At 40.3% G+C, this 72,089-nt stretch overlaps 1 protein-coding gene across 2 annotated transcripts; it reads left to right on the plus strand.

Annotated features, from left to right (window-relative positions):
* The first annotated feature begins 21,120 nt into the window (after positions 1–21,120).
* Positions 21,121–45,889, plus strand: casq1b (calsequestrin 1b). Of its 2 annotated transcripts, XM_026162677.1 has the most exons (12): positions 21,121–21,534; positions 39,798–39,830; positions 41,589–41,682; positions 42,018–42,118; positions 42,332–42,443; positions 42,556–42,629; positions 42,834–42,964; positions 43,462–43,507; positions 43,649–43,703; positions 44,029–44,129; positions 44,291–44,365; positions 45,084–45,889. In XM_026162677.1, the coding sequence occupies exons 1-12, from the start codon at positions 21,298–21,300 to the stop codon at positions 45,420–45,422; spliced, it is 1,398 nt and encodes a 465-aa protein (XP_026018462.1). In that variant the 5' UTR covers positions 21,121–21,297; the 3' UTR covers positions 45,423–45,889. The 2 variants fall into 2 exon arrangements, with proteins under 2 accessions (XP_026018462.1, XP_026018463.1); XM_026162678.1 differs by lacking the exon at positions 39,798–39,830 and having other exon boundaries at positions 21,122–21,534.
* Positions 45,890–72,089: the final 26,200 nt, after the last annotated feature.

The raw sequence follows: 72,089 nt of genomic DNA on the forward strand, positions 1-72,089 counted from the left end.
CGCGTCAACTCTGTAGCATATAGGAGATTTATTTTTTCTCTAAGGATGCACCACATATATGAAAAACATTAGTGTTAGCACAAACTCACTTGTTTGGGCTTGCCATGGTAACAAAATCCTTTCACAGAGAGTTTGAAGTAAAGAAAAAAAAACTGAAGTATTAAAATAACAGTGCTATTACAGTGAAAAAAGGAAAACCCCTGACAAAGGAGAATTGATCCATTAGCCTGTCCTTTACCCCTCAGATATCTGGTAAAAAATCTCTCAGTGTTCATTAAAAGCACAAAAAATAAAACTCTGGTTCAACCTTATATCCCTAAAGGATGAGTTCTCACTTACAACACAGCTGAAGAAAAGAAGATGTAGGTGTAAAAATAAGCTGGTTAGATATCAGTGAAGAATATTTAAAAAGCTAAAGTTTTAAGATACATGTATCGACTACGGAGCTCAGAATGAAATAAAATAGAATTAAAATGCAATTTATATTTATGCAAGGAAATAAAAAGAGGCAAGCTTTTAACTTATCTGCCCATTACTCCAGGCTGCAGGTGCACAGTGAGTAAAACTAGACTTTAACAAGATTGGTGAAAACAGTCTGCAGAGTGATTCAGTCATTCTCGGTAGAGATGATAAGATTATCATAATCACTATTTCTGGATTCATAAAAAGCATACACTCACCAGCCAGCTATTAGGATCCCCTTCCTAGTATTGCATTGGATCTCCTTTATATTTAATTCTCCATAGATTCAACAAAGTGCTGTAATCATTTCTCATAGATTCTAGTCCACATTGACATGATTGCATTGCACAGTTGCTGCAGATGTGGCGGCTGCACATCCATGATGAGAATCTCATTTTCCACTACACCCCAAAGGGTCTCTTTTCTTAGATTAAGAATTAATTATTGTGGAGGCCACTTGAGTACAAAGAACTCATTGTAATGTTCAAGAAACCAGTGTGAGATGATTTGAGCTTCGTGACATGGTGTGTTATCCTGCAGGAAGCAGGAAGAAGATGGTACAAGATGAGTTTGTCCATCCCTTTAAGTCTTAAAGGGATGGACAAACTCAGGTGGACTGTGGTGTTCAAATGATGCTCAGTTGGTAGTAAAGGGCCCAAAGCCTGCTGATATCCCCCCACATTATTACACCACCTGGACTATTGATACAAAGCAGGATGGATCTATGCTTTCATATAGACTACACTCAATATCCTATAATTCAAATGTTGGAGCAGATTTCGAGACTCCTCAGGCCATTTTTGCAGTCTTCTGTTGTTTCATTTTAGCGAAACTCAGTTTCTTGTTCTCAGCTGATATAAATAGTACCCAGGGCGGTCTTTGCCTTTTCCTAGTCCATGTCCATAGGCTTTGACATGATGTATATTGAGCGATGCTCTTCAGCATACTTTGGTTGAAATGCCTGCTCATTTGAGTTACTGTTGGCTTCCTATCAGCTTGTAGCAGTTTGGCCATTTTGCTCTGACCTCTGACGTTTTCACCCAGCGAACTGCTGCTAACTGAATATTTTCTCCTTTTTGAACAATTCTCTCTCCAGAGACGGTTGCGTGTGAAAATCCCAGCAGATCAGCAGTTTTTTAAATACTACGAGAATGTCATGCGATGTGGTAGGACTCAGGCGCAGAGCACAGTTCAGGGAAAAACAACGTTTATTTACACAGTCACCAGGTGCAGATATATACAGTGAGGGGAGCGAGGGTCCTTGGTCCGAAAGGGAAGTCCGGGATAGGAGTCACATACACGCTAGCTCTTCTTCTTTACAACGGTTCAAACAACAGGTTGGTCACAGGTCTGGGGAAACTGTGCACAGAAGAAAAGAGGGTTACACAGAGATCACAGCAGGTCCACAACACTTAAGGATACCAGGCTGAGGTTTACTGACGTGTCTAGCACAATCATCCAGCTGTGAGGCTGTCTGCGTCCCGGCCTTAAGAGTCCAACCCATAATTAGAGCCTGACAAGATGCAGGTGTGTGTGCCAAGGGCGGGAGCCTGCAGTGAGCTCCGCCCTGGCGGGGAGGAGAGAGGAGAATGTACACAAAACACATGTGGCCTTGTGGAGCCGGCCGGGCAGACAGGGGGACCATGACAGAGAAGCCCATCGGCAATGTTCAGAGTTACTGTAAATCAACTTTCTTCCTCATTTTGATGCTCAGTTTAAATTTCAGCAGGACGTCTTTACCATGTCGACATGTCTGGATGGACTCGGTTGCTAAATAAGTAGTTGCATTAACAAATATTTTTTTTAAAAAGAGGGGGATCTGTTTACTTTTATCTGGATTGAGAAACAATTTCTGGTTGTTAAATTATAACTCAGAGTAGTACTGGTGAGTTTAACAGCAGACTGAACATAATAATATCATCAGCATACAAATGCACAGTCCGGCCACTTCCACATGCCATCAGACAGGCAGGACCCAGATCAAAAACAAAAGGCTCACACACAAGAACACTAATCTGAGGTTTGGGTTAAGCTGCAATTTAACAGAAAAAAATGCATGCAATGTACAGCATGCGTGTGTGAAACTGGGCATTTATGTGCCCATGTGTGTGTGTGTGTGTGTTTCTGATTTTGTTTGCATGTGTGTTTTTCCCAGAACAACTAAAATAGGGAAGTTCTTGCTTCCCATCACAAGACTGGCTTGTTTATTTGAGGGGAGACCAAAGCCCAGAAAGGAAGCTTCTCCAAATAAAACAACTGAGGGTTCAGCTGCTGTGAAAAGAAGGAAAGAAGAAAGGAAGGAGGAGAAAGATGCAAGAAATATAATTGAATAAACCTGAACTGGATGATAAAAAGGGGGAAAAAGAGCAAAACTCAGATGGAGAAAGGATGGAAAGAAGAGACAACAGACAGAGACAGAGAGAAACAGAGACAGAGAGAGACACAGAGACACAGAGAGAGGGGATATCGAGGGACTTTTGTGTCACTGTGTGTGAATGTGCTTATTGAGAGGGATGATTCAGTAGAAAGGGAAACAATGAAAATGCAGAGTCACAGCACCCCTTTTATTCAGATGTTATATTCTGTTGTTTTCACCCTCCCAAACTTTCTTTTCTGCTGTTTTAAAAGCTTTACTCACCACAGTTTAAAGTGTGTTTTTTTGGATTTTAATGGCAGTATGTTCAGTGTTGTCTGATCTTTGTTAATCACTGAGAGCAAGCTGCACAAACTCATAATTTTGGATCCTTTCGAGGTTATATCCTTTATTTTTGTCACTAAATTGGAACTTATGTCAAGGTCCCTGATTTAAACCCAGTGGGAGTTTCCCCCCAAAGACCCTAAACCCTGGCTGGTTGTGACCCATACCCGCTTTCACACCTTGGCTCATGTGATTAGGTAGAGGATCATCAGGGGGTCCTTTGTCCCTCTTTGGGGGGAAACTCCCACTGGGTTTAAATCTGGGACTCTCCACCATTTGACCTTAGAACTGAAGAAGCTTCTCGGATGAGAGGTGAAACGTCTTCAAGCAACTTAAAGAAGTCCAGACGCTTTTCTTTCCAAGCTCCTTAGACTACAACATGTAACACAGATTCTGTCTGTTTCTTTCAGTCTGCGTTGTCCTCCAGCTTATATCTTTTCCCATTTGTCATGTTGCCAGCTCACCTGCCTTCTCTCATCACTCACTGCTTACCTGCACTCCCTCCTCCTTGTAAACACAGCTTTAAAGAAGCGTCTCCTCCACATTGTCATTATCTTCCTGGTTTAGCATCTGTCCTGTAGTCATCCCTGCCCTCTGTTTTTCATTTCCTCACCCTTCCCCATGATGACACTGCCTCTGTAGCAGAAATTAAAGGCTGAGCTCTAATCGCCAACCGCACTAAGTGCAGGCCGACAGCTCGGGGCATCCAACCCTATTATAAACACATAGGCATCCAGATCAGAGCGGTAATGACAAATGCCACAAAGCAGCCAGCAGACAGACAACTCTGCCCTCCCTTGTTAAACCATGACCATTTAATGCTTTCTGCTGGGCTCTTTCCTATGATTAAATAATAATACTAAAAGCTCAGCTATTACAACTGCTACTACAGAAAATCCATCAATAATAGTAATTATTATGCTCTTTTAAATAGTTTCAATTAAGGCTCACACAGATGGACAAGACATAAGAATGTGTAAAAGTCGCTCAGACAGATGATAATTTATATTCTTGTTGAGGCAACTGGTTCAGTTTCATACTTTTTCCTTTTAGCTTTCAATCATGGAGGTAATAATAACGCTTCGTGATTGCAACGCTACTAGAACAAAGTGACATTATTAAACCAGGTAAGAAACAGGCTGGAAATTAAAGGCTACAGTAACCAAACAAAGCCACAGATCAGTCAAACTTATTTAGCAGGGAAAGAGTTTATTTAACTTATCGAATTGTGGTTCAACTTTGAAATAATGTGTCTACCATAGTTATTTTCCTGTACACGCAGAAGTTATTACAGATAATTGAGGTGTGCAGAAAATGGCTTGCAAACAATAACCACAATGTCTGCTGTTCTTCTGATATGTAATCATTATTATTTCCACCATATGTCAGTTCACTGTTTTGGATTTACACTCAACTCCTTTTTATACCCATTCATAGATATATCTTAGTTTCCCCCTTGGCCCCAGGGTTTAGAGTTTTTCTCTTAAGGAACCATAAATGGTACCTTCAATGGACCTCAACACTGGCCTCACCATGCATCTCTGTCAGGTTGTAAAACCAACCGTGAACTTTTCCCAACCAATCAGCATAGATCACAGAGAGACATAATTGCATCTGACCAATCAGCAGTGGCTTGGAGCATTTTGAACGTCAGTGTTTTTCTGGATTTGGGAAATTTGTTTTTATGGTCCTGCCTATCTATTATCATGGTTCATAACATAGAAAATGACAGTGCTAAGTTGCTGAAACTCTCACATTATGTGGCTGAATTGTTGTTTTAAATGCTGAGATAGGAGTTGTTCATTTCTTGACATACATCAAATGCATCTAGAAAGCTTTACTATTTGTATTTATTTTTGCTGTCTTATTTTTGCTAAAAATTGATTAAATAATTCAGTATTTGACATTTATTTAGCTTTAAATTATTCCACATAAGAAAAAAAATGTCACAACCAGTACTTAGTGTGTTTTTTTCTTCACTTAATAATATACATTTACCATTTATACATGAATATTTTTGGTTTTCAGTGGATCTAAACTTCACTTTTACTGTTTATCTTTGAAATGGGCTCAATATTGACCTAAAATATCCGCTTGTATCTTTTGCTGCTGTCTGCTCAACTGCTTCATGGAGAGCGAGACACTGTTGTGATGCCATGCCATCAAATACCATGCCACAGAATAGCAAGACCTGTACTTGGCTGCTCTGTTTAGCCTTAATTGAGTGTTTACAAAAGAGCTTAAATATTTGAAGAAAAATAGTAATGTGTAACTGCAGCAGAACGTTCAGCGGTGTCACCAAGCACTCTGAAGAAGCTGCCTAACTGACTGGACAGGACCGCACTTTGATATTTATGTTATAATTATGAGAAGCATCAAGAAAAATGTAAATGAATAAACATTTTTTTTAAAGCTTATACGTGTTTTCCTTATATTTTTTAATTACCTAATGGCTCTGTTCCTACTGTGCCTGTGATTCACTCCTTGTGAGTAAAGCCAACCAGTTAACATTCCTCATGAGTCAAGCATCAACCTATTCCCCTAAACACCACTCGACCACAGGAACTGTAGGGTGGGCACATCTTTGTAGAATTTCCATAGATTCTTTTCAAAGGAAAGCCATCTAGAGTGTCACACATTGGTTAGTGTCACTTTGTTCTCTCTTATTTTGAAAAGAAACTGAGACTATGTTGCACAGTAACCACCTACTGAAAATTCCTAAAATTCCTAATTTTTCACATTTATGTGAAAGCCTCACAACCACCTAATCTGAATAATATGTTACACAATATATATGCCTATATTGCCTATATATTTGCCTGGCAAACCCTTGACAAAAGACTCAAATGATATTTGTATTGCATAGCAGGACCTATTGCAGAAATGCCCTAATTTTTTATGAAATCAGTCTCCAATTTACTTCTATAACACCATCTTACTATCCCTATTTTCTTGTCTCTGTGTGTGATTAAGTATAAGTTAACCAACAGAATGAAGAGACAGAGTAATACAGTAACATGCGTATGTACTGTATGCACTAGTTATATAATTATTGAGAGTGAGATTGGTACTTGGATTACAGTTTGTAAAGAAATAAAGACAAGTAGCAAGAAGTGTGCTTCCTCCTCTCGGCTAACAACAACCCAAACCCAGCTATCTCCCACTGAACTTTAGGCACATGTGACAAAAACACAACATCAAATGGATCCTGACGTTCTGTATCATGTGTGTGGAAATTTTTGTTTTCCTAAATATTCTCTCTATAATTTTCTGACAGCTTATTGATGTATTTAATGCCTTTGAACCATCCAAGCATCATTAATTCAGCTTTAATTGAGGTGCGACAGATAAGCTCTCCAACATTTGTCATCTACCACTAAAGAAAACGACAGAAAAATATAGCAGGCATCGACCCTAAGCAGAAAAGTAGACATTTTACAATGAATTTTTAAAGTTTCAAAATAAGAAAAAGCAAAGTCTTACAATTAATTCCAGCCACTCTTTCCAATTTTAGCCGATGAGTAAAATTCTAGAGTCTTAAACAATGAGTCAAAAACCTGATCTCCTCAGGGTGACTTGAGTCATTCGGGTCTTTGTTTGCGGCGCTCCTGAAATACTCCAGCCCCATCTAAATGTGTCCCGATGTTACAGATGGTCGTGACTCCTCGATGTAGTCTGTTAATTACATCTCACATTGACTGGTGCGATGATGAGTAATGACAGAACAAACCAAAGGCTTTTTTTATTTTTGTACCATGTCACAAAACGGGCTCTTCACACAGGACATTATACAATTGGAAATGGCACATAATATTAACATAAAAATGAGAAACGCTCTAGGGTTTCTCTTTCAGTACATACAATAGGCAAAAGTAAACTCCTGGGATCTTTTCCTCTTTGTATTTGAGACTTTTTAAAATTTTATCTGTTTAGTTAATGTATCAAATAAGTCCGAAAATATCCATAAAGAGCATTTTAAGACAACAAGGGCACGTAAAAATAGTTTTTCATGTATTTCTTTTTGTGCTTCTGCTTTTTGTAACTCTTCTGCCTCCATGTCTCTTCTCGGGAACATTAGGCTAGGTCTGGTTTAGACAACTGTGCACTGAAAACTGGTCTCCATTACCCACCGTTTCTTAATTATACCATCCTCCCAAGGCCCGTTAGTTGAGGCAAAATTACAGCCTAAAGGGGTTGTTACATTAGGTGTTGCTCAGAAACCTGCAGAGGGATTGATTACAGCTCATTAATCACAACACAAAATGCCTGCTGCGCTTTATGGTCTTGTTAGAAAGAGAGGGAGAAATGCTGCAGTGAATGAAATGATGAACATAAACGTATTGTTCATCATGAAATTCGTGACTTTTTGCAGCGCCTTGGGAGATTGACTGTGTGTATCGATATTAACTTTTAAAAATCAAAGCAAAGGCATTCTTTGTTTGTAAAATGAAATAAAAAAATGATCCCAGACAACCAAATAAAAGCATCTGTGAAAATAAATTGATTTTTTTCAAACATTTTTTCCTACTAAAACAACATAGCACAAACAACATAAAACCACTACCAGACGAATAACTGATTGACATGGAACATTATGCTATGTTACTAACCAAACAGTGTAAAACTTATCTGCATTATCTTCTGATAGAAAAAAGAAAATGCTTCTTTTACATACTTGAAATGATCTCAGTGTCTGTCAGCATGCAGGTAACAATTCTTCATTTACAAATCTACTTTAGTATTATTGTGTGAACCTTTCTGCAATGAGCAAACTGTTCCTAAACCACCCACAACTACCCATTGCTGTGAACAACTGACTTAAAGTGTCTCCAAGCAACTTGGAAAGATACATGCTAACACAAGCTAACAACTGCATAACATATTTGAAAGATGTGCAAAGTTTTGTTTCCAATAACCAGCAGGTGGCGACTCTGCAAGAAGTTCAGTTGAACTCAGTAAACACTTGACACGTGAACAAGTGAAGTCACAAGTCTTTTTGAAAAAAAAATGTCCCTATTTTTTGTAAATATGAGCCTGACTAGAGTTAAAGAAGAAGAAAGATAAAACAAGACTGATATGTCGCTACTGTACATGCAGCGTTTCTCATTTTCTCAGTCAGATCCAGGCCTGGCTCGTCACATCTGGTTTGGAAACACTAAGAAAGCAACAGTGAAAGTGCTTAATTGGATGCATCCCAAAACAAAAGCCCTCTATTAATCTTCTTTGGTGCTGGTCATTCTTTACAAACAGTCTACTGGGAACAAGATATCTTCAGACCCAGAGATACCAAAGCTTCGTACATGCCATTACCAAACATGCAGTCAGACGTGGTTTTTCAGCATCTTTTAGGATTACTGCACCATATATGTGCTGAAATCTGTTTCTTTAGTAGCTTAGTTTCTTTACTATCATTGCAATCTAGGAATCTGCTGACAGTTGTGTATTCTTGTGATTATTATTTAGAACTTATTAAGGCTATATGTTGAGGCTAAGTCGTAGATTTCCCACTGTAGCATAACTCGGGCTTTAGAGAGCAGCTGTTTAGTGACTTAGAAACAACAGGAAGTCTAGTTTGAGTAGAAGGGCTGACTGAAAAACAAGACAAAGGAACACTAAGTGCCTGGCTGGTGAACAAAATGGAACATTTCGCTGGATTCAAACATCCCTCTGGAGATGATGTAGGCTAAAAAGATAGCTTGAAGACATTGAATATTGGACTTCATTTTGCCAGGTGGCTGGAGACGTGCATGCAAGTGAGTCATGATGTTGTTCCTTGATGTGTAAACAAGAAGCCCTAGACAGTTATTGGATTATTCTTCGTACTTTTATATGTGTATTTTTTGTTTTTGTAAAGATACTTGCATCATCTTGTGGGTGCAGTGCACATATTATTTTTATACAGCATCATATTGTGTTTTATATTGTCATGTCTAAAAAATAGTGGTAGACTTAGTATTAAAAAATATTAAGAAAATAACCATCTGCTTCAGTTTGCTTTCACTCTCTAAACAGGATGAACCCAGTGACCCTGCCTCAGACATTTTAATTCTCCCTTGCAGATTTACACACGCACACACACACACACACACACACACACACACACACACACACACACACACACACACACACACACACACACACATGCACACTTACTACAGCATGTATGCCCATCCTACACACTCCAACTGTTCGGTCTGAAGCTTGATCTCTTAGTCTGTCAGGTTTTCGGTTACTTAGCAACACTCATCCTCCAGTCATCAGTCAGCTGTCAAAGAGTCTCTTCATATTGACATTTCTTGACAGAGACTAAATGGTCTCACAGTGCATACACACTGGAGTCAGAAATTAACTTCTGCTCTACTGTCAAATATTCATAAAAATGAGCAGCAGTGGCTCCAAAGCACCTCTAATTAGATCTCTGTGTGCATTCTCTGCATTTGACTATGTCGACATTTTATTCGCTGGCTTAAAAGGATTCATGGTGAATATGAATGAGCTTCATTGTGGTCCAACATGACTGATGCTGAAACTGGAGAATTCTGTCTGTTGCTTTTATGGGTGAGAAAAAAAATGAGTAGAAACTAAGAGCTCGAAGGAGCAGGAAATTATGGCAGCACCCTGGCTATATTTCTTACTGCTTGGAGTTTTTAGTGCTGTGCTACAACTACTGCGTCAAAACAACAAAATGGCTGGAGGTCTAGGACCAGTTATGCCAGTTTGCTTTTAAAGTCAAACACAATGCAGGAAAAGATTAAATGGAGCTACCTGCTGTAGTGAACAAGGAGGCAGCTGAAAAAGCTTCCTTTTCTTCTGTTTTTATAATGAAGGAAACTGAGTGAGCCACAAAAGGTGTTTTGTTTATTTTCTCTGAACAGGAGTGATGAGCCAAGAGCATTGGCTTATTAGCCTGTGTAACAATCTTTACCTACCAATCCACAGCATGTAGTAGAAACTAGAGTAAGCCAGTGGTATGGACTTTGGTGGATGGTGGAAAGCCACGAGCACGGATGAATTCTGTTAAAAAAAGAATCAGGTCGAGATAGTGCCTCAAGTTTTCTTTTCTCACATGTAGCACACTGCAGGAAGTAATCCACTTCAAAGGCGTCACTTTCTGGAAATAATTTAGGTGGTTTAGGCGATGCCTGACAAAGCAGGCCACACAAGACAACCATGCAGCGACTGCACTGAGCTATCTGTGCAGAACTTTCAAAGACAACCTTTACTATTGAACAATGTAATGTTAGACCTTTTCCTGAGCAGTTCTTGGCCATTTTTCATAGCTAAAAAAAAATGCATTTCACTAATAACTGTTGTAAAATGTATAATTAAAGATGTGTTATTAATAATAATTGTAATAATTCAGGTCATTAAGGTTGTTTTTTGACTTTTGTTGTTCTATTTATGGAACATGGACACGATAAAATGCTGTATTGTTAGTCACATGAATGCATAATGCTCCCTTTGCTCCTTCTCAACCATCTAGAAAAATACACAAGGGTTTTAAAGATTTTTTGCTCAAAACAGCCTGTTGTGCATTTTAGTGCACTCTTTTTCTTAAAGCCTTTTGGGAACATAATGACCTGATTATCTTCTGTTTGGCGCATTCTGTTTTGCCTCTCTGAAGGCTTCAAGGACAGCCTGCAGCCTGTTGTCTAACATGGGAGATTGAGAGTGCAGAATTTCATTGTGTCCCCATAACCGGAGGAAAGACTAGATGTAAAAGGGGTTTTAAATAAGAACGTACTCAAACTAAGCACAGTTGCTTTGTATCGTACCTGAGCATGATTGTCCCTGCTCTCCACTCCACTGCTGGCCTGCACTCACACTGTACTTAATGATCCGGGCCAAGTATGCTTCAGCTTGTCTTAGCATCTCAAATCCTCGCTCCACCTCAGGTTTTCTCTCACTCTTTCATGAAAGGGCACTTTAGAAAACCATTCTTATGGAGAACAAAAAGGATTTGATGCATTTTGTTGTTTAATTAGGGCAGCTTCTGGAAACAGTGTCTTCTGTATGCTCACATAACTTATATTTACTTAACACAATGATTTTCATGGAGGCAGCTGTCATTGGAGGAAGCATTGGAGTTCCCTGGTTAGTGCTCATAATACATGTGCAACATGTCAGAAGAACCTGAAACATGCCTGCGTCCATCATGGTAGGATGCCATCCTCAATAGCACTCGCTGATGACACCAGTCAAATGAGGAGTTTCAGACTTTATTTCTATCTGACCCCCAGTTTCAGACTTGGCTGTAGTTTAACTAGTTGAGTTGTATCATTTGGCTCCATAGACAGAGGTATCAGGTATCATCTGCATAGCAATGAAAAAATATACTCTCTTTTGATAATATTGCCCAACCCAAATAGCAAATAATATAAATAGTACTGGTTCAAGCACAGAATCCCAAAAGGCTCTGTGACTAACATTCACGTGTGAAGAATACTCTGTTTAAATGCACAAATTAAGGTCTAGCTGGCGGATACAATTCAAACCACTGCACCATATTTCCTTTAATAGCAACAGCACATTCTAGTCTCTGTTGAAATGTTACTCAGCATTATCAAGTGTTAGAGACTAATTTTAAAATCATTTCTTGAATAACGTATATGCTTTTTAAGTTGGTGGTGTTTTTGTTAATTCTGGTGACAGAACCGCCCTGTTACCCCTGCTGCCTTTATTTTACTGATAAGATACATATACATTTTTTTATGGTAAAAGTATCCCCATGAAGTGGAAGTAAGTGAGTAAAATTGTGGCTGTTCAGCCCAGAAAGCTCACATCCTTCAGATTCATGAGAGATACACACAGAGGTGATATTTCTTTGTCGGTTCCTTACTTCAAGCCACTCCTCTGACGATGTTCCCCATTATTTTTGGAATTTGAAAATTAAATGTTAATTTCAGTTACTTCTTCCCCTGCTGCATGCCATCACTCTTTCTGTCAGCCTTATTCTGTTTATGAACTACACTTAGATTTGAATCTAAAGTCAAACCTCACGAGCCTTTCTTTCACAGCTGGCTAAGATCCTGGGAGACAGGTGAAATCTGTCAACCACTCAAAGGGCCTCACCTGAAAGACTGTGATTTCTGAACTGTAACAAAAAATAAATGTGGCTCATTCAAGGCCATGTGGCAAACACAATTTCCCTTTACTTCTGGAAATGTCAAGGGCTTAACTCCTAATAATTTAAACTGCACATCGCAGAATCTCTCCTCCTATCAGTCTGTGTGTGTGTGTGTGTGTGTGTGTGTGTGTGTGTGTGTGTGTGTGTGTGTGTGTGTGTGTGTGCGTGTGTGTGTTTGTGTGTGTTTCTGCCCCCTCTAGTTGCTTGGACACCAGAACACAAAGGCTGGCCAGTGTTTCACGCAGAGAGCCAACCCACTACTTTACCAAAAGAAATGTGTTTGTGTATGTGTGTAATCTCTGGGTGTATAGTTGTTTCATTTTGAGTATTTGTGTTGTACATACATGTCTTGTTAAACTTCTGTCGTTCTGCTTTCATACATCTTGTTGTGTGAATTTCTTAAACTTTGGTCATGTGTGCGCGCGTGTCAGAGAAGGAGAGAGCACCAGCTTTGTGAGGAGACGCTTAGCAACATTTAAACCAGCATACGGACCGTGGGTGTGGGACAGAGAGGGAGTGAGTACCAGGGCCAGACTGGTCCTGGTAGGAGGTGTGTGGAGGGTTGCGACTTGGGTCTGATTTGGAACATTATTTCGATCTGATAGCTTATTAGCCAAAACATGTCTCAGGTCGGCTCTGCTGCTGCATGTTGATGTGACTCACAAATGAATAAATATGACCGCAATCATGCAACAGGTGGATGTCATGAGTTTACGCCCACTTACAATCTCTAAATATCTTCTCCCTGTGGCTGGAAGGCAACACTGAAATACCTTAAAGACGAAATATTTTGTGCTATCTTTTTAAATTTTCTATCATTATAAACCATCTATAACAGAAATAGGGAGGGAAAAAGCCCCAAAGATATCATTTTCCATTCCTTCTACCATTCCCTAGATTTATGATACCATTAAGAATTTTCAGATATTTCACTACTTTGAGTTTTTTCTCCACTTTGTGTTACTGTCAGACATAAAGGGGAATAAAGATGTCCTCATTTTTCAAAACACTACTCCCTCCTGGTTGTTTGGGAAGATCCCAGCACCTTTGGTGCTAATAACCATACCACATTCAGAGTCACTTAAATCACTTTTCTTCCCCATTCTGGTGCTCAGTTTGAACCATTTCTACATGCCTGATTACACTGAGATGCTACCACATGATTGGCTGATTCAGTATTTTTGTTAATAAGCAGCTGGCCAGGCTTAACGTTTTACTGAGGTGCATCCATCCCAACAGGAACTTATGATGCAGACATAACTTGGGATAATAGATCTTCACAAAACAACTTTCCACTCATCAGTCTCTTGGACAGTGAACCCATTTAATTTTTTTTCACAGACTGTTTTATTGCTTAATTCCTGTTATATTGCACAATTATCCTATAGCAACATAATCCTCAGACAGCATTAAAGATGTGCACTTGTAGACCTTGATATACAGACATGCAAAGCACTCTTACAGATTTTAATTCATTTCTTGTATTCGTTCCTTATTTGCTTCCAAGATCATTTAAGGTCACCAGACAACTCACACAGTTTTTATTTTTGATCCTTTCTTTCTGTCTTTGGCTGTAGGAGCAGTCCTACGTTTATAATATTAAATTCCTCATATTAGTATAGGAGTAGAGTTTGCTCTCCTTGTGCTTGTAATGTGTAGCTTTAAATGTATATTTGTGATTTCTCACCTGGTGCCAACGCGTTACGTTGTATATTTACTATTATAACACGAATTCCTACAATCAAAGTTTTTCAAACCTGACTGTTTTCTAATAACCCTGAGTTAAAGTTTGCAGTAGACTGAGCTTCATTTGGCAGTACCTTGCACTGCTGTTCATTTCCACAGTGTTCATCGTGACATATTTTGACAGAAAAAACATAAAACAAAATCAGCATTTCCCACTCAGAGGTTTTGACATGTGTCGAGTGTGAGGATATGGTATTCTGCACAAAAACATTACCTGCATCTGAAATAACCTGCTGTGGTGGACATATGGCATCACAATAGTGCATCTGAAATGTGCTTAAGTTGACACACTGTGATACTGCCATACAATAAGAAAAAGCCATCTTTGCTTTATGCTTTATTAAGTTTTCACATTCTGCCTTTATTAAACTTTTGGCATTTTTTCTTTCACCTTGTGCATTTAAAATTCTGACGCAATCATGCATGATTAACAACAGTGCTGTTTCTGCCCTCTTAATTCATCTCTACTTGGCTAATTTTCTTTAAATTTTCTTAAAATATCAATTCACACATCATCATTTTCTGACTCTGATCTTCATATAAATCTATGCTTAATGGAGATGTTTTACAAACATAGGGTCTACTGAGTTCGGCTTCCATCATATCCTTTTATTGCATTTCTAATTGAGCCTGCTTTTTGGGCTCCTTCCTATGATTTATGTTACTTGACTGACTGTACACAGCATTACTTTGTCACATTCAAGTGTTGCACTTATTCTTCTTCTTATAAAGTCCTCAGTTTATTTCTTTAAATTTTCCTTTTACAGTCGGTTGACGAGATCACAACAAACTAAATGAAGACTGGATGATGTGTTTCAGGGAGCTGTTACTTATGCCTAAGTGAGGTTTGATTTCCTTGGACAGTGGCTGCCTTTTAAATCACTTTCAGTCCAGCTGTTAAACCTAAAAATTTACAGAGGAATATTTTTTGGTTCGTTAAGCCACTTAACACTGACCTATGAATCATTCAAGCACAAAAAAAAATGCACATAACACATGCTTCAGACACTTTACTTTACTAGCAGCGTGCCGCAAAAACATATGATTCATTTATTATTTGTAGATTCTTCTGAATATGCAAAAAAACACAAAAGATGAGGATAATGATAAATACTATTTTTGCACCAACAAGGTGATTCCCAGAGAGCTATTATCTGAAAACTTGGCATATCTCAGCACGCTGTGTAGTATATACTTAAAATTGAGTGGAAACTCGATAAGTGAAGGACATAAATAGCATTAGCTCACGTAAAAGGCTATCAACAGCAGATGAATAGTGTCTGAAAGTCATGTCCAACAAAGACCTAACACAGGTGGTTAACTTACAGAAGTGCAGTGTGGCTGCACACTAGGTGGCCCTTAGACAGTGATTTGGGCATCTGACTTGGATGCTGTTATGGATGACTATGCCTCAGATGAGTTTGTGCATATTTATTCCATTGTGGTAACTCTTTACATACATTAAATTCTCCCCTGTTATTAGCCCCAATAGCAAATTTTCCTGCTTTCTATATGAGTCAGTGTCCTTATTCTCCTCCATGTGTCATTCATTTCCTCCTCTTTTTGTTACTTACCTTTTTTTCCATCCTTTGATCTCTCACCTAAAATTACCCATCACACCTTTTCACCTCCCTTGTTTCTTCCATTTTCTCTCCTTGTGATCAAGCCTTTAGATCTCATTAGCACCCCAACTCGGATGTGTCATACTTTTCACCCCTTGCCACGGTGGAGGAGGTGACGCACAATATGGAGTTGAAAGTACAAGTACAGCAAAGTCTGTGCTGAAACGATGAAAGTCTTAAATGGGGACATCGTTACAGCATTTTTTTAATCTGAAAGAGGGAAAATGACTCTTGGTTCTTTGTTTCACAAACAGAGACATATCGGTACAAGAAAATAATTAACTGAAGCTGATGGATTTACTTTAGCTCTGCATGAGCCACATTTGCAGTGATCCTTCTTCATCTCACAAAACAAGCTGTTTGAGTCAGCCTGCCAGTCGCCTTAGCAACAGCACATGCAGAGTTTAATGACCTCGGCACAAACCGTGTGATTGCTTGTTATTACTCGTCCTGTTTGAGACAATCTAAAGAGGGCTGAGAGGGAGAAGATGGACGTAACAAGCCAAAAAAGAGATGAGGGTTATTGGGGCAACCGCCAGAGGAGGGAGCTGTCCTCAGATGTGCAACAGTTAGCAGACACAGTTAGGGCTAAATGAAGGAGGCAGCAGGGGCTAATGGTCTTAGTCACACACCTGTTAATATTTAACAGGAAGCTCTCAGTGACTGCGAGAGTCTCGTTCCTGTTACAGTGCTTGTTCTCCCTGATGATAGATCAGGAAGCCGAATAGGAAGAGGAGACGCTCACTCTGCTTGTGTCTCTGCGTCTGTCGTCGTCTTCTCACATGAATCTTTAGGAAATATAAAATCCTGCAGCTATCTTCCATCAATAATAATGTAACCCAAGCTCATCAACAGACCTTTATGTGCTTCCTGATGAGCATGAAGAGGAAGAATGTACTATTAATAGTAACAGTAATAATATAGTATTATATAGGGTATAGTAATAACTCAGTCTTAGAACAAAGTATTTAGATGAAGACATCAGGCAACATCTCTTGAAGTTAAGGTTGGGTGATTAATTAAGGTTAATCCTGACATGTTTTTAACCTAACTAGTATTCGACCGATCCACTTCAGACTAGGCAGCTGTATTGTTAGGACCTAAAGTGAGTGCAGTGTCACATGTGTAAAGCAGTCTCACATTAAGAGTGTAAGCAATCAATGTGCAGATGATGATGGCATCATCATTAAATCCTCGCATGCTCTGACATCATCTCTCACCAGTGATCTCACAGAGATGCCAGTGACCAACAGCTGCATATGGCCACACCAGCAGGCGCTGCACTAGTATTACATAACACCTGTTCTAGTTCGTGTGTAGAATATTCCAGTCAGGTGGTATTACTGCGCATTTTACTGATTATTTACTCTGCTGTCGTGCTACAAATTGGACACGTCTCCCTTTAGCTAAAGTCTGGCATTTTACCGTCCTCGTGGGAACGTTAAAGGATTTTTAATGACTGTGTTGCTTTGTTACTGTGGATCTCTTGTAAGCAGTAATAGACTGCTCATTATGTATTTGGCAGGCGAGGTACCACAGCCAACGAATTTGAAACTGTGGCTTTTACATTTTTGTTAAATTCAACAAAAACACTGGTTAATTGAAAGCAATACTGAAGAGCAGAAAGTCTTGAGTCACCCCTCATGTAGTTATGTTTTGCTTCCATTGAGCCAAACTTTGAAGGTCTATCAAAGTTATTCTCTGGACTTTGACTGCTTTTTCAATCATTTGCAGTTCTGAACCTGACCTCACCTATCTCAAAGGTGTACCTCAAGGTTGTGTCTAACCAAACCAAACTAAGAGAAAAGGCTGAGCTATGCTAAATGACACAATAACTGGACTGAAAATCAGTGACAACAGGTCAGATGGAGGTTTGATAATGATTTGGGGCTGCATTTCAGCCAGCGGTGCTGGGTCTTGTTAAATTGATGGAATTTTAAATGGAAAAAGTACTGTCAGATTATAATCAACCATGCAATACTTTCTGGAAAGCATCTGAATGGCAACAGCCTTGTTTTTTTTCAGCATGATAATGATCTCAAACACACTGCCAATGCAGTAAAAGCAGACCTGCATAGAAAAAAACACCACCAGTCATGATTGGCCTCCCCAGAGCCCGGACCTCAACATTACTTAAGGAGTGTGGGATCATTTCAAGGCAGCCGACATCTAAAGAAGAGCTTTGAATGTCCTTGAAGAAGCCCGGAGAACTATTCCTGAAGACTACTTAAAGAAATTAGAATAAGGCTGCCTAAGAGACAGAAGGCTGTGTTGAAAAATAAAGGTGGTCATGCTGAATATTGATTTTCAAGCTCATTCAAACTGTACATGTATTTTGCATGCATACTACTTCTATGTTTGTTCAATGTTTCAATAAATCGCTGCACCTGTTCACATTTTCCTCACAAAATATAAAGAAATGAGGGGTGGATCATGACTTTTTACACAGAAATGTACTTACAGATAATGTTAATATCTTCTATGTTAATGTTTTAACATCAATACCTAAGTGTAGTCAGCCTTTTAACAACATTTAAAAATGTCCCTACACCACTCCTTACTTTATAAACTGAAAATCGGGTGTTTCACACACCAATAGATATGAAGTCAAATATATTTACATCTGAAAACTCATTGTGATGATGCCCTAGCTGTGCCAGCACCCCTACGGCGGCCCTCACTGGCATCTAAATAGACACATGCTGCCTGACCCACCATGCTGGCAGAATGAGAAGGGCGATCATATTACAAACTGTTATTAATAGCCACCCTCTCCCCTTTCTCATTGTAAACTAATAGCTGACATGCTCTCACACTGTATCTGAGTCTCTCTGTGCCACTCCTCTATTAAATCTAATTTCTCTGCTCCAATTCAAATATAGCTGACGCACAGGCCAGAGGAGTGTGCTCAGAGCACGCTCATGCGTCAGCCAGTCACTGTAGCTATAATATATCATCTCCGTCTTCAGTCAAACATAAACTGTCATGAATTGTGATGTTTTATTGATGAGAGTTCAGGACTTTTTGCACATGAGCAATCCTGTTACAGTGGGGAAAAAAAGTATTTAGTCAGCCACCGATTGTGCAAGTTCCCCCACTTAAAATAATGACAGAGGTCAGTAATTTGCACCAGAGGTACACTTCAACTGTGAGAGACAGAATGTGAAAAAAAAATCCATGAATTCACATGGTAGGATTTGTAAAGAATTTATTCGTAAATCAGGGTGGAATATAAGTATTTGGTCACCTCAAACAAGGAAAATCTCTGGCTCACACAGACCTGTAACGTCTTCTGTAAGAAGCTTTTCTGTCCCCCACTCGTTACCTGTATGAATGGCACCTGTTTGAACTCATCATCTGTATAAAAGACACCTGTCCACAGCCTCAAACAGCCAGACTCCAAACTCTGCCATGGCCAAGACCAAAGAGCTTTCGAAGGACATCAGGAAAAGTATTGTAGACCTGCACCAGACTGGGAAGAGTGAATCTACAATAGGCAAGCAGCTTGGTGTGAAAAAATCAACTGTGGGAGCAATCATCAGAAAATGGAAGACATACAAGACCACTGATAATCTCCCTCGATCTGGGGCTCCACGCAAGATCTCATCCCGTGGGGTCAAAATGATCATGAGAACGGTGAGCAAAGATCCCAGAACCACACGGGGGGACCTGGTGAATGACCTGCAGAGAGCTGGGACCAAAGTAACAAAGGTCACCATCAGTAACACACTACAACGGCAGGGAATCAAATCCCGCAGTGCCAGACGTGTTCCGCTGCTGAAGCCAGTGCATGTCCAGGCCCGTCTGAAGTTTGCCAGAGAGCACATGGATGATACAGCAGAGGATTGGGAGAATGTCATGTGGTCAGATGAAACCAAAGTAAAACTTTTTGGTATAAACTCAACTCGTCGTGTTTGGAGGAAGAAGAATACTGAGTTGCATCCCAAGAACACCATACCTACTGTGAAGCATGGGGGTGGAAACATCATGCTATGGGTCTGTTTTTCTGCCAAGGGGACAGGACGACTGATCCGTGTTAAGGACAGAATGAATGGGGCCATGTATCGTGAGATTTTGAGCCAAAACCTCCTTCCATCAGTGAGAACTTTGAAGATGAAACGAGGCTGGGTCTTCCAACATGACAATGATCCAAAACACACCGCCCGGGCAACAAAGGAGTGGCTCCGTAAGAAGCATTTGAAAGTCCTGGAGTGGCCTAGCCAGTCTCCAGACCTCAACCCCATAGAAAATCTGTGGCGGGAGTTGAAAGTCCGTGTTGCTCGGCGACAGCCCCAAAACATCACTGCTCTCGAGAAGATCTGCATGGAGGAATGGGCCAAAATACCAGCTACTGTGTGTGCAAACCTGGTAAAGACCTATAGTAAACGTTTGACCTCTGTTATTGCCAACAAAGGTTATGTTACAAAGTATTGAGTGGTATTTTTGTTATTGACCAAATACTTATTTTCCACCCTGATTTACGAATAAATTCTTTACAAATCCTACCATGTGGATTCATGGATTTTTTTTTCACATTCTGTCTTTCACAGTTGAAGTGTACCTCTGGTGCAAATTACTGACCTCTGTCATCATTTTAAGTGGGGGAACTTGCACAATCGGTGGCTGACTAAATACTTTTTTGCCCCACTGTATGTCAACACTTCCTACAGAGCATCTCTCATATTTGTTTAAATACTAAGGGGTTTCCTGATGTGTGCTGAAGTAATCTTTGCTGATTTAAAGTCAAAGCAGTCATTTTTAGTAGAGCTAACGTGTACAATTCGTTCATTCTGGTGTTTGAACAATGAGAAAAAGCCAGACTTTCCACCTATTGGGAATGGTTGGAAATGAACCAAATAAGTGAACCAAATATAACTGAGACCAGTTGTGGAGGGTGGCTAGAAAATTGGAGAACTATTAAAGGTTATTTTTCTGAGAAACAAACAAGTGTCCCCATTTTCTCTGTTTTTCTAAAGACAACTACTCTCTGACCCTCTATGTGGACTCTGTGGACACCATGTTGTTCAGAGTGTTGTCCAATAGAGCTCTTATTTTTAGAAAGAGTGTGTCTCCTCTGCAAAACTTAATATGGGAAAGGCATCTTAGAGCTCTCCTTTCTACCCACTCTCATCATACATCTATCCATACCTTCAGCCCTCAAAGACACTAGGATGGTATCTGCAGCTCTCCAAACAGCCAGCAACACTGTTTTCCCTTTTCATAGCTCTAGCTCCAAACAGGTGGCTCTACAGCCTAAACATGGCTCCTCCTATGTTGCCCCCCCCCTTTGCTATTTTCCTGAGCACTATCCACCCTGACTGACCCCACCACTGTCATTCCTACATTTTAGACAGCCAATGGCTTGCGGATGGGCAGGATCAGTATTGTGCCCCCTTTACTGCCCCAGAAAATGGTACCACCCTCTTTAGCTAGTGACATCAGCAAAACCATGTGCAAATCTGTTTTAAAAGGAGGGTATTAATGTCAGGCCTGCTCTTCTCTAGCCTGCGGGACAAGAAGAAGACACTAAGTTGTGTTTGGGACAACATTAACTTCTTTAAGAGTATTTTAGTTGCCCTTCTACCCCGCTATCACCAGGCATTGAGAAGAAGAGTTCTTACAACGAACAGGTGACAATAACCATGAAATGGTGCTGGGTGTTTTTAGGGGTCTTCGCTTCTTTGGGGACCCTGTGCTGGGGAGAGAAGGGCTTGGAGATCCCTGAGTATGATGGCAAAGACCGGGTCCATGAACTCAGTGCCAAGAACTACAAGTCCATCATGAAGAAGTATGACGTAATGGTGCTTTACTACCACAAAAATGTGGATGGGAATCGCAGTGCCATGAAGCAGTTGCAGATAGAGGAGATTGCCCTGGAGGTGGGTGTCTGCCAAATAATGACACTGAATGAATATGTGGTGCATGGGTGTGAAGGGGCATGGTGGGAGGAGGGGCGTGAGGGAAAGGTTTCAGATGGGCAATTTGGCACCACACTGGGGGTTCCTGGATGCAGTCGCAGCTTTCACACTTAGGGTTATTGATGAGTGGTATTACCCATTTGACATTTAAGAAGAAAGGCAAAAAAGAACAGATTATTCAGTGAGGCCAAGTTGAATAATTAATAGATCATTCAATTGTGGCATCTCACGAGTATGGCTGCCCATGGACGAATGCTTTAGAGAGGCAGCCATAATGGAGAATGTGGGGGAAAAGATGCAGGGGAGTACTCATCTGGAAGTCTAGACTATGGATTAACATGCATTCAGTCACCTGTTATCAGATTATTTTCCAAATTAGGTAATCATACAATGATTCTAGTTTCAGTGTTGAGCATAATTGATGTATCTTCACACAAACTCACAGAAATAACTGAAACTTTGAAGACCTTACAGGATAACCTGTCCATGTGGACACTTATGGCATATTTACATTTTATTGTGTCATGCAGCTTGTTCATTTAATCCAGCTACCTTTAGGTATGGTTGATGATAATGATTATTTGTTCATTATTTGTTGAACTTGATTAATTGACCCCTGTAGCTGCCTGCTTACATCATTCAGGAGAGACTTGGATTCTTATTGAAGTTAAACTCAGGTGAAATGATGTTGCAGCCTTCATAGAACTACACCAACCATGCTAACCATTGTAGGAATACGTAAAATATGAGTTTTGCAAAAGTAACAGCAGAACATTGACAAAAAATCTGGTGAAAAAACAACGAGATTTACACATTAAAGTCTCACGAATACTGAATAGTCATGACTGCAAAATATATAATTTTTTCATTGTGCCTCATCCTGTTCTGTATATTTCTTAATTCCCACATGGGAATGAGGCAGGACAGTGGTGCACCGTCACCCCAGGGCTGAAAGGTCTTGGATTGGAATCCGACTTGGCGGAGTTTGCGTGTTCTCCCTGCATCTGTGAAGGTTGCATTGGGATACTGTGGCTTCCTCCCATAGACATGCTTTGGTTTAGGTTTATTGGTGTGTAGTAGTTTGACTCTATGCGTTAGCTCTGTGACAGGTTGCAAGCCCACACATGACCATGATGTGGATGGAAATGGGAAAGAAATGTATATTATTCCTTTATTATCATAAAATATTAATCCTTTTGATCTCATAGTGTTTACACAGTGGCCCATAGGGTAGTGGTTAACACATTGACCTAACACATGACCGCTCCCTGGTTTGAGACTTCGAAGAACTTAACATCTTAGCATAATTGTGTAAAATACGTATGTGGATCTACTGCTTTGTTGACCTCTGATTGAATAAGAGGGTAGCTAAAATAAGCTCTTTTTTAGAACAACAAGTTTTGTATGAATTTCATACAAGGTCATCCAGGCCTTTGTCTTTAAGACATGCTTGTATAGTTGACTTGTATAATCTGGATTAATGGATAAATAAAGCTCGGTATCATCTACATAACAATGACAATGGATGCAGGGACACATGTTCAATATAAAAAGTATCCGTCCCAGCAGAGCACACTCTGGAACTTTCCAATTTTCATGTCTGAGACTCCACATTTCCATACACGTGTTGGAATCAGACAGATACAACTCAAACCTCTGCAGTGCAGTTCCTTTAAAACCAACAGTGTGTTACAATGTCTCTGGTAAAATATTGTGGTTAACCATATTCAATGCTGCACACAGGTTACCTCTAGCTATGTTAAGCCTAAAATGTTGTATACAGTACAAATATAACCTATTACAAATTGCTTTTAGTCTAACAACATCAATTATGGTATAACATGATGTCATGCTCATTTATCTGCATGGCATATGATGTAAGTGCAACAGCAAATGTAGGCAAAGCCAGAATGTTGCGAAAGCAGAAGTAAATGAGCCCTTTCTCCTTTAAGCACCTCTGAGGCAGGCACTTACTCATAGATTATCCAGAGATACTGCTAATCAGCCAAAGGAGGAGGGAGAGTATGTCTGCTCAGAAGACTTTTATTAGGTGAATAAATATGAACAACTCTTTATTAGACAATCCACAGCTGATGCACCTGGGTCCTGCTGTCAGCCAGTATATTCACCATAGCAGCCTTTTGCTTGTCAGAGCAGAAGTGTCTTCTTACAGAAGCGCAGTGTACCTTACACTAGACTGCATAAGTCACCGCTGGAAATAGACTGGGACAGAGCTGCATGCTTAGCAAGAGGCTAAAGCCCTTGTGGGAGTTTAAGGCCATATTTCACATCAACTACATCTCCCTCATTTACTACATGCCCCCCTGGACACAGGCTGAAGTCTTAACCCTCTAAAGGCAGGCGTTGCCGATTTGCAACACTTAAAAACTAACAACTTGATTACCCCACATACATATTTTATGAGTTTTTTTTTTACTCAGAAGTACCACTGCAGGACTTGGTTGTGCATTAGCAACAAAAAGTTTAATTTGAGCCTGAGAGGGTTAAACCATCATTTACACACCCAAGTCAATGGATCTGATCAATTTCCTATCTGTGGTGCCAAGTGCTGCTTCTTGGCTGGAGAAAGAGATGCTTAGTGGAGCATGTCCCTGCGGGACTGTTACTCTCTTACTGACTTCCCGCCAGTCGTGACCAATCACAAACCATCCCCTTCTGCTCCAAAGGGGATGTTTAAAATAGCTGGTCATTACCACCTATGAATCTGAAAGTGTGAATTATTAAAGTGGAGAGCTCGGGGGCTCAGATCTTTACTAATTTTGTTTAAAAGCGAGGAATGACACGTATGATGGGATGTATTTATTCATCATTTTTCTTTCTTTCTTTCTTTCTTTCTGCTTTGCAACAAAATAAATATAAATATATTACAACTTTTATTAACATTGACTTGATTATCTTAATTTCAGTAAATGTCAAGCTATAGTTATGTTTAATTTAGGGTTTTCATGCATAGCCTTCATTTAAATAGAAATAGAAATGCAGTTATGTCTTGCAGACACAGTTGGTGTGCTAGCAGATTATATCAATTGAAAAGACCTGCACTCAGAAAATTTTCTATAGATGGTTTTTGCAAGTGGTGACGTATTACATATAACCTGTGCACTCTGGAATGCAAGCAGCAAGTAAAAGTATAACTGAAAATAATCTCAGATAAGACTCAAACTTTGGCTCCTTGATCAAACGGTGTGCATGTTTGTGCATCTGACCACCTGCCCATTGCTTCACACAGACGTTGTAAAGTGAAAACAAAAAGTGTTATTTCCAGGAAGCTCGAATAGACTTCATAGATTTCAGACATTAACACCAAATGAGAAGCATGAAGTTTCACTTTAAGGACTAGAAGTTGGTATCAATCACACTTTAGCTGGTTTCACAGATTTCTATACTCATGCTAGAATTATCTGAATGTCGTAAATGGCATTTAGCTGCATGTGTTTGTGAAGAAGCTCACTCAATTGTACATATATGTGGGAAATTATATGAAGATCATGCTGGCTTGACACAGACACATACACACACATCACAAATCCAGAGAGCAAGTCAAAAAGATATTCACTCACTGGAAACAAACTCTGGTAAAAAATGACCGCACTGGTGAAATACGTTACCAGCAAACTCAGCACTTTCCAGTGTGCTGCAAAGACTTACTCAGTCACTCCAAAAACATGCCCAACATGTCACCTTTGACCACAGCTGTAGTCACATTAGTCTGTGAAAAAGAACCGATGTAATCAAATTACACCCTTTACTTGTAGTAGCTATGGTTTATGAAAACTCAAATTAAAGTGTTTCAATTAGTAAGTTACACTGGCCAAAAACGGGGAAGGCACTTGGCACAAAACTCTGCCAACTCTGCCAAATCAAAACCTACTCTTACTGTTACTATTTTTCTTATTGATTATTGTTGCAGTTCCTAGTTGTACTCACAGGTAAATTTCCTTAACCACTCAGTTATTTTCAAGAAACCATATCGTATTTTTGCGAGGCATTTTTGGCTTCACCTACCTAAGTCATTTAAATAAATAATTATACATAACAAATTATATATTATTTATATAAAAAGAGCAACGCCCCCAACCCCCCCCCCCCCCAAAAAAATCAACTACACAAAAAAAAAAAACCCCACATATAGATGAGTAGCACATGGTGAATTGTCCTTGCTGAATCTTCTACTTTACTGCTATAGTTAATTAGCATGTCAGCAGAATCTGGAAGTGCATTTTTTCCTTGTTGATATGTTGATAAAGAGGTGACAGAAGAATAAAAAGTGATAATTTGATAGAAGTTTTCATGCTTCACCAGGCAACCGAGTATAAATATATCTCTCATGCATTTATTTAGTTCCATGCGATATGTGGGCGTTTAATCACACATGTCCAACAGTGCTGCGAAGTGACAGCAACAATCTGTTTAATGGACTGGAAGCAAATTTAGATGGCAGTGGTTAGACTTGAACGACCTAATGTGCTGGTCTTAAAATACAACCTCCACCTGCAGCACCAACAGCTATAAATATATCTCATTATTATGACAGACATTATTATGACAAATATTACAAAGCAGAAGTCATTAGGATATGATTAAAGACTAACGGACGGGAAGCAAAATTAACATCTAAGCGCCAAAAGCAGTGATTAAAATGAGTAAGTACTCAATGTTACGCTGGTTAAACACATGAAAATAATTGCATCAGTAATATGAAAACTTTAGATTCATAAGCAATTTTTGCAAACATTGATCACAACTTGTTTTTCTGCTTTCTCTCTTCGTCCATCTACAGATCTGAACTCTGATCTTTGGTTGCTATGTACTGTAAATGCTCATACTCACCAGTCTCTCCACTGCGCTCAGATTGTCTTTTTCTTGCCACACTCTTGAGCAACACACCAGCTCTCTGTTTTGCTGACTATGTTGCTATGGTCCCCTTTGTACCATCCAGTAAACTGTAGAAAGTAAACTGTGAAAACAGCAGGAACCACATCAAATTACTCCTTCATTCTTGATTTATTTATTTTTCTTAAATTGGTATGTTTTTAATCAGTGAGTAACATATTACAAAGAATTTGTCTGGAATAGCTTTAACGCTTTAGAGACTATTTTGCAAAGTTTTGTTTTCATATTCTGTTCTTGTGCTTAAGCCTTTTACAAAGGGATTTGTTCCTGAGCCATCTGGTCTGACTTAATAAGCATTTTCTTTATTAAAAACACGATAAAAAAATATACATGTTGGGTTTATGTTTTCGTTATCATTCACAAGAACTTTTAATGATGTTGCCTCACTTATGAGTTTCTCTTTTGATCTTTGTGGAGCTGGGACTTTCATTAGTTAAACCTCACTAATACTGGCCTGGACCCACTCGCCTTCAGAATTGTCCTATTCTTCGTGGCATAGATTTAAAAAAGTGCTGGAAACTAGACACATAGATTTCAGTTCATAATGACATGATTGCAGCATATAGTTAATGTAGATTTGTTGTCCCATTATGCTCTCATCCGTAATAGGAATATCCAGTTCTCCAAGCTGTTTGACTAGACTGAGATCTGGTGACTGTAGAGTTCATAACAAACTTTATCCTGCTGTAAGCAGCTATCAGAAGAGAGTACACTGTTGTCTCAAAGGGATGGACATGGTCAGAAATAATACTAAGGTGTACAATGTGTGTCAAGGAAGTATCCCACATCCCATTACACTGATGCAAGCAGCCTGGGCCATTGATACAAACCCGGATGGATCCATCCTTCCTGTTTTTTACACCAAATTCTGATCACGCCATGCAAATGTTAAAGCAGAAATCAAAACAGATCAGACCAGGCAACCTTTTAAAAGTTTCTTATGCTGTCCAATTTTGGTGAGCTCATGCAAATTGTAGCCTCAGTTTCTTGTTCTTAGCTGACAGGGGTGGCACCAGGTGTGGTCTTCTGCTGCTGCTGCCCATCTGCTTCAGGGTTTATTTAATAAATGTTTTCTGAGATGATCATTTGCATACTTTGGTTGTTCTCACTTTAAAAAGGGGGGTTTCACTCTTACCTGAAGTCATCAAATCAGCCCCCAACAAGCTGTGACATGTTTATTTCACATCACCTTTTCCTGTAGTTCAGTTATATTTAAAGTATAACAAAATGAACTGCTAAAATTGTATATATTTTATATTATAATTTAAAATAAATAAATGCATGATTTTTCCAAGGTCATTGAATCATGTCATAAACATCCATCCACATAGTGGGCATGTCATGTTGTATATGGAGCTGTCTTTCTCCCAGCCAATTTGATACAACTTCCAGACTGAATTTAAGCAACTGTTACATAGATTTGCCACAAAAATGCAAACAGACAGTCATAATTCAAACAGCATCACACTGTCTGACTTTGGCGATCACCTCAATCTTTATATGTCTTGACAAACACGATGCACTGTCCTCCTGGATTTTACAAATATTCACAACAGCATTAAATAAGACATATAATACCATATTTTATTAACTGAATAATAAAGTGCTGGGCAAGAGTGAATAGACTTACTGTTCATTTCCTTCTATGTTTCTCCAGGGAGAATAGAATTATTAAGTTATAAGTAGTTGTTATATTAATAGCTAAAAAAAAAAGTGACATGGGTGCACACAAGGCACGTTGTCCAATATTGTACAGGAAGTACAGGAAGGAGGCTTCTGAGTTGTCTTGTCTAATCTTCTTCCATCCTCAGAGAGATCCGGGAAAAGGTCACGCTGTCACTGTGGTAACTGTTATTCAAAGTGACTGCTGAAGCCTTCCCCCAAATATAAATCAGGCTTACACTTGAATGGTCTTAGTTGGTTGGGTTAATAGTACACCACTAATGCATCTTAACCTTAGCTACTACTGAGAAATTATAATTGAAGCTGCTGGTCTCTTATTAACTAGAAATCCCATAAATTCTCCTCAAATACAGGGTGTAGGATGTCAGCTTTTGAAATGAGTCAGTCAAAAAGACAGTACCTTTATTTCTTGTAATTATAATAATGTGAATTTCTTTGTGTATATAAATAGAAATCTGCAATAAATTTCAACAACAGTGAAACAGAAGTTTGCTTTTGCTGCCTACACTGTTTAAAGTTAAGGGCCATGTGTTTAAAAAATACAAATAATCTGAATGGCCAGCTTTAAAAACCAACTGTTGCTGCAGCTGTTGAATAAAAAACAAAATAAGGCGTAACAATTATCAGTAAAAAAATCAGTTAAATACACTCCTCTAAATCAGTGACCATATTATTGACTAGTGACCGAACCTTAACCTGATTGAAATACTGTGGTGGCACTCCTAGAGAGCTCCTCATCAATGAATGGCAACAAACCTCAGTGAACTGAAACAGCATCTTAAAGACGAGTGGCCAAAAATGCCTCAACAACAGTGGAAGAGACTGACAAAGTCATAGAAAAAATGCTTACACCAAGTTATTGCTGATAAAAGTAATTCTACAAATTACTGAATCATGGGGTGTACTTATAGCCCTTTTAGTACCTTGACTGCAATATAGCTGAAAGGTTTTTTGCATGTGACACAACACAGCAATGGAGGATGTTGAGGTGATTTACCTGCTGCTCGGTCTGTGGCTTTTTGTCAGACTTGAGGACCACAGGGTTTTTGTGCAGCCATTTCCTTCGTTTTCCTTAATTTTCTCAAACGAGTCGCTTTAATGACTCATCATTAACTGACCAATCAGTGGCAAGCAGTCATTTGATGAGTTGGCGTCACATTTTTGGATTGCCTCAGATTGCTAGGAACTCGAGGCCAATAGGTACTAAAAAAGTACCTGGTACCAAGCCAACCAAGAAGGTACTACTGGAAAAGGGCTATTGTTTTTTCACAGGACTGTTAGTCCCGTGTGTCTGTCCATCCTCTTCAATAAATTGCTATGCACACAAGTCTTGAAGATAATCTGACAGCCTCTGAGTCATTCCTCCAAATGCAAGGCAAAATTATAGGGACAAATGAGAGTGACGAGTAACACACCTGTCAAAATGTAACATAGAATAACACAGCTTTTGAGTTGTGAGAGACCTAATCCTGTCTTATCTTCTTTCCTGGTCCCAAAATTTAAAGTGTGAAAGACATACTAAATTAAGAACAAATTTGTGAGATGTGATATCATTGGATACGACAGGAGTTATGCATACGTGAACTGTCCTTGGTGTTATTCTGCGGCATCATCTCATCTGTGTTGATAGATAAAGATGTTTGTTTGCCAGCGAGACTGGCATTCTGGCTGCTCCAGTTTGTTCCATGTCAAAACCCACCTGTTGTTTATAATAATAGAAGAGTGTACCTCCTTATTTGGTTGGTGTGAAAGAGTTAAAATGATGTTTTTGCAGCCTTGTGTGGTAATATACCATGAAGCTTTTATGCAATGTCTGTTTTTCTATTTTTTTTCTAACTCTTCTCAATAATCCCAGGCGTGACTATGCAGCTCTGTGGTCAGTAATGCATATGGCCCGAGGATCCATGGTACAATATGATACCTGGATAATGTGTTTTTTGTCTATTCATGAAAGGTAAATATGATAAACTACTGGTCTCGGGTTGATCGCACTGAAACTCTACCAGGCGTTAAATTATCTGTTCAATCTTTCTGAGGTATAAAAATTCGAGCTAGTTAATGTGATTTCATAAAATATATTCCTGAATATAATCACAGAGACAGCACGCCCTTCTCTGCAGATGAATAGCATTGAGTATTTTCATAAACAGCCTCCACAGATTACATTTGCACATCTGCAATATTGTTCGGTAAAACCACTTGACAGGTTTATCATCGTTATAGGGCTCCATCAAGCAGCTGTCAGCCACAGTGAGCCTGGATATGAAGTGCAGGTGCAACGGAGAGCAATGTCTCATACCAACAAACTCAGTTTTCCCTAATGAAATTCTGCTATTATTGACTTTTGTCGTGTGGCAGGGTTTTTGGGTATTTGCTTGTTCTACCAGATAGCTTAAAATTGGTCATTATAAAAGAAAAACAGTTGCATTCAGATTGCATTCAGTTTTGAGATAACACAACCAGATGTATTTTTCTATGCTTAATTCTTTATTAACTGCTTCCATCCATCTATCCATCCATGTTACAAAGTGTGATGCTACACAGCTTGCCAGTCGCTGACATGGGCAGTGTTTCATGTATGAGTAGTTTTCTCCATGTGTACAATCATCTATAAATTTCCACGCTATCCTCTCTTTCTCCCTCAACATAACACACACACACACACACACACACACACACACACACACACACACACACACACACACACATATGCACATTTTTGCCTTTTCCATCCTCTAAACATTCTTTAACCCACACCTCTTTTATTTGCATGTGCACCTGCCTTCATATCATTTATTCATTGCAGAAGGATGTTAGGGAAATGGGAGGGATCAAGGTGCACTATGAAAAAGTTAAATATGAATTATGTGACTTTGAAACCCCAGCTTACATCTCTATTCCACAACGTGATGGACCTGAAGAAGGACATGTATGAAATTGTTTTCTTGCAGTTTATTGCGGTGATACAACCATAAATTTAACACTGTAGACATAGAAGAAAACATATTTACAGCTAGATATTGATATTTTTCAAGTACAATACAGTGTTTTATTTTTTAGTCTTTGCAGAAATTATGGTAATGTAAAATTTGTCAGGATTCAGTAAGAGAGGCCTGTATGGGAAAAATCCCCTGCTAACTGTGTGAGTGGTTGATGGAGGTTTGTGTAGTCACTAGTGGGAAATTGGTCACAAAGAGGCACTGAATCTCACTTGCAGTTGCTTTGGTTGCTAAAAATTTTGCTGTTCTCACCTGCAGTTCGTATGGAAGACACCAACTTGCCAACACCAAGTGATAGTGAATCAGTTATGAAAATGTGATTTGCACCACATGTTTTCATACAGCCTTTTTAAAATGTCTTGGTTAAGCATCAGGCACATCTTCTGCTTTGAAGGACTGAAGGTTTACTTGGTAAGTCACCACCTTCATGCAAACTATGGACCACATAAATCCACCTGGAATCAATCACAAGGAGAGTTTTGAGACAGCTTTTTTTGGGGACAGTTTGGGATGTTTGAGTGCTCCAGGAGAGTAGAAAAGTGTTACATAAGAAACAGTGCATTTACCATGTTTGTGACTAATTGCAACCTCCAGCAACTATTTGCTGACCAGTCAGGTTAAGTTGAAATCATCAAATTTGAAGTTTTATGATGATGATTGTAGTTCTTTTTTAAGACCTTAATTGATGTTTGTTGCGGTTTTCAGTGTTTGTGCGTGGTGGAGGACAAAGGTAACCTGGGTTAAAATGCAGACAGCATGTTCTTCCAGTGCCTGCATGGGTTCTCTCCAGGTACTCAGGCTTCCTCCCACAGTCCAAAGACATGCATGGGGTTAGGTTAATAGGAGAGTCTAAAATTGGCCATAGACCAATTTTAAGTGTGAACTGTTGTCCTGTTTACCCTGGAATAGACTGGCGACATGTCCAGATTGTACCCTGGGTAGATGTTTTGGGTACATATTGTTTATGGGGGTTGGAACAGAAATATTAAAACAACATTGTAATGTCAACCAAACAGCTGAAAGCGCTGTGCTGAGGAGTTCATGATATATAGTAGAGGACATTTTTTTAAAAGTATTAGTGTACAGTCTGCAACAGCTTTTCTGGTATTGTAGATGGTGCACTGTAAAAAAAAAATGCTGGCAAATCTAACTTCCTGCATACTTTAAGGTAACAGAGCAGTTTGTTGCAGCTATTCCATGGCCCATTTTCACTGCATACATTGTGAGTTGCTGGAAACACACACGTACCAATAACTTTAACAAAAGGTCTCCAAGCAGTAAATTAGCATGGTCGGTTAATGCATCAGTTTTTACTTTCCTGTTTTTTTCTTGTGCAAGAATAAATAAATAAAAATGTATATGCTTGCTAATGAATACTTTGCTGCACCACTTAAATTGAAAACAGCCATCATTTATGCAGATGGTTGCAGGTGTACCATTTTTGCTATAGTTGGTGAAATATATTTTTCAGTAGTACACATCATGGTTCCTAGTATGTGCCTCACTGGAAGGCAATCGTGTGTGCACAGACACTCTTGGCTGCATTGGCACATCTCTTATCTATTAAATGGCTTTAGTAAAATAACACATGTGCAGTTTTTCTCTTTTCTTCTCTAACTCTCCACAGTGGGCCTGACAAATGCAGGAGATTCACAGATGGTCCCAGACATTTCTGTCCTCACAGTGTGCTGTAGGGAATCAGCTTCTGTGCCTCTGAGGTTTCCAAAAGCTTTCCATGCATTTCATCAGCTCTCCTGAGAAAGCACGCTGAGCTGAAGTAAAAAATAGAATAAACTTAAAAAAGAAATCTATAGGATTGTTTAAAATTGTATTAATTAAAATTATTCATTTGAAAAGACAGTAGCTTTGAAAGTCTAATCTCTGTGGAAAATCCTAGACTGTCTCCTTGTGAACAGTGCAGTTACGCTCGCTAGTTGGAAGTCAGAGTGGGTTTTTTATGCGCTGTTGTGTCTGAATCTTTCATGACCACCCCGGTGCAGTGTTATGTAACAGTCTAGTGTAGAACGTCCTGATGTGTTACGGCAGCCATTACTAATTTACTGTCTGGCTGAGAGGAGGAAAACTAGCTGAACTTCTAATTTTGCACAGATCCCAGGACACCAGATTCTACAGGAAAATGGGAAATATTCCTGCTGTGACAAGCTTTTAATGTTTCTTCATTTGAAAGATTAAGCAATTTTAGAGTTGCAGACCAGAGCCTGGAGAAAATTAGTTTTCTGCCTTTTTATTGTGCATGTTACAGACTGATTTGCAGTATACTATCCTGTTGATTTTACCATCATTTTCTTATTTTTTTTTAAGAATCATGATATTGTTGCATTGTCAGAATTAATGTTATTTATTTTACTTAAACGTCATTATCATACAACAGCATCCGTTATGACAAAGCCATTATGTATCTTCAGCATATATAACAGAGAGGAAAACAAAACCCTGTAACAATGTATTCACTAAATACATCAACCTTAAGGAACAAACATTGATGTTTTTTTAAAGGAGTAGTGACAAAGCTAACAGCAAATCTGCTACAGGCTGAGATCGGGTTTGTGTCCTTTAGGTTTTCACTGAGTGACTTACATCATAATGTCACACACACACACACACACACACACACACACACACACACACACACACACACACACACACACACACACACACACACACACACATATGATTCATCAAGTGCTCATGTGTTCACTCAAGGAATAGACCAGAAATGCACTGGTGCAAAGCAAAAATGTCTCAGTCATAGCTAAACCAACGACAGAGTGGGAAAGAGCAACTAGGTCAGCTCTTTTCATGAACTTTCACTGGAGGAGGGAATGACATTTATGGTTGAGTTATGGCTGAAGAAGAATGCTGGGTATATGATGTCGAATGTGTTACTGATAACATGTCATGGCTGTGTGCAGACAGGCAGGATGAAGGGCCCAAGTGCAGGACTCACAGAGGCAAAAGTAAACTTAAAGACTCAAACAACTCAGAACAGACAACTTTAATTGGTGATACTGGGAACTGAACTTGAAACGGAACACACAGGCGAGTTTGAGGTTACAACGCGACGACAAGCAGGAGCAGACGCAGACACTAAATACAGAAGGGGAACAGGGCAAAGAGCAAACACTTGGGAGACACGGCTGACACAACAACGAGACGGAGTACACCAAAACAGAACCTGACGCACACAGACTGAAGACTACCAAAGTAAAACAGGAAGTACACTGACTGAACTTACAGACACAGACTCACGAGCAGACACTCTGACATCACAGACATGACAACAGAGGGAACACAGCACAGCACAACTAAAGAATCCGAACATAACCCATAACACAGACTCACATCAAAACATATGAAGCTCAAAATGCTGTGTCAAAAGGACCCAGAACCATGACATAACATATTGTTTACATACCCAGAACAAACCCACAGTACGTGCTGGCATTGTTGCACTGAAACTTAAGTTCAAATCTTTTTTACTGAAGTCAGTCAGTTATGCATGGTGAACTTTCAGCATGACAAACAACACCTTGTTTTTCTCTTGAAATATAAAGGTGGACATTATAAAAGATCTCAAGAAAGACTCAGTTTTCATATGACATGTCTGACGCTTGCTAAATACTTTGTTTAAACAAGGTGAAAGAATATAGATCTGACACTAAACTGTTTTGCATCCACCTCTCAAAACTATAATAAATCAATTCAACACACTTTTTTGTCAGATAATAGAGGACATAACTTCACCTAGCTATTAGTAGGTGAAGATGTGTGATTCTGATTTAGTGGGTGGCTTATTTTTAATATAATTTTACCACTATCATTTTGAAGATCCTCCATTGAAACTTATTATAGCTAAACTTAGAAAAATAAGTAAAAATGGAAATAACTGAAAGAATGGATGTCTGTCTCGATAGATGCTGTGCATATAGTGTTGGTGTATTGGTGGAAGGCATTCATATTACAGTTTTTCTCGATTGCCTAAACACTATAACCAGGCCTCTAAACTAAAATTTCAAAACCGTAACGCTATTGTTCAAAAAGCTCACCCATTTCCCTGAACTATAAACACTATTCCCTGCTTTGACACATGACTCAAATTTGGTGAACTGTTACTGCAAAACTCTACACACAAATCCCTACATTTTACAGTGCGTACACCATGTAGTCATTTAGAAAGCACTAGCATGCAATAATGTTAACTTAAGTCAGCATAGCTTGAGCTCAATTAGCACACAATTAACCAGGTGGAAACACTAGGAGTCAAAATTTAGCACACACCAATCAGAACCTGCGATGGATAGATAAAAGGGCCAAAGTCAGCTCATTCAGGTTTGAAACAATGGATCCAAAGAGATGCAAAGGAGAGTGATTGAGGATGATCATCTTTTTCGAGGCATAAATGCCATCAGCCTCTCCACAATTGACCGCATCCTCCAAAAGAATCAATTCCGGATGAAACAGGCATACCGAGTCCCTTTCGAACGAAACTCTGACAGAGTGAAGAACCAACGTGTGGAATATGTTCAGGTATGAGTTTTGATACTGTATAAAGTATTGTGTACCATCACAGCATGGCAGTTTATGCTGCCATTTCAGCACTCTTGAACTGTGGTTCAGGGTACCGATTGACTCTACTGTGTTATGTGTTTTGCAGAGGATCTTTGAGATTGAAGGACGGCCTGTTCCCCATGAAATAATCTTTGTGGATGAGGCAAGTTTTAACCTGACCAAAAGAAGGAAAAGGGGGAGGAACATAATTGGCCATCGGGCTATTGTAAATGTCCCTGGTCAGTGTGGGGGGAATGTCACTATGTGCGCAGCCATCTGCCAACGAGGGGTACTCCACCGCCATGTCGTACTAGGACCCTATAACACTATGCTTCTCCTTGCTTTTCTTGATGGTTTAAGACAACATATGTTCCAGCTGCACTACAGGGAACCAGCACAGCCAGAGCAGCCTCACTACGTTGTTGTGTGGGATAACGTCAGCTTCCATCGCGCTGCTCTGGTTCGTGACTGGTTTACCAATAACCCAAGGTTTTCTAATATCTTTCTGCCTGCATACTCTCCCTTTCTAAACCCGATAGAGGAGTTATTTTCGGCATGGCGGTGGAAAGTGTATGACCGAGAACCTTATGTCCGTGTTCACCTCCTTCAGGCCATGGAAGAGGCCTGCCTAGACATATCAGTAGATGCATGCCAGGGGTGGATCAGGCATGCAAGAGGATTTTACCCCCACTGCCTGGCTGGGGCCAATATAGCCTGTGATGTGGATGAGATTCTCTGGCCTGACCCAGACCAAAGACAAGATGCTGAGGTGGGATAATGTTTCTGGTGTGTGTTGTACTGTATAGTACATGAATGACAATGTGCCACTGTACATACATTGGTTGCGTCTTTTGTGTTTATCATGTGACAAGGGTTTTGAAGGGGAGAACCATAAGCAACCTATTTGTTTTGGAACTATTGTTTTGAATTAATTGTACCAGTGTGCAAAACTCTGTTGTAGTGTGTGTGTTTTTGAGGGCTTGTGTTTGATGTCTGAGGGCAAAGTTTGGTTTTTCAGCAGGAGTGAATAGTTTTGGGTGTGGAGCTTCATTTTGACCTGGAAATAGGATGTTTGGGAAATTGAGTGAGATGTTATGGATTAGTGTTTACTGTTGTGAGGATATGAGGCGTAGTTTCAAGAAATGTGTTTTAGCAATCGAGAAAAACTGTAATATAATTATATTCTTCTAATTTGTGTCTTGAATTGTTTTAGCGATATATGTGAAGTGTCTGGACAAGCACACACATACATATACTCTGATATGCACACACTCATCCCCCCTTCCTTTCCAAATGCCTCCGATGCTTGTTCCCTCTTGGGAACACGGCGGGTCTGAGCCCGTGCTGGAATGGTAGCGCTGGGCAGGATGGCTGCTGTGTTTGCTTCGGATTACTCCTCACCCCCCACCCGACCCTGTGGCTTGTCACGTGTTCCATAATGTTGTGCTGTGGACATTTATGTGCTTCTTTTGTGCAGAGGAGTTTTTTTTTTGTTTCCTGTTCTCATGCTGTCCTCCCAGGAGCCCAGCATGAGTAGAGGCCTCTTTTTTTCCTCTTGTACTTTCCCATTGTAGTGTATAATTCTGTGTTTTTTTTCTGTAACGCTACCGATTTCCGACCTGTATCCCCATGTGATGTCTGTGTTGTGTGTGTAAGGTTGGGGGGGGGCTGGGGTCCTATTTCACTGCAGGGCAACCTGCACGTGGTGAATAAAGCATTGATTGATTGATTGATTGAGATGTCAGCAAAATTTTCCAGTTCCTTCTTGTGGGGGATGCTGAGGTCAGATGAGATATCTATTTCTCTGGCGAGTTCTCCGTCTGCTCCAGGGTCTGCTTCCACCTGGGCATTTCTGGAAACCCTCCAATGGGATCCTAGCCAGATGCCCAAACCACCATTGGCTGCTTTTGACACTAATGAGTATTTACAAATTTCTTGTGAAATAGGAAATAATTTCATGAATGCATATATAAGCTTTGATGCTAAATTTGTGCAGTCAAATTTTGCATTATGTACAACTGATGCAATTTTACAAGGGTTTCTCAGTAGTACAAACATCTTCCACTCACACTGATGATGCTAGCAGGTTAGCCTAGTAGGCAGTGGACAGTTGTATATTGGACGAAATGTGATCCCCTATTGCACTGTACAGTCTATGCTCTCAATCATTTCTCAGCATTTGATGCCACAGCCAAGCGCAGCAGGGAGCCAGAGCATGTTTTTGACAGCTCACCTTGGTGCTCTTCCTCATCGGGATCACGTGACAAGCTGACTGTGACTGGGCATTAGCAGATGGAGCCAAGTAATTACGCTGCTGACCTCTAACTTGGCTTCGCACACTCAGATTTCAGCATGGGTTGGATGATAGCAAGGGAACAGATAAGTAGGGGTGAAGTGAGGTGAGATATATAAAAAATACATATATATCTCAAGATGGAAAAGGTGTGATCTTGACACTAGAAAAGAAATGAGACCCTGAAGACAAAGCTGGTCAGCTTGATTGGATTGGATGATTGAAGTAAATCTTTACTTTTTGTGCATCATCCTCTATTCATCAGCTTCTTCGATTTATCATCTCTACCTGCCTTCTCTCCCCACAGCAAGCACCCAGAATATAATCTATTATACTTCAGGGCCTCTTGTGATAAATGGCTTCTGATACTGTTGTTTATTAAAGCTACTTTAATTCGAATTGCCTTATAAAACTCTATATTTGAATAAAAAAAGTAAAATGTAATATTGTATTATCCTCAAACAGAAATTTCTCAAATAAAAAAACATCAGATGCCACCACTAATTTGTGACTTACTATTTTTAAGGCACACGTTTGGCATGTTGGCATTTTTGGAACCAGAAGTAATTGAATTTAAATGTAGGATTCACAAAAAATCAGTTCTTAAAATGTCTTTCCTCTTAGATATTCCACAATCAACTGTAAGCTGTTTTATTCAAGATTTTCAGATTTTCAGTTTTCAGTTTTATTTTTTTCATATGCAAGTTAGCACAGGGTCAACATTGCAATGAAATGTGTTTGACGAGCAGCAGTCACTCAGCAGCATGGTACAGTAGATGAAAATATAATAAAATATAATAAAATAAAATAAAATAGGAAAATAGTAAAGAGCAAAATATTAGCGAGACGTGGTAAAAGAGAAAAGATAACTAAATATATATGTGTCTATAAATATAAATATATGTACACTAGTGATTAAATAAGAAAATCTTGAAAAGAAATATGACGGGAGGGCAGATGGGATATTGCACAGGAATAAGCAGCAGAAAATTACAGTATTGCACTTTTTAAATATAAATATTAATAACAATAAAGTGGAGTGACCAGTGCAGATTAAACAGAGTACTTGTGAAGCTGCAAGGTAGCTTCTGAGTGCGTCCTGTGGACTGTGTTGTGTGTGTTTAAGTGTTGTGGTTGAGGTGTCGTATGGCTTGGTGGTAAAAACGGTTTTTAAGTTTTGTAGTCCGAGCAGACAGACTCCTGTAACGTCTGCCAGATGGTAAAGAGTGGTAAGAGTGGAAGCTGTAAGGAAGTTACAAAGCAGGGTCACTGAGTGCTGAAGTGCATAGTATCTATATACCAAGACTCTGCTGATTCATATAACTGCAGAGTTGCAAACCTCTTCTGGCATTAACATTGTAGCATGCACTGTCATGGCATATATTTCCATGTAGGCGTAATATGTAGGTGGACAAGTACTTTTGTCCATATAGTGTATATCTGGAATGGAAAGTAGAGTGTGTAGTTACCTCGAGGAACTAGTTTTGTGCACTTTTGGACTTTTTCAACTCCAGAGGTTGCCACTTGGAATGGAATAAAATAAACCATTCAATAATTGAATGTAGTAGTTCCACTTAGTTATTTTTTTTTTTAATTTGCAGGGTCAGTATTTCAGTACTTGGAGTACATTTGTGCATGAAGTCCTTAGGTCATGATAGTCCTTTGAATAAGATCAGTGTAAGCCTTCTGTGTGCAGTGAGGGCCTTTCCAATTTGCTGTAAATCAAGACACTGTGCATTCCCCTAAAGCATTACTTCTTTTTGCAGTTGATCACAAGTCAAGCAGCATTTATCTATCAGGTATGTTAAGGTCTGTCTCTTGTGTCAAGTGTTTCAAAGCTGGGCTGTGAAATAAGGATTTCTCTGCTGCTGAAGTATCTGCTGATTGTTCCAATTCTTCTACTCGTTGACTGATCATGTGACGTTACAACATGCACCACAGACCAAAAAAAGTCCAGCAGCAGCAGCAGCAGCTTGGGCTGTGCAAGTTTAACTTCACGTTTCTGAAAAGTAAGTGTATACTCATTTAAAAGCTTGATCTGTTCATTAAACTCTAACATGTCCATCCATCCTCCTGCCTATTTATCTATACAGCAATGCAACCATCGGCAACAAGGGACTACTTCACCCAAATCATTAAAAAAATAATGTTGTTTAATTTTTCATACAACTCTTTATAGTATTTTTTTTGTGAAGACACATTAAAATTAAAACTAATGAGCTGTACCTCAAAATAGTTAGAAAACAGCATGCAGGTGCAGTGAAGCGTGCAGGTGAGGTTTTATTTAACACAAATTGTTTCAATTGTTCATTGGTGGAGAATGAGTCAAATACATTTATTTCTTAAAGAAAAAAAAGCATTTTGAGATGATAATTACTTTCAAACAGATAAAGCCCAGTACCAATTCTATTATGTTTTGCTAGCAGGTGGCTAGTTTAGCCTAGATTAATGCCTGGAAAACTGCTAAAGCTAATATAGCTAAAGCTAACCATGCTGCTTTTCTTCAATATTTATAACAATATCCTCTCAGTATAAATTGTGTAAAATAAAGTGGCAAAAACATGATGCGGTGCTATGGAGGTTTTGTTCTGGGATAATCCCACTTGTGGAAGCTACTTTGAAAACTCTTAGTATCCATAGACTAAGAAAGAGTGCATATGTGTTTTTGTTTTTACTGATTTGGGAGAAATTAGCCTTGAAAAAAAAAAGACAACTCAGACATAAGCTACTCAGTCTGAACTTGGGAAACCAAAAGAATGGATGGCACTAAAGATTGTCTCTAAAGTGAAGCAGGAGATGCTTTCCACAGTTTACGGCTCTTACTGCTGGTGCTTTGGAGAATTTTGTCACTTATGAATGCTACCCATTTTGCAATGATGCTTTGCAGGCTGCTGTATTATGCTTTTGACTCACTTCATAGTGCAACCTTATATTTAAATGGTCGATCGTCATGTTATGTATGTAATGTAATGTATGTAATAAAAAATAAGAAGTGAGTACAAATGGAAAAGTGTATATGTTTGAAATGGTTTCTGAACTTGTGTGAAGAGAAAGAATAAGATGTATGTTTACAGTTTGTTTAAATATGTATGTGCATGTATATGTTCAGTAAATATGAGCTGCTCTTATTTCCATCACACCTGTTGCGACGTCTCTTATCCTTGACGTAGTTGGCTCAAGTTCTGCCCCTCTTGTTCTTCTGGAAAGCTTGCTGCCGTTCCTCTTCTCTTGCCAGCTATGAGGGCTGTCAATTGTTGGCTTTGGTTTCACTGAGATTGAGAAAGTGCAAGGCAGCAATCCAAAGCTTTGGCCTTTAAGCCTTGAAAATGAGATGAAATGCCAAGGGTTTACTTGTGTAAATGAAATCAAAAATCTGTTTTCAATGGTGTTCAGGGATTAAAAAATGCCCACTATTGTCAGAGCAATGAATCACAAATATCAGACTGAGGCATAATCAGCTTAGGTATGGCAGTAGATTCACACAACATTCACTTTATTTGCTTTTTTTCCATCCACATGCTCAACTCATTTCTTTTTGTCTTTATCCCTTTATATAGCTTGCAGCCCAAGTTCTGGATGATTTTGATGATGAGGACATTGGGTTTGGCTTGGTGGATGAAAAGAAGGATGCCGCTGTTGCCAAAAAGCTTGGTGAGCATGACAGAAACATTGCTGGAAAATTAAGGGTCTTTGGATCAATGCAAATCTATGAAATCCCACTGTTTCCCACTTTTCTCACAGCCTTTCTTTATGCTGTCACTTTATGTACAGAAAAAAAGGCTCACATCAAATTGATTCAGTTGATTCTTTTTTTTGTTAATGAAATGTTTTAGTTATGTTATAGCACGTAATAACACCTAAAACATGGTACACAGTATTGCACTATTGAATAACTGACAGTATTGCTGCACCAGAGCAAAAATAAATGTGATTTAAAAATCTATGAAATTAAATATTATTATAATGAAACACTTTTCTTGCACCAGGTCTTGATGAAGTGGAGAGTATCTACATCTTTGCCGATAACGAGATTATTGAGTATGATGGAGAGCTAGCCGCCGACACCCTGGTTGAGTTTCTTTATGACGTAAGCAAATTCTTGTCATTCATTAAGGATGTTTAAATTCAACCGTTGTTAACTTCAGATCTCTTACGATACATCTGTTGTACATGCATGTTTCAGTTGTATTATCTTTTAAAAGAATTGCTAAATTAATTTAATTATTATTAATTTCCATCCAACTTTAAGATGCTAATAAACTGAACTTACAGTTCCATCATTTCATTGTTGTTTTGTCAGGTGATTGAAGACCCCGTGGAGATCATCGGCAACGATCGTGAGCTTAAGGGTTTCTACAACATGGATGAGGTCATCAGGCTTGTCGGCTACTTCAAGAGTGAAAGATCTTCTCGTATGTTAAAAATTAAGACTGAAAGGCTGAGTTTCAAAAAGACCCTAAGCAATTAATACTGCTTTTTTTTTCAATGTGGAAATTTTTTTTCCTTTTTGTTTTTACCATGCAGATTTCACTGAGTATAACGATGCTGCTGAGGAGTTCCACCCTTTCGTCAAATTCTATGCCACATTTGACCCCAAGGTTTAAACTGCCTGATTGAGTATTTCTATTATGTTGGGACATTTTAGCAATTTTAATTTCAAATTTTAAGGTTATATAATTGAGCTTGGTACCGTATATTTTATAGTATGCATTTACTTTGTATCAAGTGCCTAAAACATTTAAAAATCACTGCTGTGCTACTTTATTTCTACCTTAGTTCATTGTTTTTTTCTTTTCTTTCAGATTGCCAAGAAGCTGAAACTGAAGATCAATGAGGTTGATTTCTATGAGCCATTTATGGATGAACCTATGCCTATTCCAGGAAAGCCCTACATCGAGTCTGAGATTGTTGAATTCATTGAGCAGCATGATAGGTGGGATACTGACATAAAGAGCTTAAGGATACTGTATATGTGGCTGTTTGTGTGTTTCCAACATTTTAGATTGGGTTTCTCAGAGAGGACCAAGACATATTATTATAGCAGTAAAGTCCATGTGTGTGTGTGGTTTTATATGTAGTATAATGTAGTTTTGTCCTCATGCTGAACACTAATCTAGCAGTCCCATCTAGTGGTCGCTCCTATTACTCTCCTGCACTGTACTGTTGTTGATAGTAACTTTTAAAGCAATTGTTATGATAGAATATGCATGATCTTTTGCAAAAGTCCATTGTTAACCATAAACATAAACATTTTAAATGTCAAACAATTACAGTTTTTAACTTAATTACAATAATGGTGGTGGTCATGTTTCAATATAGCATCATCTTATTCATATAAGTGATATATGACAAAATACTCTCGTCATTTTTATGTTATACTAAAAAAAACTGTTTTGTGTTTATAAACTTTAAGATTGTTTTATGTTTCAGGCCCACTCTGAGGAAACTTGAGCCTTACAGCATGTATGAGATCTGGGTAAGAGATCTGAGATTGCTTTGTAATAAAAAACAAACAAACCTCCAAAACATTCAACTTATCATATTCAGAGTTACTTGTGTTGTTATTTTAGAGCATAAATATTCAAAATACTTTCATGAACCTCTTTTGCACTTGCAGGAGGATGACATTGACGGAGAACACATTGTTGCCTTTGCTGAGGAGGATGATCCAGGTGATTTTCTGCCTTAGTGTTAGAACTAAACAGGTGAACTGATGTGGACACACTGAGGCAGAGGCTGTAAAAGAGATGAGCCAGTGATAAGAAAGAAGAGGCTAGGGCGTTGGCTAAGAGGTGGAAACCTGGGATGAGGGCTTGGGTTAGTGGCTGCAGCTGGCAGAGCTCTGTTCAGACACCAGAGCACCTTTTTTCTTATCCAACACACCAGCACAGGGTGGATGGGAGGAAATGGCTCGTGAATTAAATCAGTGCGAAGTTCATATATGAACCCCATACTCCAGTATCACTGGTACAATAGCTGACCTTTCTTTATCTCTAGATGGCTTTGAATTCCTGGAGATTCTCAAGGAAGTGGCACGTGATAACACTGATAACCCTAACCTCAGCATCATCTGGATTGATCCTGATAACTTCCCTCTGGTATGAATTTTCTCAGTTAAAGTGCATATCTACTACATTGGAAATTATTTGTGTTCATGATGTAGTCTACTTACAGGATAAAAATTACCCTAATGATTTAAAAAAAAGAGTCTCCATTTAATGCTTTCTTTTCTTTTCCTTTTTTCTGTTTCTCCTTTCAGCTGGTTCCATACTGGGAGAAAACCTTCCGCATTGACCTCTCTTCTCCTCAGATTGGTGTAGTTGATGTTGAGGATGTAAGAAAACTTTCAGCTAACCCATAAAAAAACAGGCTATCTGTACAGCATGAGATACTCAAATGGTCATTACCTCATGCTTTGATAATCAAAAGAGGGAAAAACCCTAAAATTCATGTGTAACTAATCATCCATCCATCCATCCAGGCTCATTTTTAATTGTTTAACAATATTTGCTCGTCACCATGGTCTATTTGTTGGTGCCATTGCCAAACAGTCTCTGAAAGATTAAAGCACTTTGACAGTAACTTTTCTTGAAGTAACTATAATTGTTATTGTCTAACAAAAATGTATCAAATGTGACACATATACAACAGTCCTGATGAGGCCTTCGCTGAATCAGATTCTTAATGGAGCTTAATAGTAAGCTCTTTGTTTAGTTTCATGGTTTCTAAATTTGCCATTTTGATTCACTTCCTGGCACTCGTTAATGACCAAATAGCGTTGAGGGTAGTAGAGGAGATCAAGTAACAAGTTAAAGGAGAGGGAAACTTGCCCATCCAGCAACTGTTAACAAGTAGTCAAATGAACCCTGAAGGCAATCTATATGAAAGAAAGGGAAGACTTTGTGTTTCCTTTATTGTCTAATGTGTGTGGCGAGCACATGCCATTAACACACAACTGTTATATTGTCCTAAAGGAAATGAGTCGCCATGCAGGGCCCATGTGCATAAATGTGAATTTTTCTTTTGAATGTATAAATGTCTGTCACCGGCAGGCTGACAGCGTTTGGATGGAAATGGATGACGACGAAGACATGCCAACAGCTGATGAGCTCGAAAAGTGGATCGAGGATGTTCTGTCTGGAAAGATTGATCCAGATGACGACGATGACGATGATGAAGATGATGAAGATGATGATGACGATGATGATGACGACGACGACGACGACGATGATGATGACGACGAGGATGACGATGATGACGACGACGATGATGACGACGACGACGATGATGATGACGACGAGGATGACGACGACGACGACGATGATGACGACGACGACGACGACGATGATGACGACGACGACGACGACGATGATGACGACGATAACGAATAAATGTTTTCTACTATGTTTAATTTCACTATGATTAAGCCTCTAGTGACAGAACACAAATGTAGTGCCAGTTTTTTCTATCATCATGTGGGGAACACACCCACAGGTTTCCTACTGGGGACAAATGTTATGACCTTACGGGGAACTTTATAATGTCAGTTAGAAAAGGAGATTTTCAGAAATTACTGTCTTTGCTGATGAACAGGTTGCAGATTAAAATGTTACAGTATTTACTGTATGCCCTTTGACTGCATAAAACTAATGACTCAAAATGTTCACAGTGAATGTGAGTATAGAGTCAACTTAATGTTGTAATGTAATGTAATAGACTGTGGTTCACCCATTTCTCATTTTCTTTAATATACTGTAAGCCTGTTTCTAATGACATGTTTTCTACTTGAGGACAAGAAACACTTTCTTGTAAAGTTTTTAAAGAAAATAAAGGTAAAGATACTCGACAGTCTTAAGATTGTTGCCGTCTTGTGAAGTTTATGTACACTAAGTTTGAGCAGTTAGAATTAGCAGAAGAATTAGGTTAATCTTTCATATTTAAATGCTTGTTGCAATGCTGAATACAAAACTCCGTGTTTGGTCTGCAAGAAATATAATGGGGTTTGTTTTAGGTTTGCTTGTTAATACTTTAGTTAAATTTATTCAGTTACATCTAAGACAAAATAACAGGACACTCTTTGCTTTAGATTTATAAACAGCATATATAATGTTTCAAAATAACAAACTAGTGGTAAATAGATATAGAAATCAATGATGGCACTGAGAAATGGAAAAAAAAATGCTTTTATTTAGTGGAATCTGAACATGATGTCATTGTGATGTATAACTATAAAAACACCATCTTTCTCTCAGACTAACCAGTATCTTAAATATTCAAGGTATTCCAACCTAAATAGGAATGTTAACACTTTCTCAAAGAAAATCAAATCAAAACAAAAAGAAATAACTTTTTTTATTTACTGACATGGTGAAGAGAGCGTTTGTTGAATTACAAGCTGGTGTTAGTAACTGACTCACAACAGGTACAAAGGTCGGTACTGTTTCTAATCACTGGTATTTTGAGCTGGTGCAACAGCTGCTGCCAGACACAAATGCAAAGTGAAATAGCGTGACATAAATTACTAAGGAAAATCAAAAGTGAGAGAAAGCAACTTGTCATAGCTAGAAAAGGGTTGACAAGATGTTTTTGGAAGAGACTCAGAAGATAGTAAACACTGTAGGATCTTACTATTTATATTTTATTCCTACACAGTTGGTGTGGTGCACCCTCAATTTCATTTTACATGTACAATGACAATAAAGGGCTATTCTATTCCATTCTATCTTAAAATATAGTTCTGGGTAATTGTAGCTGTGTGTGTTAGTGCAGTTGGACAACTTAAAGGAATTCCAGAAACATTAGAAAAAATAAACATTAGGCTTGGGTTTTTTTCATTATGTAGGCCTGCTGCAAAAAGCAGAGGTTAAATTAATTCTTCATGTAGCATACAACTACTATATTACTATATAGTAATAATGGAGACAGTAGAAATGCTTTGTAGTAAGTGCACCGTATAACTTGTGGAATTCTCTGAAATGGCTCTAATAACTGGAATGTAGATTCCAGGTCTTGCTGATAAAAGGACAAAGGTACCTGGTAGTGCAGATTCTGAGAACTCCTTCAGCTCCTCGTATTGTTGCCAAAACAACAGTTAGGGAATGTCAGGGTACCACAACCAGTGAAGCTACTAGATGCATTTTGTGGACAAAATTACAGTAAGATCTTAATGTGTGTGTTACAACTTCACTCTTAGAGAAAAGTCGAATGAGAGGACAGAAGGGCAAGATGAAAGAAGATATTAAGAGGTAAGGGCTGCTGGTAAGTTGTCTTTGATGAACTGGAAATTTAAAGCTGAAATGTTATGTTCTAATTCTTGTTAGATTTTTTTTTTAATCTATACAACAAATGTACATCAAATTAAATTTGTGATATACGGGATATTTTAAATGTTTCAAGTACTGGCTAAAGTAGATAGTTTACAGCATTTTGATCAAATTCCAAGTAATAGGCTACGATGAATGGTGAATAAATAAATGGTTACTACGAGGTTAGGCAAAGGTTAGCAGTAAGCAATATGAAGTTTATGTATACTGACTTGGCTACAGGATTTGAAGCAGTTATGACAGCTCATGTATTCATACAGAGGTGACCACAGCGGGTAGCTATGCATGTTTGATTTGACAGCTTTTTTACAGCAGCTAATGTTCCTGACACGACCAGGATCAGACCCCAATTTGGTTGATCCACAGTCAAAATCAGAAGGATCAGGCTGATCACAGCCTGTCCAAATATCTACAGCAGTTCACAATTCAAATTATTACGTTATTTTATTTCTATACATGTCATATTCCCAACTGCTCCCGTTTGACAAATCTCACTTTAAACTGAATTAACTATTTACTAAACCCGATTTCATAGATGTCAAGGTAATTCGGTGTGGAGCAGAGTGACTGGAAAAGTGTTTATATACGGTAAGGCAAAATAGGGGAAAGGTCTGCAGCAGAGGTGCTGTGCCACTGGGTATTGACATGGATACTCTCCATGAAAGTAGTTAAGCTAAAATAATATTTTAAACAAATGTAAAATTTAGATCAGATGTTATTATTTGATCCCTCATAAATAAGGGGATTTGGAACTGAAGAAGCAGCACTATATAAGATTCTTAACTCCTAATAGATTGAGCAGAAGTAAAACACAATGAGAAACTGTGAATAGAGTGAGAGAAGAGTCAAGAGTTTAATAACCAAAAAACTGAAAGGCTTTTCAGACGGTCCCCAGTTTAAGGTTACCATTGTGCATCTCTCATAGTTTAGCCTAGACCTTCTTTCAGTGTTTGTTCTAAGTCATCGGTGTAGATATGCCAGAAAGGGCCAGTGCTACGAACTGAAGTGATTGTAGACACCGCCGTCATTTCTTATCACTGTTATGTGAAATAACATTTTATCTTTTGTTAAAGGGTCCAACGGCTTACTTATACCACTGGTGCACTAAGATACAGCCTTGGTCTTTTTTTAGAGAAAGTCAAAATATTTTAATCATATTATGTAATATACTTCAACACTGCTTTAGTATTATGATTATATTCATTAAAGCTTTTAGTGCACCAAACCTAACAAATAAACATTAAACCAGATTCTTATAGTGCTCAGCTTGTTTAAAGATTGTCTGGTAATTTTTAACATATAAGATCTGGCTTTGATATCCAAGACTTATTTTCCTGATCCTATCCACACCAGTTCTGCAGATAGATATGGAGGATGGGGAAGTGGAAGATGAAAGTTATAATGTTATATACGCTGTCAGCTTAGAAACTCCTGATATGAGCCACATCAGTTAACTGTACTTACATAATAATTTCCCCCAGGGATCAATAAAGTATTCTGATTCTGATTCTGATTACAAAACATACACCAACTAATAATTTGATCTTTTTCGTCCAGATATCGCTTTTTCCAGCTCTATCTATGTCGTGACTGTTTCAGGTCATCTAGTTTTCTAGGGCTGTGTCACTAATCAATGAATGAAGGGATCTATGTCTCTGCCTCTGCGTGTCTGTCCTTCACTTTCGAGAACTGTTTATCCGATTCAAATTTGAGGCCATATATTGCAAGTTATCTGAGTACAGTAAGTGTTGTGTCAAGGCTTAAGTTTTTGGGATAAGAAGGGTTTTGTTGCCCTGAGCTGATTGTGCTGCTTGGTTGCCTTGTGTGTCATCTTGTTTCAAGGTAGCTGGTATTTGCCTTTCAGGTTTAGTAGCATTTGAAATGTATGTTATTGCAAATCTCATAAAAAGACACTTTTTAAATCATCATTATAGGGACATGTACATCTTTAAAGTAAACATTTTTTAAAGTGAAAAGGAGAAAAAAAGTGTTTTTTTCTCTGTTGTTTATCCTTTAAATATTTAAATCATGAACACACAGAGGATTATTAGGTACACTTGTTCAGCTGCACATTTAAATGTCTAATCAGCCAATCACATGGCATTAATTCATTACATTTAGGAATGTAGACTGGTCAAGAAGACCAGTTGAAATTGGATGTAAGGATCAGAATGAAACAAAAGCTCAACTCCTCGCAAACTGGTTTCCCACTTTGCCCTTAAGCTTACAGAGTTGCAGTTGTAGATCTCTTTTACTTACTGATTTTTCAGTTTTACATAATTTTTATTGTTCCTCTCGAGTGAAGTGTAGCATAATACTCAGTAGCTACTCAGACGTAGATTTTTACTTAACCCTTATATTCTCATAGGGACATCAAAACTGTTATTGCAATTGGAATGATACTAGTGTACTTTGTTTCTATTGTAATTTGTTTGTATCCTCTTACTCAAGCTTGTCCTAGTGTTGTGGATCAGTGAGTCAGTGCCTTGCTCACTCGTGGCATACAGCTTAATGTCATCCATGTAGCAGAGGTATAGAGGGTCATACATAGCCCACTTGAGTGAAACTCCAATTTCTGTCAGTGTAAAGAAGTTTAACTACACATATAATCAATAAGATAGCTTCATAAGAGACAAAGAAGAACAGTTTCTACCACATGTCTCAGTTTTTCTTAGTGATAAAGGAATGCTATTTTAGTAGATGAGAGAAATCTTTCTGCTCTTTGGGTTTACATTGTAGGAGATACATGTGTAAAGTTACTGAATGCTAAAATGTGAATGGTCATGAGGGTGGGGGGTATTCATTAGTAAGATATGCTGTAAAACTTGTATAAATAGAATTAAAAGTCCAAAGTTTATGTTCTCCTAGACATTTTCCAAAGCCATCCTATGGAGCCGGATTGGAGTCGAATTCTGGTCCCCTTATGTTTAAAAGCCCTTCTTTAAGTCCAGTATGTAGCCCACTGAATGGTGCTCAGTATATCTCAAATATGCTCTATGAAAAATACCTGAACCTTTTTGTGTTGTCTTTCAGGTCTGTTCTATTTAATAGCCCAGAGAAGCTGTGCCCTACCTTTTTTGTGCCACAGACCAGTATTTCACAATCATGGACCGGTACCACTCTGCGGCCCTGTGGCGGTTGGGGACCGCTGGCCTAGAGCACATTTGAAAACCAGAAGTTGACCCAAGGTGCTTTAGAGACAGGCACATTTACTTTCCAGGCCTCTAAAAACACCCAAAATTTGTAATTCATGACAAGCTGCAAGGTGTGTTTTGTTGTATAAGCTAAAGGTTATGGAAAGTAAAAGTCAGAGTGACTTAGTGGTCATTAAAATGTATGCACACACTGCTCTCCTCTACATAAGCTGCCTTTGTACTTAACCTATATATAAGTATTGCTACTGGTATCGGTAACAATGGCCCTGCATTTACTTGATATCAGATTGATACCAAAATTTGCAGTATCATACAGCACCATTAACAGATGGTTTTCAAAAAAACAAGTGCAAATCCTATAAAAGTACATTTTCTTTGTTCTCTGAAACATTATTTAAGGATTAATCATCCATTTTTCAATGTATTGATGGCTATTTATCCATTCTATTGATCTGCAGTTGGATAATTGCTATAGACATTTATCAGGAATGTCTATTCATTATAAATGTCTTTAATTTTTTATCTTTTTCAAAACTTAACATACTCTAAAGCAGTGGTCCCCCGGGCCACAGACTGGTGCCAGTCTGTGAGTCGTTTGGTTCTGGGCCGTGAGAGTTGAGGCTCGGGTGGAAATTTATGGTTTCCAGGGTTTTTATTGTTAACTCGGTTTCCCTGGGTCTTTTCCCGTGTTGTAGTTGTGTGTCTTATTTTGAAATGCTGCTAATAAAGTTACACAATTACACTTTGAATTTGCGTTTATTATTATATTTACAAAATATTACCACAGTTTTTGTCTTAGTTGTATGATTTTTTTGTTGTTGTTGTACTATCTGCGACAACTAAAAATATTTTCTGACATTAAACTGATCCTAGGCGTAAAAAAGGTTGGGCACCACCAGTATGAAGTCATAAAATATGAACAGTATGTAAGGTGTAAGGAGTAATTTAGCATGACCTACGTGCTCTTTTAATCAGCTTCATTTTATATGAGTGTTTTGATTTTTTCTGATTTGATTTAAGTTCACCAATTTGTGTGAAAATCTTTGAAAATCTTATGTGTATCCCACTGTAACTTTACTGTATAAAGAGCTAACATCTCCAAATTTTTTTGGAGTAATAGGTCATTATAAGAAGTGTTTGTGAACTAAAAATCAAGAATGTGGGATAGTGTTTGTCCGTGATTTGGACAGCCCAGCGTGTGCTCCTGACACAGGGGAAACAAATTCTGTCGGGGAGACCTACCTTGGCACCACCGCTGTGCAGATGAAGCGAAAGGCAAGTGGTCATCATATTTTCTAGTCTTTGGCTTGGAAGGAAGTTGGTTTGAAAACATATTTGGCAATGCTTCATCTTCTGCTTTGCATTTGTGTGGGAGCCCCGTCAAAAACCTGTCCGGGCATGTTTACACACCTTTCCTTGTGTTAGAGCCCTTGTGTTGCTTTGAATAATGGCTACTGCATTATAGGAACAGTAAATTCAGCTGATGGACACCACAATACAAACTTCCAGCTACAACTGATATGTTTTTGATCTGTGAATAAGTGAATAGTACGGTGGCCCTGAGAGGCCAAACGGACTGCAACTTCAGAAAACACTTGCAAAAAGAAAAATGCTGCAAAAAGGAAAACGCTGCAAAAAGAAAGACGCTGCACTGCAACTTCAAGAAAAACGCTGCACTGCAAAAAGAAAAACTCTACAAAAAGAAAAACGCTGCAGAAAGAAAAACGCTGCAAAGAGAAAAGCGCTGCAAAAGCACACAAAGCACAACGGAAATAGGAAAAAAGACAACGGAAAGCTTCATTTCTAAGGCTACATTAAACATTATCTTTGTTAGAATTACCTTTGAATGTATATTCCAGATATCTGTAGTATTATTAGAATCATGAGATTACAACACATTTACCTCTCCTCCACTTCTTTGAAGCGTGTCCCAGTCCTAGCGCACTGGTTATCATGTTTTGGTTCGTGCAGCTGGTCCATCGGGTTATTGTCTCCCCAGGAATTTTTTTCCTATTTCCGTTGTGCTTTGTGTGCTTTTGCAGCGCTTTTCTTTTTGCAGCGTTTTTCTTTTTGCAGTGCAGCGTTTTTCTTGAAGTTGCAGTGCAGCGTCTTTCTTTTTGCAGCATTTTTCTTCTTGCAAGTGTTTTCTGAAGTTGCAGTCCGTTTGGCCTCTCAGGGCCACTGTAGAATAGGTATTAAAAACAGTATAAGTATTAAAGTACAGCTGCTGCCTGAGCTGTACAGTTCAGACAAATCACTAAAACACTACTGACTGAAAGAGATGCATTAATCACAGTCAATTGTAAGATTTCCAAACAGCATCAAACTTTGTATATTATAAAAACAACTCAATGGTGATAACATTAAACTAATATTTTGAATTATTTATTTAATGTGCAGCAGCATTCATGGTATAATGCAAATTATAAATTGGAATATAATTTTAAAACAGTTTGCTTTTACTCTCATGGTCCCACATCATGCTAAAGTTAAACAACCACAAAAGGACAAAGTGTTAGTCTCTGAAAATAAAATTGCATAATTTTTAACATGACACTGATGAACCTGCTTTCAGCCACAACTCTTCTAAATATGAGTCAATTTCCTCTGAGCTAAAATATACCTCAGTAAGTGACTTAACTTCACACTAATCCTACTTTACTGCCCTTTTGCCCTTGTTGCTTTTGCAGAAACCTAGACCTTCTTTCTGTCCAGCGTGCTGAAACAGATTAACATCCCCTACAGAATAACTTCCTGGGATATTAGAAATATTATTCTGAAATGAAAAAAATCCTAGTCCAGGTCACTCAGCACAGTCTAGTTCATTCAGCTAGTCCTCTAGCCATCACGTGTCACTTCATTTTTTTTTTTTTTTTTTTTGCCTTTTAAGTCAGTAGCACCTTTTGGGTTGCTTAGCATTAATGGGTAAAGGTTCCTAAACCTACAATTTCAAAAAAGGTTTCTGGTTGATCTATGTTATGCCATCTGCTCTTCCTCCAGTAGAGGGAGTCATTTGTCCACTAGCAGTTGAAACTCCAGATTTGACTGCTGTACCAAACTGTGACTTGGCTGAGGTATGTAGCACTTTGTCTTCCTCGCCATTAACCACGCAACTGCATTATAGCTCTGTTACCAGCTGCTTCTCTTTCCACTACCTGCCTGCCTTCTGTATCTCTCTAAATGTCTTTACTGTATGAACTACCAAAGACTTAACATTACTGTGAAGCAAAAGTACCCAGTGCCAAATCTCTGCAACACCTGGTACTAATAAGAAACACATGAGCGGAAGGCAGCCGTCAATACTGACATGATGACATTTAGACTTTTCTTTAACAGTTTGGAGGAACATGTTCAACATGTGAGACAGGTCCTGCAAAGACTTTCAGAATAGCTGAACCACTCACCAGATGCACATCAATCAATCAACCCTTCATCTGGGATTCTTACACTTCTGCCCCCATGTTCAGCTAATCACACCCAACACATCAATTAACTGTTGAGGTGAATGGTTTTGATTCTAGAGTAGATGTAGTGTTATCACAGCAAATTGATATCAAATTGCAAGCATGACCTTTGTTCTCATGATGCCTGATCCCAGAAAGCGTAATTATGATGTGGGTAACTATGAACTTTTTGGCTATTAATTTGGCTTTTTTGAGTTGGGGCACATTTAATCTGCCAAGCATCTCAACTCCTGCTGGGTTCCTTTTTTTCTTTTTTGCTGGCCTGGTGGAAGGAACATCAAAATTAATGCATTTCCACACCAGTTCTCCACTACTCCACTTTTTTAGAGAAGCTACATAATAGCAGCATATAAATGCTGTGGGATCCTTCTCTTGGGAGGGTGAGTCAGTGCTGCAGGTGCATGTGGTGATGTCTACTATAGCAAAAGACATTCTGAACTTAATGATCTTTCAGTGTGTGAACATTTCTAAGGTTGTGGCAGCTGATGTCACACTACTCTGCTCATTCATCTTTTCTTGTGAAAAGATTTATATGTGATTTATATTGTCTCTATCAATTTCAATTCAATTTTAAGATTTTAAATTCTTAAATTACAAAAAATGTGTTTTTGGTGCCATTACACTCACAAAGGTCAACGAGGTATCTGGCAATAGAGCTCCACTGAGACATACTTTTCTGTTAACCCATAATAGAGTCATTAAAGAACCAAACTTCATGAATGTTTTTTGTGACAATGAAGTATCTGTTCCAATCACTCTATCAGAGGAAAATCAGAGTTTTAGAAATAATGGGACACTCGGTAGAGCCATTATGTTATATTGTTTACAAGTGTATGTAAACTTTTGACCACAACTATAGTGCTGTTCTGTGGCTGGAGTTTAGCTCACAGTCATAACAATGCTACTGAAACAAAGTCATGCAATCCTGACATGTGCAAATTCCTGGTAGGGAAAGAAATGAGCTTTGTCTCAAGGCTTTTAGTTTTGTTTATTTACAGCAGTTATTCTGTGTCCCGCTCTACATTTGCATTGCTTTCTCAAAATACTCTCCTGAGGTCCAAAGCTGCAAGTTTAAACCACTTTAAAGAATCTCAAACTTTCTCCAGCACAGTTAAGTTCTGATGATCAGAAAATGATTTTTTTTCTTTGTCTGTTTCAGATTTATTATTGTGTGTACTTACCCAGTACTATACAAAGGTACTTCAAAATGAACCAATGAAATTAAGTTGGATTTTATGTATATACACAGGATGCTGTCTTTGCAGCTGTCAGTACATTTTTTTGTACTTCTACCTTGCCAATAAACAATAAAATTTAATTTTAAAAATCTGATCTGATTTTTAAGATCAAGTGAGATGAATTTGACTGCTCTGTGACTTGACCAGTCATGCCTTTCTGATGTGTCACGTCATAAGAGAGCTGGTTGTCATGAGAAACTGAACTGTGCAACTGAAATCTTTTGAAAATGGTTTCAAGAAAAGTTGTTTTTTGAGAAAGACCAGATATAATCAATGTAATATTAGGACTGGGAGATTGAACAGGTGGATTCCATGGCATACATTTTTAATTTCTCTTTGATATTTGGGCATATGTGATCATGAATGTAAAAACAAAGAATTACCAGATTTTTTTTTTTACCTTATTTTTGTTTTTAAGAAAAATAAGCGCCACATATGAGGATATTCGTTTAAAATTTTGATAGAACAGTAGCAGTATAATGTCCTCGTAAGAGGATATCAGGCCCTTGTAGAGCAAAATTGAGTATTTTGGTCTAAATAACCCAAAAATGCGATGTCCACATATGTGGACGCCGGGTCCTAGCAGGTTAAAACAGACACACAGTTACTATATAGAAGAATGAGATATTAGTCCCTACCAAGAATTCACAGGTATGACTGATTAGAAGGTATCAGTGAATGGACTAGTTAGGTTTAATGAAATTACAAGTGTGTTGAAGGATATTATTGATATGGTATTTTAACTATTGCAACTTTTAATAACAATGACCAACAGCCTTGTGTTATTTACAGCAGCGGTCTCCAACCTTTTTTGCACCACGGACCGGTTTATGCCCGACAATATTTTCACGGACCGGCCTTTAAGGTGTCGCGGATAAATACAACAAAATAAAACTAGTACTGGTACCGAAAAAAAGAAGATTTATTCATAACACACGTGAAAAGACCCAGGAAAACCGAGTAAACGATAAAAACGATAACAAAATAACGCTGAAAACCGATAAAAACCCTGAAAACCATACATTTCACACCTAAGCCTCAACTCTCGCAGCCCGGTACCAAACGGCTCACGGACCGGTACCGGTCCGAGGCCCGGGGGTTGGGGACCGCTGATTTACAGAGCTTGTTTTTTTGGGGTTTTTTTTTTTCTTGTGTTTGGCTCAGGGTGATGGTATGGCAGAAAGTAGTTGTCCTAATGTAACCCAGATCATTGTTTGAGTATGGGATTTCTGATTATTTGTAGTCACTGAACGCACTGTGCCGTGCGCATAACCACTCTCTAGTTCAACTACATAGTTTTTCCTTCCGTTCGTCCGATGAGGCGCATGCTGCTCTCGTGCCCTCTGCGAGCTGGAAATTCGGGTACAGTAGACATTTCAGTTGCTGTAAATAGTTTAAAAACATTTTATATGTGAAGCTAATGATTTAATATGTTGTTAGAAAAAGGAGTCTTGTAGTGGTTACGAACGTGAAGCTGAGCTGAATCCGACAGCCATTCACCATTACACGAACCTCTCTGGTGAGTTAGCTTGCAGCTCATGTTCGTATGAAATGTTTTGTGCCTTATTATGCTACAGCGAGGTATCAAATCTACCACTGTCATGTTTGTTAAGAAAGAGGCTAAATATTGTATAACGTGTGTTATTGGCTGACTGTTAGCAAGCTAGCCGTTAAGTGAGCCTGGCTAATGTCCTAAAATGGCGGCCGACACGAGGTCAGTTACAGAGTTATTATGTTGTGCCTAAGAGAACAGCATTAATAAGCGTTGTTAACAGCATTCATGTTCTGTTATGTTTTCTTTTGACAAACCTGTATTATTATGATGGTAAGACTGTTAATAAGCCATTAGTGATATGGATACTGAGTCAGTGGCACTGAGATTTATGAATATTTTAGTTAATTCTTCTGCACACTTGTGTGTAGGCTGGTTTGTTTGCCCTTTTGGTGCCCTGGATCCTACTGGATGAACTGCCTTGTGGAAGTCCTCATCTGATGACTTTGCTGAACCGTCCTGGCAAATAGTTTTAACTTACTTTCTGTACAGCACTTTGTTCCTGTGCTGGGTATTTTAAAGTGCTTTATAAATAATATTGGATTGGATTGGATTGGAAATAGATGGTCGTTGCTGCGGGTGGATGCTTCTGCTTGCTGGATCCTATTATTGGATGCTACACCGTTCCAACAGAGCGGTAGGAACAATTCAAAGGGCCCCAGCGATGCGCTTTACTTTTCCCTGAGCTCAGGTGATTTTCTTTTGGCCAAAGGACCTTGAAGGGATACATATTTGAGTTTATTTATTTTATTTTTCTTGGGACAGTGAGTGGAAAGACACTGCAAAAAAATGGTTTATTATTTAAAATTGTGTCTAATAAATGTGTTTATGTTAAGTAATTGTGGTGTCCATTGTGTGCTGGAAGCCTTATTGTTCCTGTGGTGGAGCAGCTACTACCAATCTCCTTTACGAAACTAGCCTCTGATGGGATACAAATATTTGGGATACATTTGATTTCTTGTAACCTATTTCTAGAGAAACTGTGATTCTGGGTTAAACATTGGGGTGAAATTGATGACACCGACACCTAGTGAACTGCCCAAGGTCAACAGTCCTGATTTCCACGCATTAAAGGTTTGGCGTAAGTACAGATTGCGTTACAAGTGGCGAGCCAGCCAGGAGATTGGTGAAAAGTAGCACCTTGACTTTCCAGCTCACAACACCTACCTTTTCATTTTTTCCTTGACCCTATTGAGTTGGATATGGATCTTTGCAGACGTTTTGATGTAGATGGCCAGTGCTCACTTTTTGTGACTGGCGCTGAAGGGATTTACACAGATGATGACATTGCTAGTGTTTTTTCAGTAAATGGTAAAGTTTCTCGGATAGTTCGAATTCCAGATGAATCAAACCAGCCAGAGGGTAGAGTCCTGATACAATATTTGTCCGATCAAGCCATTTCCAAGATCAACCTCCAGATCTTAGGCGACTTGCTGAGCCCCAAGGATCCTGCTATTGGTTGGTCTGTCAAAACCATTCGAGATGTTGCTCAGGAAGAGGTAGGCAAGGAGTTAGCTCATAGATATTTAGAAGAACTGAAGGCTGTTGGAGATAGTGGTAAAGCAGGCTTCTTGAGTGTTATTCAGAGTGAGGTCAAATAAGTTCGACATAACTCTGAGATTCCTGACACACAGCCACACACAGCTCAGGATGGTGACACATCCCTCCATGACACTGTAGCTAGTGATCATGATGAACCTAATCACTACATACTGACCCACAATGCACCTGATAGTGCTGTGGTGAACCCTGTTAATTTCGACCACAGCCTCCTTAACCCACCTCAGATTCAAAAAGTTGTTGTTGAGCACGTTATCGGCTGGCAAAATCCCATCACCACCTCCTCGCGGTGCCAGCTGGAAACAACGACCCTCGGGAAGTTGGCTAACGGTGAGGGTCCTCGACGTCAGGTGGAGTGACGCGCTGGTCGATGTATTCCACAGTCACATCCCATGCAATGACGTCTCAAAAAGCTAGGGCGTCCCCCGTAGGCGACGCGCGTCGTCCCCGTCTGAACGACGTGAGAAGTGGACAAAGTCGAGAATTGGCTGATGCCCTCAAAACCCGCCGCATCGACATCGCGTGCATTCAAGAAACCAAGTGGAAGGGAGCGAAGGCACGAGACATTGGAGAAGGCTTTAAGCTTTTCTACAATGGCAACCGGGCCCAGAATGGAGTGGGCATAGTGGTGAGTCAAAAGCTCCGGGACAACGTGGTCGAAGTTACCCGCATATCGGATCGCATCATGTCAGTGAAGATCGACGCCGACCCGACCGTCCTACGGATTATCTCCTGCTATGCACCACAGACCAACTGCCCCGACGAGGAGAAGACAGAATTCTGGCGCGCCCTCGACGACCACCTGCAAACGATTAGCCCTGAGGAACATGTGGCGGTAGGTGGCGACCTAAATGGACATGTAGGCAAGGGGAGAGACGGATATCACCGATTCCATGGCGGCCAAGGATTTGGGACCAGAAACGACGACGGTTGCCGGGTACTGGACTACGCAGAGGCCCACGATCTTGCCGTGACTAACACCTTCTTTAAAAAGAAGCCGGCACACCTCATCACGTACTCCAGCGGCGGCAGAGACACCCAAATCGACTACTGGCTAGTCCGAAGACCCCATCTCAGCCTAGTCACGAACGTAAAAATCATACCATCAACCCATATTGGCCCTCAACACCGGCTACTTGTGATGGATCTCTGACTCAACCTTGGCCAACGACGACGAAGAACACCAACCACGACGGTGGAGAAGATCAAGTGGTGGCGCCTCTCTGAGTGCAAACAGCAGCTTATAGACGCCCTTGAACACCTCGACGTGGACTCCAATGAGCCAGTGGACAAGGCTTGGGAGAACGTCGCCAGTCCAATACGTGACGCAGCAGGCAACACCCTTGGGGCGACGAAACCAGGGAAGCACTTCATTGACAAGCAAGTATGGTGGTGGAATGATAGCGTGCAGCAAACCATCAAGGAAAAGAAGTCGGCACTCAAAGTGTGGCTTCAATCCCGCAGCGATGGCGACTACCAGCAATACAGGGCCCTACGATCGGCCGCAAAGAAGGCGGTAGCAGCGGCAAAGGCATCGCACTATGACCAACTGTATGAAGAGTTGGACACGCCCGGAGGAGCGAACAAAATCTACCGCCTTGCCAGTAGCCGCCATCGAGCAACACAGGATATTGGCCAGGTCAAACACATCAAGGATGCTAACCATCAAACCCTCCGCGAACCGCCCGCCATCCTCAATCGCTGGAGCGAGTATTTCTCCGATATCTGCAACGTGGAGTTCCTTCACCAGCCAATCCACAGTGCCCCGCCCGTCCCAGGACCTGTCCCGCCAATCACCATCAAGGAAGTGGAAACAGCCGTTAAAAATATGGTAAAAATGGTAAATGGCCTGTATTTGTATAGCGCTTTTACTAGTCCCTAAGGACCCCAAAGCGCTTCACACTACATTCAGTCATTCACCCATTCACACACACATTCACACACTGGTGATGGCAAGCTACATTGCAGCCACAGCTGCCCTGGGGCGCACTGACAGAGGCGAGGCTGCCGGACACTGGCGCTACCGGGCCCTCTGACCACCACCAGTAGGCAAACATGGGGTTAGTATCTTGCCCAAGGATATTTGGCATGCAGCCAGGGTGCAGCCTGGGATCGAACCACCGACCTTCTGATTAGTGGCTGACCTGCTCTGCCACCTGAGCTACAGCCACCCATAAATATGAAGAATGGCAAAGCGACCGGACCAGACGACATACCAGCCGAAGTCTGGAAACTGCTCGGGCGCCAAGGCGCCTTAGTCCTCGCCAGCCTGTTCAATAGCATCATCAGAGACGGGACCGTCCCAGCAGCCTGGTCAACCAGCATAACAGTGCCCATCTGGAAAGGGAAAGGCGATGTGGCTGAATGCTCCAACTACCGCCCGATCCGACTCCTAAGGCATACCATGAAGGTTTTGGAACGGATCATCGACGCCAGGATGCGAGAAATCGTCAACTTAACGCCCAACCAATGTGGCTTCATCAGGGGGCGTGGACGATGGACGCCATCCATGCTGCCCGCTTGCTTTTGGAGAAGCACCGAGAGAAGTCCAAGACCATCCACATGGCCTTCCTCGACTTGGAAAAGGCGTTTGACCGTGTCCCACACGACCTCATCTGGCACTCCCTGCGATCACATGGAGTTCCGGAAGCCTACGTCAACTGGACAAAGCTCCTCTACCGACAAGTCACCAGCGTGATCAGAAGCCCAGTGGGAACATCGTCGCCCTTTAACATCAATGTGGGCGTCCACCAAGGTTCGGCACTCTCCCCGCTGCTCTTCATCCTTTGCATGGACACTGTGACGGCGGATCTCCAGTCACCCCATCCCTGGACACTTCTCTACGCCGACGATGTCTTCCTGGCTGATGAATCACGAATAGAACTGCAATATCAAACACAGCAGTGGAAGACTCGCCTAGCTGACTTCGGCCTGAGGCTTAACATCAACAAGACCGAATACTTAGAGGCTGGCCCCCAGACCGACGGCACGATCAGCGTCGATGGAGAAGATCTGGCGAAAGTACCTCATTTCAAATACCTCGGATCGATGATCAGCAATGACGGCGATATCCTACTAGATGTACGAGCCAGGATCAACGCAGCGTGGATGAAATGGCGCCAAGTCACCGGCGTCCTGTGTGACCGAAGAATGCCCAATCGCCTCAAGTCAAAGATCTACAAGAGTGTAGTGCGCCCTGTCGCCCTCTATGGATCCGAGTGCTGGCCAGCCACCGCAAAGCACGAACAAGCCCTCCACACGATGGAAATGCGGATGCTGCGATGGTGCCTAGGCCTGACACGATGGGACCACGTCATGAACACCGACATTAGAAAGAGCATGGGAGTAGCGCCAATCACAGATAAGATGCATGAAGCAAGGTTGCGGTCGTACGGACATGTGGTACGGAGCGATGAGAACTCAGTGGTGAGAACAGCACTGCGGCTCAGCCCCCAAGGACGTCGACCTAGAGGCAGACCAAAGCGGAGATGGATGGACCGAATCAAGGACGACGTGAAGAAGATCGAAGTCGATCTGACCGACGCCCTTGACCAACCCAAGTGGAGACGACTTTGCAGAAAAGCGGACCCTGCAACCAAGCGGGAAAAACGCTAGGAAAGAAGTTGTTGAGCACGTTATCAGAAATGACACAACAGCCCCGTCGTCTACACAAGCCAGACTGCGCACCTTTTCTGGCCGTGCTCCTAGGCCCAATGGTGAGGTAGACTATGAAACATGGCGCACACAAGTGGACCTTCTTGTCAGAGATTGCTCCCTTAGTGATGTGCAAAAGGTTAGGAAAATACTTGAAAGTTTGCTAAGTCCAGCAGCCGATGTTGTTAAGTTGCTTGGTGTGAGTTCACCACCCAGGGCTTATATCAGGCAGCTCGATTCCGCTTTCAGTGTTGTAGAGGACAGAGAAGAGTTATTTGCAACCTTTCTCAGCTCCAATCAGAATAGCGGAGAAAAGCCCTCAGCATATTTGAACAGACTCCATAGCCTCCTCACTCGAGCTATTTCTAGAGGGGGAGTCTCTGTCGAAACTTTAAGCGAACACCTACTCAGACAGTTTATTAGAGGCTGCTGGGACCAGAGTCTCATTATAGCTCTCCAACTAGAGAACAAAAAGAACAGTCCACCAACATTCCCAGATCTACTCCTTATGTTGAGGACCGAGGAAGGTCGTAGATCGGCAAAGCTAGACAGGATGAAGAAACATCTGGGTGCTACAAAAGCAGCTGTACATGCCCACTCCATTTTTTATGTACCCTCTTATGATGATGAGCCCGTTCTGACACAGACTGCAAACCAGAGCGAAGCGTCTAAGCTTGAGAGGAGAATGGATGAGCTTTCAAAGCAGGTAGAGAAACTGAGTCAAAGGTCCAAGAATTCTCCTTTTGACAGTGAGCTTAGTGCAGCGTTAAAACAGAGACAAGAAGAAACTGTTAAACTTGAAAGCAAAATAGATGAGTTGTCTAAACAACTCAGGGAGCTCACTCAGAACCAAAAATGTCCTAAAGAGAATAATAGTGGCAAAGACTTCCTTACGGCAAGAAATAGCAGTGCAAGAAGGCCAGTTAAGGTTCCCTCTATGCCAAAAGCATGGTTCTGCTTTTGGCAGAAGAAGATAACCACATTGCCACTCGATGCCCAAATGAACCCAACCAGGCACTAGTCCGCCAGAAGAATGCTGAGTTAAAGGAAAAGCAAGGAAGGTTCCAATCCCAACAGGTTACCGAGCCTTTTGCTTTAAACTTGTAGCGGCTCCTGCTGTGGGACGTCCAGGAGCTGAGACCAGCATTAGTCCCGCCTCAAGTGACCAAAGAATTGATGTTCAGAGCAAAATAAAGACCCAGACAATGGTTCAAGATTTCAGTTCCCAATCCCGCTTGCCACCCGGTCTGATAGGTCCTCGTTGTTCAGCTTCTGTTTTGGTAGAGGGTGTGCAATGCAACTCTATCATGGATAGTGATTCACAAGTCACTACAATCTCCGAATCATTTCACAAGGATAAGCTGGCACATCTCCCCATTCAGCCTATTCAAGCATTGCTTGAGATTGAGGGTGCAGGTGGACAGCACGTTCCCTATCTTGGTTATGTTGAGACCCACATCACTTTTCCTCACAACATTACAGGCAAAGAGGAAGAGTTGGTTGTTTTGGCTCTTGTTGTGCCTGAGTGCCATTTTAACAGCAGAATACCAGTTTTGATTGGTACCAATGCACTGTTAAGACTCCATGATAAGTTATCTGAACGTGACGGTCCAGATTTCCTTCACAGACTGTGTTCCAGCACTTGGCTAAACAAATGGATGATTGCCACATACGCCCAGTGAGGTTACACGGGAAAGTACCAGTCACCATCCCTGCCAACCACAAGTGCTGTTTAATGGGCGATGTTAGGCTGAGAAAGAACACTCCTAACCTAAGTTTCGTCCTTGAACCAAATGAACATGACAAGTTACCTGGTGGTTTATTTCTTGAAACTGCTTTGATAGACATCCCTTACGAAGCTAAGAGTAAGGTTCCAGTCGTCTTGCAGAACTTGAGTGGGCACAGTATTGTATTGCAACCAGGAAGTACAGTTGCCCAGGTATGTGTAGCCCAGCACATTTCACCCCTGGTGCCTGCTTCAAATGCTTCTTCTCATGACAAGTTTGATGGAGAGAAGCTTAAGTTTAATCTTGATGAGTCACCCATCTCTGAAGAAGGGAAAGAGCGCGTCACCACCAAGCTCAAGTCTATTTCAGAAGTGTTTGCGGTTGATGATCTGTCTTATGGTCATACCACTGTGGTAAAACACCACATTCGGCTGAACGATGACACGCCGTTTAAGGAATGGTCAAGGCCCATCCATCCAAGTGACAGAGAAGCTGTCAAGCAACACCTCAAAGAACTGTTTAATGCAGGGGTTATTAGGGAGTCAGAGAGCCCCTACGCATCTCCAATAGTAGTTGTGCGTAAAAAGGACAATTCAATCAGGTTGTGCGTTGATTATTGAACGCACGGACCATTAGGGATGCTTATGCCCTCCCGAACATTGAGGAGACCTTCACGGCCCTTAGTGGTGCCAAGTGGTTCTCGGTCATGGACCTCAAATCAGGCTATTATCAGGTTGAGATGGCCGAGGAAGATAAAGCTAAAACTGCTTTTGTCTGTCCTCTTGGGTTTTACGAGTTTAATCGCCTGCCTCAGGGTGTTACAAATGCCCCAAGTACGTTTCAATGACTGATGGAGAAGTGTGTTGGGGATTTGAACTTGAGTGAGGTACTTGTGTTTTTGAATGATCTGATTGTGTTTTCAGACACCCTGGAGGAACATGAGGTGTGACTCATGAGGGTGCTGAACCGGTTGAGGGACTTTGGGTTGAAGCTGTCCCCAGAAAAATGTCATTTCTTTAGGCCCTCGGTGAAGTACCTTGGCCATGTGGTTGATGCCCAAGGAGTTCACACAGATCCTTATAAGATCTCAGCTTTGAAAACATGGCCTCATCCTACAAACAAGAGAGAGTTAAAATGTTTCCTAGGCTTTGCCGGTTATTACCGGAGATTCATTGATGGATACTCAAAGATTGCAAAGCCTTTAAATAGTCTCACGACTGGATACTACTCACCCAAAAAGAGGGGTAAAGTGTATCTTGAAGAACATTTCAGACAACCATCAAATGTTAACTTACCTTTTGGAGATACATTGGGTGAATGTGCAGTAGTAGCAGCAAGCAGGTAATTCACCTGCTTGCTGCTACTTATTAATGTACATTAATAAGAATAGACATCTGACTATTTTACAGAATAGACAATATAAACATATTTAAAATTAAAGGAGTTTGAAATGTAAATTATGCCTGGGTTTAGAGTGTCTGGAAGAGAGTCCTGTCTCAGTCAAATATAGATGATATGAGAGGGCGGGTGTGTGTGTGTTTAGGGCCCGGATGGCTTGGGGATAGAAGCTGCTCTTGAGTCTCTCTGTCCTTGTATATTCAGTAATTCAGCATTTTTGGGTTTTTTTTACACAAAGCAAAATAACACATATAATCACTTTATAAAATTTTACAAAGCAGTTTAAAAAGCAGACAGTTTGCTATTTATTTGGTTGAAGGACAACAGAATGAAATAAAATAGTGCACAAATGAATTTGAGTTTTCGGATTATTTTTAATGTGACCACTGCTCTTCTACTCTTCAGGTGTCTTTACAGCACCCGTTGCAGGTGTTTATTACTTTACCCTCTTCTATCATGCTGGAGGAAGTCATACACAATACCTGTTTCTCCATAAAAACAGTGAAGTGATGGTGATGACAAATGATCACGTGACACACAGCGATGTAGCTGATAATGGAGGCAATGCGGTGTTCCTGCAGCTGCAGCAAGGGGACAAAGTGTACGTGCGCATGGGTGCAAACTCACATGTTTGGGCATCAGAAAGCCAAACAACCTTCAGTGGTTTTTTGGTCACTCAAATGTGAGGAACAGCAAACATACATACAAGATAACAATAACAGGGTGAAGTTAAGGCATTTTTCATAGACTCACCAATGTAAAATGCACTAAAACAATGAAAACCTTTTCCACGTGTCAAAACATGCAAAGTCATTCAATCACTTCAGCTCTGTGATCAGCAAATAGTGATCAGCCAATACTGCAAATGTTATTTGTATAAATGAAGATTGTAAGGAGACTCAGTAAGTATGATAATCACTGTCTTTGTCACAGTCAGGGTGAAAAAAGACAGAGCAGCAGCTGTGCTTGATGTTGGTATCAAAGCACATGTGCTGTGTAAATATATGAGCTGGTATCTTTAGGTAATAAGTCACACTCTCTCTGTGTGTTTCATCTGTTTCTGTTTTTGTTTGTGTTTGTTATAATTTATTTTCAGGTTTCCTAGTCTGACAGCATGGTAGAGAGATCTCAGAAATACCACTACCAATTCTTGGATTTGCTGTACGATGTAAAAGTCTTGAGACATCCAATATCTATTATTTCTTTGTTTCTTTATTCTGCTTCCTGTCTTGTATTTTTTTTAGTGGTCTCAAACAATAGTTTAAAAAATCCAGATGTTTGGCTATTTTTAAACTCATTTTCAGTCCAATCTTTTTACCTGACCATTTTCAGAAGAATGTCTTTTTGTTTGTTTGTTTGTTTGTTTGTTTGTTTGTTTGTTTAAGCCACTTTGTCAAGGTCAACAGGACCAAAATGCAGGACTCATACATGGAATGAGCGGCAGCTTTTATTGCTAGGTTTCATTTGACGTAGACGTGACGTCGACGTAAAGCGCGAAATTTGACTGGCGGTCGGAAGTGAAAAAGATAAGCGCAAAATCACAGACAGACAGTACGCAAAATGCCTATGTCCTGTTGTGTTTACGGATGCTCCAGTAGGTCGACCCGAGAAACTGATAAACGGTATTTTAGGGTACCAAAAATAGCCCAACGAAGAGGAGAAAAATGGAAAATTCTAACCGAAAAACGTAGGAAAAAATGAATTTTAAATTTACGTTTACAGTCGGGAGGAGCAGAGTCTGCCAATGCCTGCAGCGACCACTTCGTCAGAGGTAATGTTATGTTTGCAAACGAACTTATTAGCATTAGGTTGTCGTTAAATTCTCGTTTACTTAGTGCTTTTAAGTTAGTAGTCTAATATTGACTTGATTGGGACTATAGGCTGCCCAAGTGCTTTGGATGACGAAGAGTCGGAGGACTGGGCTCCGACGGTCAATCTCGGCTACGAACGAAAACCCAGATCGGAATCAGTTCTCAAACGAGAGAAAAGAATGAAGCTTAAGGCAGAACAGCATCGATGTGCAGAGGCGATTTTGGATATGCAACAGACGGCTGAGAGCCCGGATTTGAGCCTAGTGACAGTGGAGAACCCCGAACTGCAGCTTCCAGCTGCAATCACTTCTCCATCCTCCTTTGCAATTACCCAAGTCTTCAGAGGTGTCTCGTTAGACCTCTGAGAATGGTTTACCTTGAAACAAACAACTGTCACTCTAACGAAGTCCTAAGGATGTGGCATGTTTGTTGACGTTAAAGCTGCTACCTGTTAGCGTGTTTAAGATAAAGCAATATAAGAACAAACACTCACCCTTGCAAACACCAAACTGTATCCATCACGGAGACGTTTTGTTCCAAAGTTGTGGACCCACCCGCTGACAAAAAAATTGTACGCCTCCAGACTCTTGAAAGCTTTCATTTGCTGCCTAGTGTAGCAAGAAGTCTGGAGGACCAAGTAGTTGGTGATATCCACAGCCTCGATAGTAGGCAAATCCTTTACTTCTGTGGTGTATTCGGACATTTTCAAAGAATACGGATCACGTCCGATATATTTTTTAACTATCTGTTTATATCTCTCCCGAGAAACGGGGTCTAAAGTTGCACAATAGCTGCTCTCCTGACTCTCCACAGTGTCCTCCATGTTTACTTCCACCCTCCACTCAAAAATCGCGCTGCCTCCGCACGTCATCAGAACCACGTGACTGCAACCCAACTATTGCTGGGAAGACTTTCCATATAACGTAAACTCACAAAAACAAACCAAAACCTTGAACATGGAAACTACACACTAAACTGGAAACTTTAAAATAAAACAACACAAACTGGGAAAGCAAACCAGGAACTGAGAACTAGAACTAAGTCAGGACTACAAACGGAGTAAACACAGCACGGTGAGAGTACAGCTCAATAATGGACAGAAAAAAATCACAGGGCTTAAATACACAAGCAGGACAATGAGAGGATAGGGAAAAGGTAGGAACAGAGCTGGGACAAATCAGACCTAACAAAGCAAGGGAAAGCAAGACTTGACACACTGCACATAGGACAAGGGCTAGGGAGACTTAGGCTGTATCCCAATTTAGTGTCACGATTAGTTAATAAAGTTAGCTATTAGTTAGTTAGTTAATATTCTGTAAAGAATTACTTGTACTGTATTATAACAACTAAATAACAAACAGAACATTTTTCTCTAAGTAGAAGAAAAATGGTCTCTGTTCAAGCTGTTTCACCACCAGTATAACCCACTGGAATCATGTCTAGTAGATAGTTTACATTTTAAGTGTTTGTTTTGGCTGCTAAAATACTGTGCTTGCTCTTTGGTAAGGAAAACAATTTGTTGATATAACTTAAAGTTCATGGTCACTGATCATGATGAAAGACTGACACAGATAGAAACTGAATTTCTGAAGAAAAAAGATAATTTATATGTCTGTAGGGTGCCAAGTTTTACCCAGTTGTTGTAGCACATAATTTAGTTTTGCATAGACATATTATTCACTCTTGACAACATGGCAATCCAAATCATATTTATGCAATAAGTGACTTGAGTCTTGTCCACAGAAATCCATGTGATTTATTATGATGTAACACTATAGATAAACTTACCTCAGAATATATAAAGCATATAAACAATTACAGCAATATGATGCAACAAACACAGCAGTACTACTAATCCAAAATACAAACAGCGTCAGCTTCATACACCTGAAAAAAACATGCACTTTTTTTTTAGGTCCGTTCTGCTGCTGATACATACTTCAGGTTTCTGAATATTAAACTTGTTGCTTCCTTTCATAGTGTGTAACTTGAAGGCCCTGAGTACTTTCTCCCACACTGAAAACACTGGAATGAGAACATTATTTGAACATTACCTAATAAGACTGATTCAGGACAGACAATTAGTTATAACTTTCCTAGCAGTCCTTCACAAACAGGGAACAGTCTGTCTATTCTCTCCATCTGTCAGCTGCTGCAGGCTCTTCCTCCTCCTCTTCCTCACACACTGCTGAGTTTGTCCTGGTGGATCATCAGCCTCACAGATGATGTGCAGCAGTGGGTCCCTCAGTCTGTCCTCACTCTGGACACTTGCAGTTGTCACACATGGAAATCAAATGTGTGATAAGCTGCAGGATTCAAACACAAGTGTAACTTATAAACACATGCTCATACTTTTATTCCACAATCAGAGAGAAAGAAACAGAGAGAGAGTGCAGGACAGACAGACAGGTGAAAGTCTCAGGTGTATACACTGCTACAAAACAGCACAAAAGGAGGATTTAGTGTTTGTGTTATTACGAGTGATAAACAAGAAGAGTTCCCAGATGGTACAGTGGACACATATGTGACTGCTGTGATTAAAGCATCTTTCTTTCAGCTTAACGAGTGAACCGTCAGCTCGTTCAAACACACGTTAAAGTCAGTTTGGCTCGACACCACCGAACAGAGGCAGCAATATACCCACATAGCAAGCTGGTCTGGCCTGGATCTGGTATCAAGCCGGCACTGCTGGCTGACTTCTGGCATGATACGACGTATGTCATCCAGATATGGGCCAGGCCTGGCATACATGGCACTGTCTATGCGATGGCATGCCATATCTGGCCCGATTATGGTTTGGTTTATGTGGGCCAGGCTCATAGAAAACAGCTCTGGCCGGGATCCGGCATCAAGCTGGCACTTCTGACTGACCGGTGTTATGGCAGGGTGTATGTCAACCAGATGTAGGCTAGGTCTGGCAATGATGCACTATTTATGTTCCTATTTTCCTATTTTAGTTAGAAATTCCAAATGCCATGTTGCAATACTATACTGCTATGGTAGCCAACGTTCGAACGCCTGTCTCAAGATGGCGCTGGAGTGATGGCAGCCTTTCCAAGTAGCTCTGCAACACCGCACCTTTTTCTTAACTTTAACTTTTTTAGACTAGGCTTTTCAAACTTTATTTCACCTTCCTCTACTTATACCTCTTAGATATAGCGATACAAGATGGATAATGCACTTTTTAAAACTTCTGGAACCAGCTCCTTCATCTATTCGAGAGCGGAGCTGCTGGCACTAAAAACAAAGGGACAGATCAGCATGCGACACAACATCCCGGCTGAAATAAAGAGGAGCTACAGAGGCTGCAAAGCTGGAGCGAGGAGAGCGGATCACCGGAGGTGATTCAAACCATCAATCCCGACAGTGATCATGGGCAACGTGAACTCGTTACAGAATAAGATTGATGAACTGTGCGCTCTGAACAACCACAGACTATACCGTGAGTGCAGCTTGTTTATCTTCACGGAGACGTGGCTAACCGAGCTAACGCCGCAGGCTAACGTAGACCTATGCGGTTTCACATCTGTGAGAGCCGCAGGCCAGCGGAAAAAGCAGAGGTGGGGGACTCATTGTCTACGTTAACAACAGATACTGTAACCCTGGACATGTCTCCGTTAAAGTTTCGGTATGCCGTCCGGACCTGGAGCTGCTAGCTGTTAGCTTGCGGCCATATTATCTACCTCGGGAGTTCAGGCATGTGATCTGTGTATGTATTTACATCCCTCCGAGGGCCGACGCAACAGCTGCCTGTGAGAAAATACACACAGTCACAGCAAGACTTCAGACACAAAACTCCGAGGCTTTCATTATTATATCTGGAGACTTTAATCATGCCACACTGGACTCTACTCTGGCTGCTTTTCACCAGTTTGTGAATTGTCCCACACGGAGCAACAGGACAATTGACCTACTGTATGCTAATGTGAGAGATGCATACAGAGCCACCCCCCTCCCCCCACTAAGGAAGTTAGACCACAACCTGGTTTACCTACAGCGACAATACACACCCCTCGTCCAAAGGCAGCCGGTCACAACGTGCTCCATCCGGAGATGGACCCCAGAAAAGGAGGATGCTCTGAGAGACTGCTATGACACCACAGACTGGGATGTGCTCCTGAGCCCACATGGTGAGGACATAGAGGGGGCGACACACTGTCTTACAGACTACCTCAACTTTTGTGTGGACACAGTCGCCCCTGCTAAGACGGTACGGTGTTATCCTAATTACAAACCGTGGGTAACACAGGAAGTCAAAGCTGTCCTCAACATGAAGAAGAAGGCTTTCAGGAGCAAAGTGAAGGAGGCGATGAAAGCAGCACAGCAGGAGGTGAAACACTGCCTGAGGGAAGCAAAGGACACCTACAGGAGGAAGGTGGAGCAGAAGTTGGAGAGGAACAATATGAGGGAGGTCTGTAATGGTGTGAAAACCATCACAGGCCACAACACCAAGAAAAGCACAGTGGGGGGGGGGGGGGGGGACTGTGGAGAAGGCAAACGAACTCAACAACTTCTTCAACAGGTTTGACCAGCCCACAACCCCCCCACCCTCACCCTTACTACAGAGCCCTCTCCCCACTCTCCTACCTCCCTCGCTTCCCCCCCTTCCTGACACTATGACACCCCCCTCCTCCAATCCCTCTCTCAGCAGCAAGACATCTCCCCCCCTCCCCTCCCAAACATCTCCCAGTGTCACAGTGGATCAGGTCAGGAGACAACTGAGGAAGCTTTGCCCCAGAAAGGCAGCAGGCCCAGACAAGGTGTGTCCTAGGATGCTAAAGGCATGTGCTGCTGAAATTGGGGAGCCGCTACAACGAGTCTTCAATCTCAGTCTGCGACTGGGGAGAGTGCCCGCCCTATGGAAGACATCCTGCATCGTCCCGGTCCCCAAAAGGAACCGGCCCAGTGAGCTGAATGACTTCCGACCGGTGGCACTGACGTCACATCTTATGAAGACTCTAGAGCGGCTCTTCCTCAACCTCCTCCGACCACAGGTACAACATGCCCAGGACCCACTACAGTTTGCATAGAGCCCACTCACACCTGGATGGGGGAAAAGGCACGGTCAGGATCCTGTTTCTTGACTTTTCCAGTGCCTTTAATACCATCCGGCCCTGTATGCTTCAGGAAAAACTGAACAGGATGGAGGTGGACCCCTGCCTGGTGGCTTGGATCT

This window comes from Astatotilapia calliptera, chromosome 3 (genome assembly GCF_900246225.1).
Source record: "Astatotilapia calliptera chromosome 3, fAstCal1.2, whole genome shotgun sequence".
NCBI lineage: Eukaryota > Metazoa > Chordata > Actinopteri > Cichliformes > Cichlidae > Astatotilapia > Astatotilapia calliptera.

What these genes read in the sequence shown, in the direction of transcription:
- casq1b (XM_026162677.1), top strand. Translation starts at nt 21,298, where the DNA reads ATGAAATGGTGCTGGGTGTTTTTAGGGGTCTTCGCTTCTTTGGGGACC. An exon ending in TGGTTGAGTTTCTTTATGAC is followed by an intron (nt 42,119 to 42,331) that starts GTAAGCAAATTC and finishes TTGTTTTGTCAG; the next exon opens with GTGATTGAAGACCCCGTGGA. An exon ending in ACAGCATGTATGAGATCTGG is followed by an intron (nt 43,508 to 43,648) that starts GTAAGAGATCTG and finishes TTGCACTTGCAG; the next exon opens with GAGGATGACATTGACGGAGA.